Raw genomic sequence first — 72,089 nt, forward strand, 5'->3', positions numbered from 1 at the left:
TTTCAGTGGGTTATAGAACTCTCGGTGGACATTCAGAATATGTATCTTTTATATCTCTATCACTAATTGGGGTCAAGTTATGCCCTACTATTAAGTTTTTAAATGAACAAAAGAGCACATTTCCACAACTGCCATCAGCCAGCTCAAGGCCTTAAACTACTCAGTGGGGGCTGCTGCACACTGATGTCATGTTGCACAGTGTATAGTGAGAAGGAGATAGGAGGAAGGGGGATGAAAAGCACACAGCGTGTGTCTGTACCCAGACCTAATGGATGTAGCAGAGCTCAGTGTGTGTGATAATCGAAAATCAAATACATCATATTAAGGACAAGGGCTATTAAGGAACAGGTGCCGCACGCTCAGCACACTGACTCCAGTGCACAGTTCAAGGACAGTTCTTATTGGAGGAAGAGAGTGGTTGTACAGGCCTGTGTGCACAGTATAACTAATCAGAGTCCTGTATTGTTGATACTGGTGCTTAAACTGAACCATCATATTAACGGTCATTGTAAGGGCTAATCATGTGCTTTGTTGCTTTTATCAGATACATTATTCATTTAACCTAGTGAGGGACAGTTGCATGAGCAGTGTGATTGGCTGAATACAGGGGCTTAGTGCTGTGCATTCTTGCTAATTATATAGCAGTGGCAGTTGACCACATTCTATTTTTGGGGGATGAAAAAATAGACTATAGTGTTATTCATAGAATATTACTTGCTTTGTGCTGCATTTCAGTGGTATACAACACTCCAAATAAGTGTTGAGAAATTTTTCTGGATTGAATTTGTCATCCATACACTTTTACGTGCTTTATGTTACATTATGGTGATATTAAAGGGAGTCTGTCACCCCAAAATTCGAGAATGAGATGCGGCCACCGGCATCAGGGGCTTATCTACAGCATTCTGTAATGCTGTAGATAAGCCCACGATGTACCCTAAAAGATAACAAAAACTGGTTAGATTATACTCACCCAGGGTGAGTTTTTCTTATCTTTCAGGGTACATTGGGGACTTATCTACAGAATTACAGAATGCTATAGATAAGCCCCTGATGCCGGTGGCTGCAGCTCATTCTCGAATTTTGGGGTGACAGACTCCCTTTAAACTAAAAAAAAAACGTTGACTGCTGCAGGTGTCCAATTTTTTTGATTTTTAAATAAAAAATAAACTTGGTTTCTAGAAACCGAGCAATTAGAAAATTGGTAATGCTTTGATGTAAGGAACAGGGAAGTAGAGCAGCTAATGATGTGCACGTAGATGCCGAGGATGTAGGACAGATGTGACTACGCCTGTTTCTGAAGTACAAGAACCGTGCCCATCCACATCACATAGGTTCCTGTTCCACTTTGCAGGAAGGTAAGGTACACCACTTCTGAAGATAGAGCAATGCGAACTGATGGTCGGTTGTATAGTATAGCAGATATATTTGTCTTTCTTAGATCATTTATTTGTCATCCTTATTTGATAGTGTTTATAACTGATTATGCATATTATTTATAGGGCCCATAAATCTATTATTCAGCTCTTCCAAATAATAATAACAATAATAATAATCTTTTTTTATATAGTGCCAACATATTCCGCAGCGCTTTACAGTTTAAAGGGACACTGTCACCTGGATTTGGAGGGAACAATCTTCAGCCATGGAGGCGGGGTTTTGGGGTTTTTGATCCACCCTTTCCTTACCCGCTGGCTGCATGCTGGCTGCAATATTGGATTGAAGTTCATTCTCTGTCCTCCATAGTACATGCCTGCGCAAAGCAAGATTGCACCTTGCAGGCATGTACTACGGAGGACAGAGAATGAACTTCAATCCAATATTGCAGCCAGCATGCAGCCACCGGGTAAGGAAAGAGTGAATCAAAAACCCCGCCTCCATGGCTGAAGATTGTTCCCTCCAAACTCAGGTGACAGTGTCCCTTTAACAGTTTCAAACACAAACAGTAACAACGTTAACAATACAATAATTAAAGCGAAATAAAAGAACTTACAATCTACAATGAGGTGGGGGAGATACAAAGTACAGGTGTGTATTTACAATGATGTATTTACAATGATGGTTCAGCCATCTTCAGGGGGTGGGGGATAGATGGAGATAGTGAATGGGCTACACACACAAACATAAAATGACTTTGATTACTGAATGTGATAGGCCGCTCTGAACAAATGTGTTTTGAGCGAGTGCCTAAAACTATGCAAATTGTGGATGGTCCTAATATCTTGGGGTAGAGCATTCCAGAGGATTGGCGCAGCACGGGAGAAGTATTGGAGTCGGGAGTGGGAGGTATGGATCAGTGCAGAAGTTAGTCGAAAGTCATTTGCAGAGCGCAGTGGTCTGTTAGGCCGATAGACCGAAATGAAGGAGGAGATGTAAGGGGGTGCCGCATTGTGGAGAGCTTTGTGGGTGAGAACAAGTACTTTGAATTGTATCCTGTAATGAATGGGCAGACAGTGTAACGACTGGTGAAGAGCGGATGAGTCCGAGTTACGATTAGCCAGATGGACGACCCTGGCTGCTGCATTATGGATCACCTTCCCGAGTATAAAGTGTGTGTTTTGTACATTCGTAAAAAAAAGGAGAGACACGATATTTTAAACGTTTTAAAAGATTTTACTGTCCTGAAAATAATTGCCTCTCAGAATGATTCAGCCACACATTTTATGTAATCAAGAAAGATATACAGTCTATAGGGAGTGCTAAGACACAGTGGATGGGGATACATTTAAAATTGGAAAAGTCCAGGTGAACCGTGGTGCCTGCTGGGGCCAGTGTGCAGAGACAGTCCAGCGCGACAGCTGTGTTCGCTCTGCAACATGTGACCGCAGGTCCTGAGGGTAACGTAAGGAAGAGTCCTGGCAAGGATGAATTAAGAAATAGCCCAGTGGGTCGCAGCTCTAGACACACGCCCTCAGAGAGGGATAGAGAATAAAAACAAAAGAGTGTGCGGCCTGTGGAGGAGCGCTCTTAAAATATTGTGATGCGCAATAAAAAGTGTCTTTTAGTGTGTGACAGCTGCCAAACATAAAAACCAATATAAATCTGGTTGTGACGGGGCAATGGAGCGGAGCCAGAAGACCACAGCGTCTGGTTGCTCCTACTCCACCGCTGAGAAGAAGCACTTCTCTGGTTTGTTAAATGTTTATTTCTTAAAGCAGAACAGGGGTTAATTGGCCATGTTGGAAATTCCTGTGTTCAGCTGTGCTCCGTTAGCCACTCCTTTTCCTATAAAATCTGGGCTGTATTACCTATTCCTTGTCAGAGTTAGCACTTGCTGCATGACTATAGGAGAGAGGTTGGTTAGAGAAGGATTGCTGGAGGAGTTGGGTGACTGTTTAGTTTGTACGCTTGGTAATTCCTTATCCTTCCATGTTTTTCTTTTTTCCCCTTCCTGTACACCCTGGTCTATTCCTCTTTTTGCTTTATGTGAGTGAATATTTTGTGTGTGTGAAGTTTTCAGTTTACCCTGGTCTTTGTTGCCCTGTTTGTTGGGTTGGTGTACTGCGGTGCACAGTAGCGCCCCCGCTTCACTGGGTGGGGGAAGGGGACAGATGAAGTGCTAATTTAGAAGATAAGGCAAGGGCAGAGGCCCCAGCATCTTCCCCATCTAAAGTATCCTGGGGAATAGGGCGAGCTAGGGTGCACCCTAGTGTTAGGGCCTAGTCCCCACCAAGAAGATGACTGCTCATGCTCTCCTCCTCATCCTCCTCATCTTCAGGCTATCCACGCTGAATAGATGTGAGAAAGGTGGTGTGAGAAGTAACATCTGTAGCACAGGCAACCAGCTCCTTTTCCTCTTCATTATCACCCAATCTGCATTGAGAAGATATGAGGCTCGGCTGTGTAGCATCACCCAGTATCGTTTCTTTCTCAATCTCAACTTGCTTCGCCTGTAAAGTCTTCTCTTTAATTGTGAGCAGCAAGTATTTCAGTAGACAGAGAAGCGGGACGGTGACACTCATTATGGTGTCATTGCCGTTCACCATCTAGGTCAAGTCCTCAAAGTTTTGGAGAACCGCACAGATGTCACACATCCATGCCCACTAATCAGCTCTTATGTGCGGAGGCTGACCGGAATACTGACGGGTAGGGTGTAGCTAGTATTCTACTGGCCTCCATTGCTTACTAAACCTCTCCAACATATGCAAAGTTGAGTTCCAACACATGGTGACATCGCACACTAGTCGGTGAGCTGGAAATTACAAAAGCTGCTGCAGCAGTGCCACGGCGGTGGCAGCTGTAGCTGACTTACGGAAATGGGCACCCGATAGTCGTTCATTCACAAGTAACTCGGGCAGATTTGGGTAGGTTTTGAGATATCGCTTAACCACTAAGTTGAGCATATGGGCCAAGCATGGGACCTATGCTAGATTTCCAAGCTTCTTTTACAGGTGTGTCAGACGCTGCAGACAAACACACTACATCTATCTGCAGAAGGTCTCAGGAGTTAGCTTTGCAGACTCCTTCCTAGTCCTTCTGATTTTAGGACCCAGTGGCAGCCTCCCCTGTCTCTAATTGACACACCTGGACCCAGCTTGCTGCTAGGAGTTGCCGGTGATATTTCCATTTCCAACTGTTGAGGCTTGAAGCTATAGCAGTCAGCTAACGTCCTCTTTGATGTTTGGAGGATGTCTGTGTTTCTCTCCGAGTCCACTCAAGCTAAGTGTTCCCCTTGTTTGTCAATCTCATCTGTCTTTAGTTATAGCGGGGAGTGACTAGTGTAACACTGTTCTTCCCTAAGCTGGGCTTACTGCTTGGGTTAGGCAGGGTTTAGGTATCCTGCTCGGTGATAAGTGCGGAACCTATATAGGGACACTTAGGGCAGACATGGTGACGTTAGAACTGCCTAGGGGTCTCCACTCCCAGATTCCCTAGTGTTGGGTTCCCTTCCCCTCATCCCTTTGTGTTGCACTTAGTCTTTCCTACACTGTACGTGACAGCTTCTGAGCCGCCACCAGTTTATGTCCATTGTCACACAACATCATGCCTGGTTGTAGGTTCAGGGGTGAGAGCCACAGATCAGTCTGGTCTGTTAGACCTTTCAACAACTCTACAGCTGTGTGCAGTTTGTCAACTTAGCAGATTAGCTTCAGCAGATTAGCAGATTAGCTTCAGCAGAGCCTTTTGGTTGAGGCAGTGCTGCAGTGCTTCCAGCCTGTGACTTATGTTGATGTTCCGGAGATGGGGGCTGAGGAGGAGGTACAGGAACTGCTGTAGAAGGAGGGGGAAACCCTGATTAATCCAGGGCCCTTAATTCTCAGTGTAGGTAGCACATGTTCTGTCCCAGAGTCTGACTTGGTCCCAGCTTCCACAATGTTCACCCAGTGTGCCAACAGGGAAATGTAGCGTCCCTGGCTACAAGCACTTGTCCAGTTGTCCGTGGTTAAGTGGACTTTCCCAGTAGCAGCATTGGTCATGGCACGGCTGATGTTATTGGACACGTGCTTGTGTAAGATGGTGACGGTACACAGGGAGAAATGGTGGCGGCAGGCGACCGAGTACCGAGGGACGACCACTGCAATGAGGTTGCAAAAAGCTTCCATCTCCACAAGCATAAACTGCAACATTTCCAGGGCAAGCAGTCTGGAAATATGGCCATTTAGTATTGTGGTTTGTGGCTGTGTATTTACGCTTGTGTTCCAAGGACTGGGGTAGGAACAAATAAACGCTGAGCTTGGACGAGGACTTGGATGTGGTTGTTGTGGTGGCAAGGGTGCAACAATAGGTGCAGAGTGGGAGGAACCTTCACCTACATCACAGGAAAGGGGATTGGCGTGCACGTAGGACAAGGGAGAGGCAGTGGTGTCACTCGCAGTCACTGTTTCTGGACCATGGCGTTCGGTACAAGTAGTCAGGTGCTTTGCTTGCATGTGCCTGAGCGCCAGACTCAGAAACATCTAAGCCTTGGCCTTGGCAACTTCACCCATGTTGGTGCTCTGAAGAACAGTTGCCGCCCACCTTATGTTTCTGGCCACCCCACTGCATGTTGTGGTGCTGCGGATCCCTCCCCCTGTGCTCTGCTGTCCTTGCTCTGCATGTTACCTTTCCTGGTTGGGTCAGAGACTTTATTGTCTACTTGATAGTCCACCACCTAGTCTTCCACTTCCGCACCTTGGTCCTCCTCCTGACTTGCTGATGTAACAACATCCAGTTGTTGGCAATTGTTTCTCATCATCATCCACCTATTGCAACAGTAATTGCATTTTCCCACCATCGCCTTCTTGTCAGCATGGCTGTTCAAATATTGGGCATTGCTACATGCGATATCCTCATGTTCCGCTTGAAACATGCAGTGTGAGAGGCCAGAATCTTCGGAGTGTCCAAGTGTGGAATCACTTGTCTCCCGGCACTTGGCATGGTGGAAGGAAGGAGGATCAGGGTGAGGATTATGTAGTCCAGAAGCATGGCTACTGAGACTGGACCGTGTAGAAGACAGGGTGGTGCTGGCAAAGTGAGTGTAAGCATTATCTGATATTCATCCTTATTCTGTGTATGGGAACCAAAAAAGGATTACTATATGGCATCACGAATGGGAGTGAGGATTTATTATATAGTGGTAGCGTATTATGTGGGGCATGTTGTATTATTACAATGTGCAGGGAGGATGGCGTGTTGTGAATTCTGCTCTTGGGCTCCCTCCGGTGGTTATGAGTGGTAGTGCTGCTGTCTTTGGATCGCAGCATTCATCAGGTGTGTCCACTTAGTGCTTTGGACTGGGCTATTTAGTCTTGCTTGTTTCTTTAGTCAGTGCCAGTTGTCCATTGTTTTTGGAGGATTCACATCCCTGCCTGGTCTCTCCTGTTTTTGCTGTTCATTTCAACAAAGATAAGTTCTGGCTTTGTTTTTGCTGTCCACATGCTGTGGGCCTTATAGTTCAGTGCATTTATATGTTTTGTCTTGTCCAGCTTGGTCTGTGTAAGGATTTATTCAGCCAAGCTGTATCTCTGGAGATGCAGATATACCCTCCATGTCTTTAGCCAGATGTGGAGATTTTGTATGGTCTGTGGTGGTTATTTTCTAGTGTTTTAATACTGACCGCATAGTACTCTGTCCTATACTTTCTTTTTAGCTAGAATGGCCTCCTTTGCTAAATCCTGATTTCAGTCTGCGTATGTCATTTCCCTCTCCTCTCACAGTCAATATTTGTGGGGGGCTGTCTATCCTTTGGGGATTTTCTCTGAGGCAAGATAGTTTTCCCGTTTCTATCTTTAGGGGTATTTAGTCATCAGGCTGTGTCGAGGTGTCTAGGGAGAGTTAGGTACATTCCACGGCTACTTCTAGTTGCTGTGTTAAGTTCAGGGTCTGCGGTCAGTACAGGTACCACCTTCTCCAGAGTACGTCTCATGCTGCTCCTAGGCCACCAGATCATAACAATGGCGGTACTGAGGGAACATTATACTGTGTGTGCCTAAATATAACATTTCTTTAACAACCCCACAATTTGTGACTCTTCAGGATAAATAGCTATCTCTCCATTGAATTAGAGCCGATACTATGAAGTTAAAGTGACTAAACAGACTTTCTGTCACATCCACATCCAATTGTGGTAAGTCTGGTCACAGCACGTCTTGTCTCTGCAGCGCGTGATGCCGGAGCGCAATGCTCACTCTGCTGTTCTCTCCCCGGAGGTGAAAAACTCCCGCCAGCTTCGTGCGCTTTTCCTTTTATCTCGGCCCTCCCACGCATTTCAAGAAGTTGGTCCTGTTAATTATTCTTTCCTCCAGGCAAAAAGGGACACAGCCTCAACAGTTTCGGATCTGACTAGGTGCAGGCACCCGCAAACAGGTCTTCTTCCTTACATATCTACTGATAAAACCTATATATTTTAGGCCACAGACAAAAAGCAGTTTCTTCATCGGAGTCGGCAACTGAATACGTTTCTCATAGACTCATCTTCCATAATTAATTCTTGTCTCATTTATCGACACTGAAATCGGCATTAGCAATACAGCAGGAGATATTCATTACACGTGACATGAGAAATAACGACTTCATGATGATTGAGGACGACATCTTCATCTTCTACTACGGCTCTAGAAACATATTTGAACAGAGTCCATCACTGGCTCCATCACCACCGGACGCCTGTATGAATGTTTCTAGACAAGACTGTGTGGAGGGCAATAGTCACTTTACTATGAGAGTAATACAGGTTTCTTTGGTTCCTGTCTTTCATAGTTGGGATGTTTGTATCTATCAGCGGAAAAGAAACAAAACCATTGTGATTCTTATAAAGAGACATCAGAAAAAAAAACTAAATACCGGTATAACATTGTATAACAACCCCACAATTTGTGACTCTTCAGGGTAAATCACTATCTCACCATTCGATTAGAGCTGATACTATTAGGGTATGTGCACACATACGGATTTTTAGCGTTTTTTTTGCGGAATTTCCCGATAAAAACGCTATAAAATCGCAAAAAAAAACGCAAACATTATGCATCCTATCATTTAGAATGCATTCCTCATTTTTTGTGCATATGTTTGCGGTTTTTTTTTCCGCAAAAAAAAATGCATTCCGCAAAAAAAACGAGCATGTTCATTATTTTTGCGGTTTTTTTGCGGATTTCCCATTAAATTGGAGTGTCCGGAAAAAAACGCAAAAAATCCACGTCAAAAACGTGCAAAATCCGCGCAAAAAAAGCATACGGATTTCTGGCAGAAATCTCTGGATTTTGTCAGGAAAAAATCCTGACGTGTGCACATAGCCTTAAGGTAAAGTGACTAAACAGATTTTCTGTCACATCCATAAAGGGGCACTTTTCAGTTTTTGTCACAACTGTCCAAAGATTATTAGAAGTGATAGTTTCCCCAATTAGAAGGGACCCCTATGGATATTGGGGTCTTTACCTGCTACAGTTCTGGTGGGATTTACTCGATAAAGTGCTGGAATCAATTTCTCCCAAAGGGTTAAATGGCGGCTGTAACGTCAATGTCTTTCTATGAACTTTCTTCCTCTGTTTTCTGCCGCATTTCTATTACGCTCTGGAATCATCAATCTATTAAGTCCTATAGAAACTGTGGAGAAAGAATCATTTCTAATTCTGTGTTTCCAGGATTCTTCTTGTGGGAATTGGCTGCGATATCCCCTGCACAATATATTTCTAGTATAAGGCTATGTGCACACATTGCGGATTTTCCCGTGGATCCGCAGCGTTTTCTGCACCCATAGACTTTCATTGACTACAAATCCCATCGGGCTATGCCTGCTACAGTGATAGTGATTGACACATTAGCCAATGATGGGACAGTAGTAGTCCCGTCATCCGGCTAATGTGTTGAATGTAAAAAAAAAACACATACATACAACATACAGAACATACAACATATAACATATACTGTACATATAACAGAACATACAACATATAACATACAGTACATAGAACATATGACATACAGAACATACTACATACAACAGTACATACAACATATGACATACTGAACATACTACATAGAACAGTACATACAACATATGACATACTGAACATACAACAGAACATACAAAATATGACATACAGTACATACAACAGTACATACAACATATGACATATAGAACATTCAACAGTACATACAACATATGACATACAGAACCATCAACAGAACATACAACATATGACATACAGTACATACAACATATGACAAACAACAGAACATGCAACATATGACATACAATACATACAACATATGACATACAACAGTACATACAACATACATATAGACATACAGTACATACTACAGTACATACACCATAGAGTACATACTCACCATCACCTTGATCCCAGAAGCCATTGCTCACCTGTAAAAAAATATTAAAATAATAAACAAACAATATACTCCCTGATCCACAGATATATAATTAAAACAAGTGTCCCATGACGATCTTCCATGGAGAGCTGCCACATCAGATGATGCGACCGCTATCCAGGGGCCCCGGGATCCTTCCACTCTGTATCCCTCCACCGCTGTGAGAAATAGTTCCTATTCACAGTTGTGGCACTACTGTATGGGAAAATTCCCACAGCAGCTTTGCCATAAAGTGAGACCAATGAACTCAGGTAACCTCTTCAGTGATGCACTGAAGGAGCCATTCTCTCCTGTCAGTGTGTCACTGGAGGCCTATGAAGCAGTGACGTCACCCAATGTCACTGTTCTATAGGGGAGATCGTCGTGGAACACTCGTTATTAGTTGGACTATGGCGGAAAGTGAGTATACGGTTGGTTTATTATTTTTAATATTTTGCAGGCGATCAAGTATGGTAAGTATGGTGAAATTAAGAATATTAAAATACTTTTTTCTGCCTGTGTCTTTATTTTTTTTAACTCCTTCACTACTATTGGATTAGTAAAGAATAGGCATCTTATTGACGCCTCTCCATTATTAACCGGGCTTAATATCACCTTTCAATAGCAAGGTAACATTAACCCCTTATTACCCCATATCCCACCGCTATAGGGCAGTGGGAAGATAGGGGCTAAGTGCCGGAATTGGCGCATCTTACAGATGTGCCATTTCTGGGGTGGCTGGGGGCTGGTATTTGTAGCCGGGGGAGCAAATATCAATGGCCCCTCAAGAAGGCTATGAATATCAGCCTGCAGCTGTTTGGCTATAAAATATAGGGGGACCCCACGTCATTTTTTTTGAGGGGTTCCCCTATTTTAATAGCCATTAAAGGCTACACAGACAGCTGCGGGCTGATATTCATAGCCTGGGAAGGGGCCATGGGTATTACCCCCTTCCCAGGCTACAAATATAGGCCCCGTGGTAATTAGCTTTTCCCCTCTGGCGCAGGAAATTCGCTTGGGAGCCCACGCCATTTTTTTCCTTTTTTTAATTTAAATTAAACATGTTCATTAATCAACATCGGCCTTGCTATTATATATCTATGGATATATCTATAGATATATCTATAGATGGATATCTATGGCAAATACCAAACCTCAATTATAAAAATCCAGAATAATTGGAGGCAGCACACCGTTTGTTGTGAAAAGGAGCTTTTTAATCAGCTCAGAAGGTGCCGTTTCGGTCCCAACAGGAACCTTTCTCAAGCTATATGAATAGATATATCTATCTCATTCCTTCTGTCTATCCTATATCTATATATCTATCCCATTCCTTCTATCTATTCCATTTCTATCTAACTATAGATAGAAATAGGAATAGATAGATAGAATGAATGGGATAGATGGATATGGGATGGATAGAAGGAATGAGATAGATATATCTATTCATATATCTATCTATAGATCTAACGTAGATATATGGATAGTCGACCGATAGAAGGAATGAGATAGATAGATGATAGATAGAATAGATAGATAGAAGGAATGATATAGATAGAAGGAATGAGCTAGATAGAAGACAAATCTATAGATCTATCTGTCATCTATCTATCATCTATCTCATTCCATCTATCTATCTCTCATTTCTTCTATCTATCCCATTTCCCTATGTATCCTATTCCTTCCATCTATCGATAGAAGGAATAAGATAGATAGATGATAGCTATAATAGATAGATGGAAGGAATGAGAGATATATGATATATAGTATAGATAGATGATAGATAGAAGGAATGAGCTAGATAGATGACAGATAGATCTATAGATAATATGTATCGATCTATCTACAGATCTATCTGTCATCTATCTAGCTCATTCCTTCTATATACTGTATCTATCTATCTATCTAATTCCATCTGTCTGTGTCTATCTAATCTATCTATCTATCTATCTATCTATCTATCTATCTATCTATCTATCTATTATCTATCCCATATCTATCTATCTGTGTGTAATGGATTGTGGGTTCGACAAATGTAAAAGAGGAGATTGGACAGAAATGACATCACAAATTTTTTTTTTTGTTCACTTATACATCTTTATTTATCTTTCACCTGCGTTTTCTGCCAAGAGATGCAGGTTCAGTGCAGAAAAATCCGCAGGAAAATCTGCAACGTGTGCACACAGCCTAGTATGTGCACACGATGCAGATTTAGTGCAGAATTGGTGCAGAAATGCAGCAGATTTTTCTGCTGCAGAAACGCTGCAGATCTGCACTGTGATTTACAGTACAATGTAAATCAATGTGAAAAGAAAAAAGCTGTGCACATGGTGCAGAAAAATCTGCGCAGAAACGCTGCAGATTTCAAAGAAGTGCACGTCGCTTCTTTTGTGCAGTTCTACAGCGTTTCTGCAGCAGATTTTTCTGCACCATGTGCACAGCTTTTTTCTTTTCACATTGATTTACATTGTACTGCACAGAAACTGCATAGAATCTGCACAGAAACTGCACAGAAACTGCATAGAAACTGCGCAGAAACTGCATCAAATCTGCAGATGCAGATTTAGTGCAGAAAATTCTGCACCACATTTCCTACGTGTGCACATAGTCTTAATGTGCCAGTAATGGGGGATCTCCATATTCTCCACCTGCAGAGCCCCCACTAGATGAGGACAAGGCTAAATCCAAACTGGTGAAGGACTTCTGCTGACGTCAGGTCATGTGACCATGTGAGGAGATGATGTCACAGGAGGGGCGGAGCCTCTTCCTCCATTGCAAACCTGACACCAGGAAGCCGCATTGTGCGGAGGCTGCAGAGATTACACTGAGGTGATTTGGGGGCACAGACAAGTGGCTATTCCTGCAAGGGGGGCTGCATGTTTGAGGGGCGCACAGGGAACAGGGAGACTTTGTATTTGTTGGATTGGGGTCTGCATGGGGAAGGAGGGGTCCTGTTACTTGTGTGGGGCTGAAGGTCTCCATGGGGAAGGTGGGGGCCTGTTACTTGTGTGGGGCTGGGGGTCTATGTGTGGAAGGAGAGGGTCCTGTTACTTGTATGGGGCTGGGGGTCTGCATGGGGAGAAGGGAGTGCTGTTACTTGAGTGGGGCTGAGGGTCTGCATGTTTAAGGAGGGGTCCTGTTACTTGTGTGTGGCTGCGTCCTGCGGGTCTGCATGGGGAACTATGGGTTCCTGTCACTTGCATAGGGCTTGGGATCTGGGTGGGAAGGAAGGGCTGCTGTCACTTCTGTGGGGCTGCATGTTGTGGTCTGCGTGGAGACGGAGGAGGTCCTGGAACTTTTCTGTATCTGTGTGCTGGGGGTCTGCGTGGGGAAAGAGGGGTCCTGTTACTTGCGTGCGGAAGGAAGGGGTGCTATTACTTGCGTGTGGCTGGGGGTCTGCGTGGGGAAGGAGGGGGTCCTGTTGGTTGCATTGGTCTGCGTGCCGGGGGGCTGCATAAAGAAAGAAGGGGTCCTGTCACTTGCATGTGGCTGCGTGCTGGGAGTCTGCATGGGGAAGGCGGGGGTGTTGCTGCTTGCTGGAGGGCTGATGTGTGGAAAGGGGTGATGTTTTGTGCGTGGGTAAAGAAGTGATGTTACTCGGTGCAGTGCAGGGTAATGTCACTTGCTTTGGGCTGCATGCGGGGGTGTTATGTATATAGAGCTCCTTTCCTCATTAATAATATTGGGTGATGCAGGTCTGCAGGTTTACGTCTGGCCACCAGGAGGCTGCAAACTGTGTAAAAAAGCATTAAAAAAGTCTCTATGTAGCGGGCTATATACTCTCTGCTCAATTGTATCCCTCTTTTCTACAAGTACTCCCACTTATTGGTCATCATTGCATTCCTCTTTTCTCCTCCGCATTGGGGGACACAGGACCATGGGTGTTATGCTGCTGCCACTAAGGGGCTGCCACTAAGTTAATACAAAGAAAGCTAGCTCCTTCTCTGCAGTATACACCCTCATGCTGGTTCCAAGAGAAGCAGTTCATGCTTACTGTCCGTAGGAGGCACACGGGTCTGGCCTTCAAAAAATCCTTTTTTATTTTAACTTTTTTTGATTTTTACTTTTCTGTTCGGATGAAGGGGCGACGGATCCTTACAAGGTTCCGATCTCCCCAAACCAACCACAGGAAGGAACGTGGAGTGTTGCCTCCACGTACCCACTCCTGCAATGTGGGAAGCCATGCCTGGGCTGATTTTTAGGGCCGACAGGTTCCTTAATGGGCACAGATCTCCCCACACCATTAACAGACGAGCACATGGAGTGTCACCTTCATGTACTCTCTTCTGCAGCCAGGCCTAATGCCGGACAACCAGCACTGTCCATCCTGGGGGACTGAACCCCTTGGATGTACAGAGGCACTTTTTTTGGCATCCGTGCAGCCCCCACTGCATCACCACTGTTAAAGTGGATGATGCAAGGAGGCGGAGGGTCTCTGTCCACCTCCCTATGAAAGGGATGGTGGATGGATTGAGGGTTCACCCTTTAGCCCTGCAGACTTTTACAGTCTTTTTCACTTCATGTAACTCCTGCCAGTCTGCATTTCCTAAAGCTGAGAGTTCAACGCTCTGCAAAGCCTGTGACTCCTAAATACATTCATGAGCCCCCTGCTGCCACTGAGCCCAGTGTACTTAGTCCCCCTGAGTGGGTTTCGTCACTGTTGCAATCCATGGCTTCTCTGGCCAAAGCAATTGAATTCTTCAGTTCCTTCTGTGGATCATGGCGTTCGCATGACTGACGTAGCCATCAGCTAGCAGCAGGCACTCAAGAAACATACAGGCGTCTAGAAAACGGATCCGTAGTATGTCACCTTGGCGTCCGTGAGCTCCGTTTGTCTCTCCAGAGATTTGTAGCGAACACGATTGTGAGTATGAATCGTTCGTCTCCTTGGATCCGGATTCGCCAGATTTTCACAAAAAGGGGGATTCACTGATTGAGGCTGTCAACTCCGTGCCGGATCACGCTGTGTCCTTCAAGAGGAATAAACGCCCTCATAGAGCATTTGCCATTCACCTGGACATTCGGGCTATAGTTAATCAGCACAGGGAGCGACCGGATAAACGCTTCACAGGACAAAGACCTCTTGAGGCAAAGTATCCTTTATCAGTTGATCTAAGGAAAGATTGGGCTGGATCTCCTGCAGTAGGCCCACCAGTGTCTCGCCTGGCATCCAAAACCCTTTATATCCCTGCCGGATGGATCATTCATTAAAAATCCCACAGACCGTCAGATAGAAAATTTGGCTCGCTCTGTCTTTGAAGCATCAGGCTCGGCTCTATCCATCTTTCGCTGCAGCGTGGGTAGCTAAAGCAATGGTCTCCTTGTTGGAGACCTTGGCTAATTCCATTCAGAGCAGTAATCCTCCTCCAGAGGCAGTGCATCTGGCCAGCCAAATTTCTCGGGCAGGAGATTACCTGGTACACTCATCTTTGGATGTGGTTAGCTGTGCTGCTCTGTCAGCGGCAAATGCCATCACAATCAGAAAGGCCTTATGGCTCAGAGAATGGAAAGTGTATTCTGCATCAAAAAAGTCTCTGACATCCCTTCCTTACCAGAGTCCCGTTTGTTTGGAGAGAAACTAGATCAGCCACTGATTGGGAGCATGGAGGAAATGTCTTAGTCAGAAATTCAACTTATGTTCCAGTCCACACAAGATTACAGAATACAACACCTACATGTTCTATCTTATGAGATATTTCCCCTTATTATGTCCAGTAATTGTATTATTACATAGGATTTTTATGACGTTACATCTTCTTCTCATTCAGGACTCTACAATATCAGATTCTGTCAGTGAAGATCTTCTATATAAGAAAATTTTCCTGATTTACCCATCAAGGATGGATGTGGACAGAGACAAGATGGTGGAGAGGATATTACACCTCACCCTAGAGATCCTCTTCAGTCTTACTGGAGAGGTGAGAGATTCTGATGACACATTACATCCTTATCTATAGAAATAACAGATGGACAGAACTGGAGAGGTGAGGACTCTGGAAATGTCTGTAGTGAGATTTATCAATGTGTCTCTCCATAACCAGGATTATACAGTAGTGAAGAAGACCTCTAGTGAGCACTGTCAGGTCCCTATGTCTGATGGATGGGGAAGACCCTTTATCCCAATCACAGGGCCTCCATCTTACCCCCTGATACATGAGGCCATCAATGACCAGAAGATCCTAGAACTCACCTACAAGATGATTGAGCTGCTGACTGGAGAGGTGAGACTGATGGGAATGCTGGGACATTATACAATAACGCTATTAAGGGATCAGGGTGATGACGGTATCATTGTATGTGTCAGGTTCCTATAAGGTGTTAGGTTGTCTCCATCTATTTCTCCATGCAGGAGTGGAAGTATTTAGAAGGACACAAAGATCTGCACAAGGACATCATGATGGAGGTTCCCCAGCCACTCACATCGCCAGGTAATAGACAGGGCTAAATACAAACCGTCTATAATTATCTGTATGTAAAGAATGAATTCAGTCCCTGTATGTGTTTCCTCCAGATCTATCCAGAAAGAGGACACCAGAGAGATGTCCCCATCCTCTTCTTCCACAGGGCTGTAAACAAGAAGATCCCAATATTCCTCAGGATCATCAGGTACATGGAGAGACGGTGTCATGAGATCTTCCCATGATGTGTAGACGGCTGTAAAGGTCTTGTGCTCAGTCTGGTTTTACTGTATAAATAATAATAATACTAATAAGAATAATAAACACAACCTGACTAATGGCGCGCCTTTGCCCCAGAAACGCGTCATGTTGTTTTTGTTGTTTTATTTTTAATCTTGTCCAAATAAACTTTTTTCATTTTAACTGGTCAGTGTGCCGGAAACGATTGCTGAATGCACCAGTAGGTTTGGCACCCACTAGACACATTTTAGCAATCTTGCTTGGATTCCAGCTGGATGCTACCCATGTGGAGACTCCCTGTCCATCCTCCCTGCCTATTATATGTGTTATACTTGTGTAATGAGAAAGGTGGAGATGGCAGGATTATAGCTGATCGTAGATGCGACTTCTCCATCTGTCGGTGACTTTTACAATATTTGTTTCAGGGTGAAGATCTGACCCATATTAATACTATAGAGACATATGTGAGGGTCGATGAGCAGTGTAAAGAGGAGTTTCCTACCTATGACTACCCAGGTGAGTAGTAATAATAATCTTTATTTTTATATAGCGCTAACATATTCCGCAACGCTTTGCACGCATTATTATCACTGTCCCCAATGGGGCTCACTATCTAAATTCCCTATCAGTATGTCTTTGGAATGTGGGAGGAAATCGGGGTACCCAGAGGAAACCCACGCAAACACGGGGAGAACATACAAACTCCTTGCAGATGTTGTCCTTGGTGGAATATGAACCCGGGACTCCAGCGCTGCAAGACTGCAGTGCTATCCACTGAGCCACCGTGCTGCTGAGTAGTAATCACTAAATGCAGAGAAGTCACAGATTCTTATCAGTCATCAGCTGTGGCTGCTTTATCGGTGGTGAAGTCCAGCCGTGTCACAATCGTGTCATCACAATTTTGTCTCTAGACCACAACATTCTCCTCAATACAAAACTGTTCAAATGACTTTGTGCATTAAAAGCCCTTCTCTGTAGAACATATAGCCTGGAATATCCACTTAGCCCCTGAAATTAGGAGATGCTGACCGTAACCTGCCCATATCTGTAAACTACTTAGACAAATAACGTCAAACGTAGAATGTAATGAAAAGTTAAAAAATCATTTGAAGAAAAATATTATGATTGGCCTGTAAGAGAAAGCAAAGGGTAATGATGCTGTTGGCTTCCTGGAACCCTGATATCTTATTGGATGAATCTACCTTCTCTCATTTCTGTGCTACTGAATGTGCTCATATGGTCCCTACATGACCAAGTCCAGTCTTTCTGGCCGAACCTCACTTTCTAAAATCGACAACACTATAAATGTGCAGTGAGGCCAAGTGTGAATTTCTGTACAATAACAGTAGAGTTTCCCTTTATTCTGATGACTTTTTCTTTTGAAATCAACTACAAACAGGATCACGATAAACTACATAAAATACATTACACCTGTGCCATGATATATCTTTAAGCTGTGCGTGACTGGTGGCTGTAACATACATTTATTCACGCCTTTAGAAGATGTGTTGGCATGGCTCGAGCCCTAGTTTCATGGATTCACTTCACGTCATAAATTCTATTATATTTTCAATCCAAGGAATTCAGATTACTGCACAATCTCTACAGAAATGGGGGTGCTAATACTTTCTCTACTCTTATCTTTGACTATCTAATAATTCTTCTTGAAACTCATCTGACCGAAAATATTGGCCCTTATGATAGTTTAGATTGACAAGAGCCACCATGTCATGGTCTGTATGAAGTTTTGTCTAGTGCTTCTGGGTTAATCTTGGTCACCACCCTTTGGCTTTGGGAGGGCTTTGAATAGCCTCTCTTAGCCTGTCCGTTTGTCAGTGATACTCCTGCCCTTGGCTGAATTAGTTGACCCTTCATCTTGTGGCTGCCCATTTTGCCTGTTCCCCTGGTACCTCCGTCGCTCTCCCGGTATCTGACCTTGCTTTGCCTGACCTCCCCTCAGCCCTGCCGTTCTCTGATGTCTCCTCCGGGAGCTTGCTGGTTGGCTCCGCCCCTGACCCTCTACGGTCACGTGTCACAGGTCCTGCACGTCGGCGGTCACGTCTGTCCCGGCAAACCCTCCATGCACTAAGAACCAAGTAACCCAGTATCCTGGTTGGACACGTGTACTGATCCGATCTGTGCATCAGTCATAGTTTTTCTGATATCACTGACCCAAATACATTTTCGGGGAGCGTGGGGATATTATGGATCCTGTTCGCACTCTTTATGAGCAGGTGAAACATCTGACTCAGATGATACATAAACTGAATGTTGAGCAGCAAGCTCTTGTTAAGTCTCAGCAGCAGGTGACTCATATGGTGAAAGGGGCTTTGTCATTACCGTAGGAGTCCAGGGGGTGGGTGCCAGAGATGTTACTTTGCTTCCTCCTGAACCTCCGTTGCAGTTGCCAGATACTTTCTTCTCTGGAGACAAAGAGAAATTTAGAGTCTTCAAGGAGTGATGTAAACTTTTTTTTCTCATTAAAATCCCGCTCTTCAAGGGATGAAAGTCAGAGGATGGGGGTCATTATATCTGTTAAGAGGATCCCCTCAGGCTTGGGCTTTTACTCTCAGTTCCACGGCCCCTGAGAGAATGTCTGTGGATGCATTTTTGAGGCCCTTTGGCATATCTTTGATGAACCGGATCATGTGCGTCTGGCTGAGGATATGGTCATGAGTTTGTGTCAGCGGAGGCATTCAGTCGAGTCCTTCTCCCACATGCTCTCTCTTTCTCTGCTTCTCTTCACTGCTGGAGACATATCTCCCAACCCTGGACCCCAACAGCTCATACCTCCCATTACTACCCTCTCCTATCGCTCCCTATCTAATATGAACTACCGCAATCTTTCCAACATAAAACCCGTGCCCCTGATGCCCACCCCCCTGCTCCCTCTCTCTGGAGCACTCTGGCATGCCCGCTCAATCTGCATTAAGCTTCTTGTGATTCATGACCTTTTTCTCTCTCACAAGCTTGCCTTCCTCGGCCTCACAGAAACATGGCTGACACCCTCTGACACCGCCTCCCCTGCTGCGCTGTGTTACAGCGGCCTCCACTTCACCCACACCCTTCGCCCTGGCAACAGACATGGTGGAGGAGTGGGTCTTCTCCTTTCTTCAAACTGCACCTTTTAACACAATCCCACCTCTTCCCTCCCTCATCCTCCCCTCTTTTGAAGTCTACTCTGTCTGCATCTACTCTCCCTCCAACCACCAAGTGCCGTCATATACTGACCTCCAGGCCCGGCCACTGCCTTTGTTGACCAATTCTCCACCTGGCTTCTTCACTTTCCCTCTGCTGGCATTCCCACCATCATCATGGGTGACTTCAACATCCCCATTGATATTCTTCAGTCAACAGCCTCCAAACTTCTGTCCCTTACTTCCATCTTTTGGACTTACTCAGTGGTCCTCCGCAGCCACCCACACAGACGGACATACATTAGACCTTGTCTTCACCCGTCTTTGCTCACTATCTAACTTCACCATCTCCCCTCTCCCTCTGTCCGACCACCATCTGCTTACCTTCTCATCCCTGTCCTCCTCACTGGTCACCCATGTCCAGCAACATGTGCACCCTCGCAGAAACCTTGCACACCTAGACACCCACACACTCTCTGACTATCCTACCACTGGCATCCATATCCTCACTCCACAACACACAGTGACACTGCTTTCTACAATGCCACTCTCACATCAGCTATTGACACGGTTGCCCCTCTCGTCCATGGCAGAGTGCGACGTATCAATAGACAACCTTGCGACGTATCAATAGACAACCTTGGCACAATAACACCACTAAAAAACTCCGGCAAGTGTCCAGGGTTGCAGAGCGGCGTTGGAAGAAAACACACTCGCAAGATGACTTCACTGCATTCAAACAGGCAACACTCGCTTTTAAATCTGCTCTCACCTCTGCTAAACAGGCCTACTTCACAACCCTTGTATCTTCCCTATCCTACAACGCCAAACAGTTATTCAAAGCCTTTAACTTCCTCCTCTGCCCCCTCCAACCTCCCTCATCTCTGCTGAGGACTTTGCAACACACTTTAAAAATAGGATCTACCAGACAAGGCAAGTCTTCATTGTTCAACCACCACAACCCCTTTATATACCAGACCAATGCCCAAACCCCATAACCTCCCTATCCAACATCACTGAAGGGGGGCTTAATTGTCTCCTCTCCAAATCACACCTCACCACCTGTGTGCTCGACCCCATCCCATCCCACCTCCTCCCCAACCTCACCACCACACTTATCCCATCCCTGACCACCTCTTCAACCTATCACTAACTTCTGGCACCTTCCCTTCTGCTTTCAAACATGCCACAATCATGCCTATCCTTAAAAAGCCAGCCCTCGATCCAACTGCTATGTCCAGCTATCGCCCAATATCGCTGCTCCCATTTGCTTCCAAACTCCTGGAGCAGCACGTCCACGCTGATCTTTCCTCCCACCTCTCATCTAACTTGCTCTTTGACCATCTTGCCGCCAAAGATAACGGAAAATACTCTGTACTCCTCCTTCTAGACCTGTCCTCTGCTTTCGACACAGTTGACCACTGCCTCCTACTACAGATCATCTCCTCCTTTGGCATCAAAGACCTCGCCCTATCCTGGATCTCCTCGTACCTTTCCAACCGCACATTCAGCATCTCCCACTCCTACACTACCTCCTCATCCCACCCTCTCTCTGTTGGAGTCCCCCAAGGCTCTGTTCTAGGACCCCTACTCTTCTCAATCTATACACTTGGCATGGGACAACTCATATAGTCTCATGGTTTCAAGTACCACCTTTATGCTGATGACACTCAGATCTACCTTTCTGGCCCAGACATCACCGCTCTGCTGTACAGAATCCCGGAGTGTCTATCAGCTATATCTTCCTTCTCCTCTCGCTTCCTCAAACTCAATGTGGACAAATCTGAACTCATCATCTTTCCTCCATCCCATAGATCTTCCTTACCTAACCTATCTATCGCAATTAACGACATCATGCTTTCCCCCGTACTGGAAGTCTGCTGCCTCAGAGTAACCTTTGACTCTGCCCTGTCCTTCAAACCACATATCCAAGCTCTGTCCACCCCCAGTCACCTCCAGCTCAAAAATATCTCCAGAATCTGTCCTTTCCTCAACCGTCAATCTACTAAAATGCTTGTGCATGCCCTCATCATCTCCCGCCTTGACAACTGCAACATCCTTCTCTGTGGCCTCCCTGGTAACACCCTTGCACTTCTCCAGTCCATCCTTAACTCTGCTGCCCAACTAATTCATCTCTCTCCTCGCTACTCCTCTGCTTCCCCCCTCTGCAAATCTCTTCACTGGCTCCCATTCCCTCAGCGTATCTAGTGTTGTGAATTCCGTTGTCGAGCTCCCTCCTGTGGTCGTGAATGGTACTTCGGCGAGTTCTGTCTATGGGCTCCCTCTGGTGGCTGTCAGTGAAGCTGCTGCTTCTGAGGTTCCTTACACAGGTGACGTGGTTTATCCTTTGGTTGACTGCTCTATTTAACTCCTCTCAGATCGTTACTCCATGCCAGCTGTCAATGTTTTTGCATTAGTTCAGTTCGCTCCTGGATCTCTCTGGTGACCTGCCTTCTCCTGCAGAAGTTAAGTTCCTGATAGTCATTATTTGATCACTGTTTTCTTGTCCAGCTGGTTTTCATGATTTTGTCTTGCTAGCTGGAAGCTCTGGGATGCAGAGTGGCCCCTCCGCACCGTGAGTCGGTGCGGAGGTCTTTTCTGCACACTCTGCGTGGTCTTTTGTAGGTTTTTGTGCTGATCGCAAAGTTACCTTTCCTATCCTCTGTCTATTTAGTAAGTCTGGCCTCCCTTTGCTGAAACCTGTTTCATTTCTGCGTTTGTGACTTTCATCTTTACTCACAGTCAATATATGTGGGGGGCTTCCTTCACCTTTGGGGAATTTCTCTGAGGCAAGGTAGGCTTTATTTTCTATCTCTAGGGCTAGATAGTTCTTAGGCTGTGACGAGGCGCCTAGGTCTGGTCAGGAGCGCTCCACGGCTATTTCTAGTGTGTGTGATAGGATTAGGGCTTGCGGTCAGCAGAGCTCCCACATTCCAGAGCTCGTCCTGTATGAGGTTTAACTATCAGGTCATTCCGGGTGCTCCTAACCACCAGGTCATAACAATCCAGTTCAAATTACGAATACTGACCTACAAAGCCTTCCATAACCTGTCTCCTCTATATATCTTTGAACTAATCTCCCGATATCTTCCCTCACGTAATCTCCGGTCCTCCCAAGACCTCCTTCTCTCCTCCACACTTATTCGCTCCTCATCCAATCGCCTCCAAGACTTCTCCCGAATATCCCCCATCCTCTGAAATTCTTTGCCCCAACACGTCCGACTATCAACCACATTTGGATCCTTCAGACGGAACCTGAAAACTCATCTCTTCAGGAAAGCCTACAGCCTGCACTGACCCTGTTGTCTCCTCATCACTACCGAAGATACTGCCTCACCAACACCGGAGCTCCTGCAACCCTCAACCTATTGTCTCCATCCCCATAATCCTGTAGAATGTAAGCCCGCAAGGGCAGGGCCCTCGCCCCTCTGTATCAGTCTGTCATTATTAGTTTGTTTACTGTAACTTGTATGTAACCCATTCTCATGTACAGCACCATGGAATCAATGGTACTATATAAATAAATAATAATAATAATAATGTTATAAATTTGCATTATTGTCTAAATCTGTAAAATCTGTCTCTGTGTCGTCTGTTGGACTGGAGGGTATTCCGGAGTACCTAAAACACTTTGAAGATGTATTCTCTGAAAGCGAGGCAGAGGTCTTACCACCACATAGACCTTTTGATTGTGTCATTGAGTTGGTTCCCCAAACTAGACCATCGGGGAGCCTATAATCTGTTAAGGATTCAGGAGGGGGATGAGTGGAAAACTGTGTTTGTCACATCTGAGGGGCTCTTTGAAAATTTGGTTATGCCATTTGGTCTTACAAATGCTCCCACTATATTTCAAAATTTCATTAATGTGGTGTTTGCTGACCTTATAGGCCATTTTGTAGTTATCTACCTTGATGACATTTTGGTGTACTCCCCTGATACTCATACCCATCTGTTACATGTACGAACTGTTCTCCAAAGACTCAGGGAAAATCAATCGTTCGCCAAAATGGAGAAATGTTTTTTTTTTTTGTACAAGAGCTGTCTTTTCTGGGACTTATTGTTTCATGTGAGGGGTTTCGATTGTATCCCAAGAAGGTGCAGGCAATTGTTGACTGGGTCCAACCCCTGTATCTAAAGTGTTGTGAATTCTGTTATCGAACTCCCTCCTGTGGTCATGAATGGTACTTCGGCGAGTTCTGTCCATGGACTCCCTCTGGTGGCTGTGAGTGGAGCTGCTGCTTCTGAGGTTCCTTCCACAGGTGACGTAGTTTATTCTTTGGCTGGCTGCTCTATTTAACTCCACTCAGATCGTTACTCCATGCCAGCTGTCAATGTTCTTGTACTGGTTCAGTTCGCTCTTGGATCTTTCTGGTGACCTGTCTACTCCAGCAGAAGCTAAGTCCCTGCTAGTTAATTATTTGTTCATTGTTTCCTTGTCCAGCTTGCTATCATGATTTTGCCTTGTTAGCTGGAAGCTCCGGGATGCAGAGTGGCACCTCCGCACCGTGAGTCGGTGCGGAGGTCTTTTTGCACACTCTGCGTGGTCTTTTTGTAGTTTTTTGTGCTGACCGCAAAGATACCTTTCCTATCCTCAGTCTGTTTAGTAAGTCTGGCCTCCCTTTGCTGAAACCTGTTTCATTTCTGTGTTTGTGACTTCCATCTTAACTCACAGTCAATATATGTGGGGGGCTGCCTTTTCCTTTAGGGAATTTCTCTGAGGCAAGGTAGGCTTTATTTTCTATCTCTAGGGCTAGTTAGCTCTTAGGCTGTGAAGAGGCGTCTAGGCAGTGTTAGGTACGCTCCACGGCTATTTCTAGTTGTGTGATAGGATTAGGGGTTGCGGTCAGCAGAGCTCCCACTTCCCAGAGCTTGTCCTGTGTGAGTTTAACCATCAGGTCGTTCCGGGTGCTCCTAACCACCAGGTCCATAACAGTGCAGCTGGCCCAAAGTATTAATGCATCTCAATAGAGGGGTAAGAGAAGTTCTGAGACCATTTTTTTTTCTCTGCAGTGTTTTGTCTTTCTTTTCCCCTTAACCTCTGGGTGGTTCAGGACACAGGTGTAGATATGGACATTCAAGGTCTGTCCTCTTGTGTGGATCATCTCACTGTAAGGGTACAAAACATTCAGGATTTTATGGTTCAGAATCCGATGTTAGAGCCTAGAATTCCAATTCCTGATTTGTTTTCTGGGGATAGATCTAAGTTCCTGAATTTCAAAAATAATTGTAAACTGTTTCTAGCTTTGAAACCCCGCTCCTCTGGTGACCCCGTTCAACAAGTAAAAATCATTATTTCTTTGTTGCGTGGTGACCCTCAAGACTGGGCATTTTCCCTTGCGCCAGGAGATCCTGCATTGCGTGATGTAGATGCGTTTTTTCTGGTGCTTGGATTGCTTTATGATGAACCAAATTCAGTGGATCAGGCAGAGAAAATCTTGCTGGCTTTGTGTCAGGGTCAGGATGAAGCGGAGGTGTATTGTCAGAAGTTTAGAAAGTGGTCTGTGCTTACTCAGTGGAATGAGTGCCCTGGCGGCAATTTTCAGAAAGGGTCTTTCTGAAGCCCTTAAGGATGTCATGGTGGGATTTCCCACGCCTGCTGGTCTGAATGAGTCTATGTCCTTGGCCATTCAGCTCGATCGGCGCTTGCGTGAGCGCAAAGCTGTGCACCATTTGGCGGTATTATCTGAGCATAGACCAGAGCCTATGCAATGTGATAGGACTTTGACCAGAGCTGAACGGCAAGAACACAGACGTCGGAATGGGCTGTTTTTTTACTGTGGTGATTCCACTCATGCTATCTCCGATTGTCCTAAGCGCACTAAGCGGTTCGCTAGGTCTGCCACCATTGGTACGGTACAGTCTAAATTTCTTTTGTCCGTTACTCTGATTTGCTCTTTGTCTTCCTATTCTGTTATGGCATTTGTGGATTCAGGCGCTGCCCTGAATTTGATGGACTTGGAGTTTGCCAGGCGCTGTGGTTTTTTCTTGGAGCCCTTGAAGTATCCTATTCCATTGAGCGGAATTGATGCTACGCCTTTGGCTAAGAATAAGCCTCAGTACTGGACTCAATTGACCATGTGCATGGCTCCTGCACATCAGGAGGATATTCGCTTTTTGGTGTTGCATAATCTGCATGATGTGGTCGTTTTGGGGTTGCCATGGCTACACATCCATAATCCAGTATTGGATTGGAAATCTATGTCTGTGTCCGGCTGGGGTTGTCAGGGGGTACATGGTGATGTTCCATTGCTGTCAATTTCGCCTTCCACTCCTTCTGAAGTCCCTTAGTTTTTGTCAGATTACCGGGATGTATTTGATGAGCCCAAATCCAGTGCCCTACCTCCTCATAGGGATTGCGATTGTGCTATTAATTTGATTCCTGGTAGTAAATTTCCTAAGGGCCGACTGTTCAATTTATCTGTGCCAGAGCACGCCGCTATGCGGAGTTATATAAAGGAATCCTTGGAGAAAGGTAATATTCGCCCGTCGTCATCACCGTTGGGAGCAGGGTTCTTTTTTGTGGCCAAGAAGGATGGTTCTTTGAGACCTTGTATTGATTACCGCCTTCTTAATAAGATCACAGTCAAATTTCAGTACCCTTTGCCGCTGCTGTCTGATTTGTTTGCTCGGATTAAGGGTGCTAGTTGGTTCACCAAGATAGATCTTCGAGGGGCGTATAATCTTGTGCAAATTAAACAGGGCGATGAATGGAAAACAGCATTTAATACGCCCGAGGGCCATTTTGAGTACCTGGTTATGCCATTCGGGCTTTCTAATGCTCCATCTGTGTTTCAGTCCTTTATGCATGACATTTTCCGAAAGTACCTGGATAGATTCATGATTGTATATTTGGATGATATTTTGGTCTTTTCGGATGATTTGGAGTCTCATGTGAAGCAGGTCAGAATGGTGTTTCAGGTCCTTCGTGCGAATTCCTTGTTTGTGAAGGGGTCAAAGTGTCTCTTTGGAGTTCAGAAGGTTTCATTTTTGGGTTTCATTTTTTTCCCCTTCTACTATCGAGATGGACTCTGTTAAAGTTCAGGCCATTTATGATTGGACTCAGCCGACATCTGTGAAGAGCCTGCAGAAGTTCCTGGGCTTTGCTAATTTTTACCGTCGCTTCATCGCTAATTTTTCTAGTGTTGCTAAACCGTTGACTGATTTGACCAAGAAAGGTGCTGATGTGGTCAATTGGTCCTCTGCGGCTGTAGAGGCTTTTCAGGAGTTGAAGCGTCGTTTTTCTTCTGCCCCTGTGTTGTGCCAGCCAGATGTTTCGCTCCCGTTTCAGGTCGAGGTTGATGCTTCTGAGATTGGAGCAGGGGCTGTTTTGTCGCAAAGAAGTTCTGATGGCTCGGTGATGAAACCCTGTGCCTTCTTTTCTAGAAAATTCTCGCCTGCTGAGCGCAATTATGATGTTGGCAATCGAGAGTTGTTGGCCATGAAGTGGGCATTCGAGGAGTGGCGACATTGGCTTGAAGGAGCCAAGCATCGCGTGGTGGTCTTGACGGATCACAAGAATTTGACTTATCTCGAGTCTGCCAAACTGTTGAATCCTAGACAGGCTCGATGGTCGCTGTTTTTCTCCCGTTTTGATTTTGTGGTTTCGTACCTTCCGGGCTCTAAGAATGTGAAGGCTGATGCCCTGTCAAGGAGTTTTGTGCCTGACTCTCCGGGTGTTCCTGAGCCAGCGGGTATTCACAAAGAGGGGGTAATTTTGTCTGCCATCTCCCCTGATTTGCGGCGGTTGCTGCAGAAGTTTCAGGCTGATAGACCTGACCGTTGTCCAGCGGAGAAACTGTTTGTCCCTGATAGATGGACTAGTAGAGTTATCTCTGAGGTTCATTGTTCGGTGTTGGCTGGTCATCCTGGAATCTTTGGTACCAGAGATTTGGTGGCTAGATCCTTTTGGTGGCCTTCTTTGTCACGGGATGTGCGTTCTTTTGTGCAGTCTGTTATGAGAGGCAATTCAGTACCACAATGGACATAGCGGTCAGAGCACATACAGTGATCTGACAATAACCCAAAATCATAGAACGAGCTCTGAGACGTGGAAACTCTGCAGACCGCAATCCCTAATCCTCTCCAAACAACACTAGAGGCAGCCGTGGATTGCGCCTAACTCTGCCTATGCAACTCGGCACAGCCTGAGAAACTAACTAGCCTGAAGATAAAAAATAAGCCTACCTTGCCTCAGAGAAATACCCCAAAGGAAAAGGCAGCCCCCCACATATAATGACTGTGAGTTAAGATGAAAAGACAAACGTAGAGATGAAATAGATTCAGCAAAGTGAGGCCCGACTTTCTTAACAGAGCGAGGATAGGGAAGATAACTTTGCGGGCTACACAAAACCCTAAAGAAAACCACGCAAAGGGGGCAAAAAAGACCCTCCGTACCGAACTAACGGCACGGAGGTACACCCTTTGCGTCCCAGAGCTTCCAGCAACAAATTAGACAAGCTGGACAGAAAAAATAGCCAACAAATAGCAAAGAAGAACTTAGCTATGCAGAGCAGCAGGCCACAGGAATGATCCAGGGAAAAACAAGTCCAACACTGGAACATTGATAGGAAGCATGGATCAAAGCATTAGGTGGAGTTAAGTAGAGAAGCACCTAACGACCTCACCAGATCACCTGAGGGAGGAAACTCAGAAGCCGCAGTACCACTTTCCTCCACAAACGGAAGCTCCCAGAGAGAATCAGCCGAAGTACCACTTGTGACCACAGGAGGGAGCTCTGCCACAGAATTCACAACAGCAGTCCTGTGGGACTTGTGCTCGGGCTAAGCCCTGCTGTTCTCGTGCCAGTGGGTTGCTTTTGACCTTGCCGGTCCCGAAGAGGCCCTGGACGCATATTTCCATGGATTTTATTTCAGATCTCCCTGCCTCTCAAAGGATGTCAGTCATTTGGGTGGTTTGTGATCGCTTCTCTAAGATGGTTCATTTGGTACCCTTGCCTAAATTGCCTTCCTCCTCTGATTTGGTGCCATTGTTTTTCCAGCATGTGGTTCGTTTGCATGGCATTCCGGAGAACATCGTCTCGGACAGAGGTTCCCAGTTTGTTTCGAGGTTTTGGCGGTCCTTTTGTGCTAAGATGGGCATTGATTTGTCTTTTTCTTCGGCTTTCCAACCTCAGACAAATGGGCAAACCGAACGAACTAATCAGACTTTGGAGACATATCTGAGATGCTTTGTTTCTGCTGATCAGGATGATTGGGTGTCCATCTTGCCTTTGGCTGAGTTCGCCCTTAACAATCGGGCCAGCTCGGCTACTTTGGTTTCACCTTTTTTCTGTAATTCTGGTTTCCATCCTCGTTTCTCTTCAGGGCAGGTTGAGCCTTCGGACTGTCCTGGTGTGGATACTGTGGTGGACAGGTTGCAGCAGATTTGGACTCATGTGGTGGACAATTTGACATTGTCCCAGGAGTAGGCTCAACGTTTCGCTAACCGCCGGCGCTGTGTTGGTCCCTGACTTCGTGTTGGGGATTTGGTTTGGTTGTCGTCTCGTTATGTTCCTATGAAGGTTTCCTCTCCTAAGTTTAAGCCTCGTTTCATTGGTCCGTATAAAATTTCTGAAGTTCTCAATCCTGTGTCATTTCGTTTGGCCCTTCCAGCTTATTTTGCCATCCATAATGTGTTCCATAGGTTGTTATTGCGGAGATATGTGGCGCCTATGGTTCCCTCCGTTGATCCTCCTGCCCCGGTGTTGGTCGAGGGGAAGTTGGAGTATGTGGTGGAGAAGATTTTGGATTCTCGTATTTCGAGACGGAAACTCCAGTACCTGGTCAAGTGTCAGGGTTATGGTCAGGAAGATAATTCCTGGGTTTTTGCCTCTGATGTTCATGCTGCCGATCTAGTTCGTGCTTTTCATTTGGCTCGTCCTGATCGGCCTGGGGGCTCTGGTGAGGGTTCGGTGACCCCTCCTCAAGGGGGGGGTACTGTTGTGAATTCTGTTATCGAACTCCCTCCTGTGGTCATGAATGGTACTTCGGCGAGTTCTGTCCATGGACTCCCTCTGGTGGCTGTGAGTGGAGCTGCTGCTTCTGAGGTTCCTTCCACAGGTGACGTAGTTTATTCTTTGGCTGGCTGCTCTATTTAACTCCACTCAGATCGTTACTCCATGCCAGCTGTCAATGTTCTTGTACCGGTTCAGTTCGCTCTTGGATCTTTCTGGTGACCTGTCTACTCCAGCAGAAGCTAAGTCCCTGCTAGTTAATTATTTGTTCATTGTTTCCTTGTCCAGCTTGCTATCATGATTTTGCCTTGTTAGCTGGAAGCTCTGGGATGCAGAGTGGCACCTCCGCACCGTGAGTCAGTGCGGAGGTCTTTTTGCACACTCTGCGTGGTCTTTTTGTAGTTTTTTGTGCTGACCGCAAAGATACCTTTCCTATCCTCAGTCTGTTTAGTAAGTCTGGCCTCCCTTTGCTGAAACCTGTTTCATTTCTGTGTTTGTGACTTCCATCTTAACTCACAGTCAATATATGTGGGGGGCTGCCTTTTCCTTTGGGGAATTTCTCTGAGGCAAGGTAAGCTTTATTTTCTATCTCTAAGGTTAGTTAGCTCTTAGGCTGTGAAGAGGCGTCTAGGCAGTGTTAGGTACGCTCCAAGGCTATTTCTAGTTGTGTGATAGGATTAGGGGTTGCGGTCAGCAGAGCTCCCACTTCCCAGAGCTTGTCCTGTGTGAGTTTAACCATCAGGTCGTTCCAGGTGCTCCTAACCACCAGGTCCATAACACTTAAGGGTCTTCAGTGCTTCTTGGGATTTGCCAATTATTACCGAAAATGTATTAAGGGGTTTCTGTTATGATCTGGTGGCCTAGGAGCAGCATGAGACGTACTCTGGAGAAGGTGGTACCTGTACTGACCGCAGACCCTGAACTTAGCACCGCAACTAGAAGTAGCCGTGGGATGTACCTAACACTCCCTAGACACCTCGACACAGCCTAAGAACTAACTTCCCCTAAAGATAAAAACGGGAAGACTATCTTGCCTCAGAGAAAATCCCCAAAGGATAGATAGCCCCCCACAAATATTGACTGTGAGAGGAGAGGGAAATGACATACGCAGACTGAAATCAGGATTTAGCAAAGGAGGCCTTTCTAGCTAAAAAGAAAGAATAGGACAGAGTACTATGCGGTCAGTATTAAAACGCTAGAAAATATCCACCACAGAAAATACAAATCTCCACATCTGACTAAAGACATGGAGGGTATATCTGCATCTCCAGAGATACAACTTGGCTGCAAAAAATCCCTACACAGACAAAGCTGGACAAGACAAAACATGTAAATGCACTGAACTATAAGGCCCACAGCATGTGAACAGCAAAAACAAAGCCAGAACTTATCTTTGTTGAAAAGAACAGCAAAACAGGAGAGACCAGGTAGGGATGTGAATCCTCCAAAAACAATGGACAACTGGCACTGACTAAAGGATCAAGCAAGACTAAATAGCCCAGTCCAAATTGCAATAAGTGGACACACCTGATAAATGCTGCGATCCAAAGACAGCAGCACTACCACTCATAACCACCGGAGGGAGCCCAAGAGCAGAATTCACAACAGGTTTCCACATGTGGTCAAGCCGCTTACTGATCTCACACACAATGGTGTGGATGTAAAAAATTGGCCTGTATCTGTCAAGGACTCCTTTTTGACGCTGAAATTTTTTTTATGTCTGCTCCGATCCAAACCTTTAATTGTGGAGGTGGATGCTTCTGAGGTGGGGGTGGGAGCAGTGTTGTCCTAGGGACCTGCCACTTTGATCAATCTCAAGCCATGTGCCTTCTTTTACAGGAAGTTCCCTTCAGCCTAAAGAAATTACAATGTGGGAAATAGAGAACTTCTTGTGGTCAAATTGGCGTTTGAAGAATGGAGGCACTTTTTGGAAGGGGCGATTAATTCGATCACTGTGATTACTGATCATAAAAATTTTGCGTATATTGAGTCTGCTAAAAGATTGAACCCCAGAAAGGCTCGCTGGTTGCATTTTTTTTCTCGGTTTCAGTTTTCCATTACTTTTCGTCCTGGGTGCAAAAAATGTCAAAGCTGATGCTTTTATCTTGAAGTTTTGATTCTGTGTCTCCCGCCGAACTATCGTTCTCCATTCTTCGTCCCAGGGTGGTGGTGGCTGAGGTCTCGTCAGAGCTGGGGAGAGAGAAGGTTGAAGCTCAGTCTCTTGCTCCTGTCTCTATGCCGGGGGGTAAATTTTGTCCTGATACAATTTCGGTGTAGACTACTTCAAGAGTTTCATTAGTCTAGGCTGAGTGCTCATCCTGGGATTTCGGCCACATGAGAGGCCGTGGCTGGGCTTTTTGGTGGCCCTCGTTGGGTATGGATGTCAAAAAATTTGTATCTGCATGTGGGGTTTGTGCCGTTCTAAGAGCTCTCATAGCCGGCCGAGGAACTGATGCCTTTGTCAGTTCCTGATAGACCATGAGCTCATCTGTCCATGGACTTTATCCCCAATCTCCCTCCTTCTAGGGGTAATACTATTGTGTGGGTGGTGGTGGACAGGTTTTCCAAGCAGGCCCACTTTGTACCCTTATCTGCATTACCCTCTGCTTGTCCAAGCTGTTTGTGCAACACGTGGTCCATCTCCATGGGTTACCCATGAATGTGGTGTCTGACAGAGGTGTGCAATTTGTGGCTTGGTTATGGAGGGCATTCTGTAAAAAATTGGGTATTACATTGTCTTTTTCTTCCACGTACCACCCTGAAAGTAATGGTCAGACAGAACGCACCAATCAGTACCTTGAACAAATTCTTAAATGTTTGGCCTCTGTTGACCAGGATGGTTGGTGTGATGCGTTGCCTTACTGAGTTCGCCTTCAACAGCCGCGTGAGTCAGTACACCAGTATGTCCCCATTCCTGGTTAACTATGGGTTCAGTCCACATTTTGGGGAATTTTCCCGGTTGGATTCGGGTTGTCCTGAGGCAGAGAGGTCTGTACAGTGTTTAAATAATCTGTGGGCTGAGGTCTGTCGTAATATCTCCAAAGCTCAGGACAGGTATAAGTTCTTTGCAGACAAGAAGAGAGTCTCGGATCGTACATTTCAGGTTGGAGAAAAGGTTTGGCTTTCCACGTGGAGTATCAAACTCAAGGTTCCGTCAGCCAAGTTGGGTCCAAAGTTCATTGGTCCATATGAAAACGTGGAATTAGTTAATCCAGTATCCTGTAAGGTACACCTTCCAGCCTCATTCAAGATTTCCAATGTGTTCCACAAGTCCCTTTTAAAACCCTTGGGGCCTGTTGAGGAGGATTCTGTGTCAGCTGTTCCCCCGGTGTTGGTGGAGGGTCACATAGAAAATGAGGTTGGACACATTGTAGATTCTTGTCTTGTACGTCACTTCTTGTAGTATCTGGTACACTGGAGGGGTATGGTCCATAGGGTCAATCTTGGGTCCCTGCCCTATCTGTACACGCCGATCGTCTGGGTCGGGCATTTCATGCCAGGCATCCTGATAAGCCTGGTGGGCCAGTGGTCCCCCATTTAGAGGGGGTACTGACATGGTCTTTATGAAGTTTTGTCTAGTGCTTCTGGGGTTAATATTGGTGGCCTTCCTCTGGCTTTGGGAGGGCTTTAAATAGCCTCTCTTGGGCTGTCGTTTGTCAGTGATACTCCTTCCTTCGGCACAAGCTCTCAAGGGTCAACAAACTCAACATTGTGCATGCTTTTGTGTGATCCCCCTGTTTCTGACCTGGTCTGTTCCCTTTTTGCTCTTGTCTGCTGATTCTGTACGGTTTGTTGTTCGCTGTTATTGACTCCTGCTTTGTCTTGTGACTGCCCGTTTTGCCTGTTCCCCTGGTACCTCCGTCACTCTCCCGGTATCTGACTCTCGGCTTTGACCTGACCATTCTCTTGTCTCGTTCCGATTCCCCGCTGATCTCCCGGCTCTGACCTCGGTTCACCTGACCTCCCCTCGGCCCTGATGGTCCCCGCCACTCTCCGATATCTCCTCCAGGAGCTTGCTGGTTGGCTCTGACCTTTACTTCTACTGTCACGTGTCGCATGTCCTGCACACTGGCGGTCACGCCTGTCCCGGCAAACCCTCCATGAACCAGGTATCTCAGTACCCAGGTTGGACACGTGTACTGATCCGATCTGTGCATCAGTCATAGTGTTCCTGATACACCAAGCCAAATCTGTGATTTTCCAGAGAGGTTTCACCACTAGATACTCATATTTTACTGATGAAGACTGTTGAGTTTATTTCTTTAGATGTGTTATTGTTTATAGTCAGTTTTTGACTACAATAGTTAGTGTCCAAAATACTCTGATAACCATTTTCCGTAGCCAGTTTTGCATTCCTAATCAGGGCCCATTTTTCAAATCTGATGTGTGTCACTTTATTTGGTGATAATTTTAGAATTCTTCACAAAATATAAGCCCCATTTTTTTTCACTTTCACAAAGTTAAATAGCATTCAGATGGCCCTAACAAATTAGTTTACAACTTCTCTTGAATCCGACAATACCCTATATACACTGAGTGCAGAATTATTAGGCAAGTTGTTTTTTGGATCACATGATACTTTTTATACATGATGTCCTACTCCAAGCTGTTCAGGCTTGAGAGCCAACTACCAATTAAGTAAATCATGTGATGTGCATCTCTGTAGTGAGGAGGGGTGTTGTCTAATGACATCAACACCCTATATAAGGTGTGCTTAATTATTAGGCAACTTCCTTTCTTTTTGCAAAATGGGTCAGAAGAGAGATTTGACGGGCTCTGAAAAGTCCAAAATTGTGAGATGTATTGCAGAGGGATGCAGCAGTGTTGAAATTGCCAAACATTTGAAGCGTGATCACCGAACAATCAAGCGTTTCATGGCAAATAGCCAACAGTGTCGCAAGAAGCGCGTTGGGCAAAAAAGGTGCAAAATAACTGCCCATGAATTGAGGAAAATCAAGTGTGAATCTGCCAAGATGCCATTTTCCACCAGTTGTGCCATATTTCAGAGCTGCAACGTTACTGGAGTATCAAAATGCACAAGGTGTGCGATACTCGGGGACATGGCCAAGGTAAGGAAGGCTGAAAAATGACCACCTTTGAACAATAAACATAAGATAAAACGTCAAGACCGGGCCAAGAAATATCTTAAGACTGACTTTTCAAAGGTTTTATGGACTACTGAAATGATTGTGACTCTTGATGGGCCAGATGGCTGGGCCAGAGGCTGGATCAGTAAAGGGCAGAGAGTTCCACTCCAACTCAGACGCCAGCAAGGTGGTGGTGGGGTACTGGTATGGGCTGGTATCATCAAAGATGAATTTGTGGGACCTTTTAGGGTTGAAGATGGAGTGAAGCTCATCTCCCAGGCCTACTGCCAGTTTCTGGAAGACAACTTCTTCAAGCAGTGGTACAGGAAGAAGTCGGTATTGTTAAAGAAAAACATGATTTTCATGCAGGACAATGCTCCATCACATGCCTCCAAATACTCCACAGCGTGGCTGGCCAGTAAAGGTCTCCTTGTTCACCTGATCTGAACCCCATAGAAAACCTGTGGTCCCTCATAAAATGTTGGATCTACAGGGAGGAAAAACAGTACACCTCTTGGAACAGTGTCTGGGAGGCTGTGGTGGCTGCTGCATGCAATGTTGACCGTAAACAGATCAAGCAACTGACAATCTATAGATGGAAGGCTGTTGAATGTCATCATAAAAAAGGTGGCTGTATTGGTCACTAATTTTTTGGGGTTTTAGTTTTGCATGTCAGAAATGTTTATTTCTAAACTTTGTGCAGTTATATTGGTTTACCTGGTGAAAATAAACAAGTGAGATGGGAATATGTTTGTTTTTTATTGAGTTGCCTAATAATTCTGCACAGTAAGGCTGTGTGCACACGTTGCGGTTTTTCCCGATAAAAATGCTATAAAACCGCCAAAAAACTGCATACAATAAGCATTCCATCATTTAGAATGAATTCCGCATGTTTTGTGCACATGATGCGTTTTTTTCCGCGAAAACGCATCGCGGCAAAAAACGCAGCATGTTCATTAATTTTCCGTTTTTTTTTCAGATTTCTCACTCCAAAATGCATTGGGAAGTGTCCGGAAAAAAACGCGTCAAAATCGCGGCAAAAACCCTAAACGTCTCTTTGACACGTTCCAGTCCCTACTCAACCCAAGAGAGCAGGCCCCAACCACGGATCTCCGTGCTGACGATCTGGCCAATTACTTCAAAGAAAAAATTGACCACATTCGACAGGAAATCATCTCCCAATCTCTTCATACCATGCACTGTCCTCCCTCCCCCACTGCATCTAGTTCACTCTCTGACTTTGAAGCAGTTACAGAAGAAGAAGCAAGCAGGCTCCTTGCATCTTCTCGCCCGACCACTTGCACCAGTGACCCCATTCCATCACATCTCCTCCAGTCCCTTTCCCCGGCTGTCACCTCTCACCTAACAAAAATATTCAACCTTTCCCTCACTTCCGGTATTTTTCCCTCCTCATTTAAGCATGCTATCATACATCCATTACTAACAAAACCATCCCTCGATCAAAACTGTGCTGCTAATTATAGACCTGTCTCTAATCTTCCCTTCATCTCTAAACTCCTCGAACGCCTGGTCCACTCCCGTCTTACCCGCTATCTCTCAGATAACTCTCTTCTCGACCCTCTTCAATCTGGCTTCCGCTCTTTACACTCTACTGAAACTGCCCTCACTAAAGTCTCCAATGACCTACTAACAGCTAAATCTAATGGTCACTACTCCATGCTAATTCTCTTGGATCTCTCTGCAGCATTCGACACTGTGGATCATCAGCTCCTCCTCACTATGCTCCGCTCCATCGGCCTCAAGGACACCGTTCTCTCCTGGTTCTCCTCCTATCTCTCTGACCGATCCTTCACTGTATGTTTTGCTGGTTCCTCCTCCTCTCACCTTCCCCTTACTGTTGGGGTTCCTCAAGGATCAGTCCTAGGCCCCCTCCTCTTCTCTTTGTATACTGCCCCTATTGGACAAACAATCAGTAGATTTGGTTTCCAGTACCATCTCTATGCTGACGACACCCAATTATACACTTCTGCTCCTGATATCACACCGACCTTTTTAGAAAACACCAGTGATTGTCTTACCGCTGTCTCTAACATCATGTCCTCCCTCTATCTGAAACTAAACCTGTCAAAAACTGAACTCTTCGTGTTCTCTCCCTCTACTAACCTACCTTTGCCTGACATTGCCATCTCCGTGTGTGGTTCCACCATTACTCCAAAGCAACATGCCTGCTGCCTTGGGGTCATCCTTGATTCTGACCTTTCATTCACCCCCTACATCCGATCACTGGCTCGCTCTTCTTACCTGCATCTCAAAAACATTTCTAGAATTCGCCCTTTTCTTACTTTCGACTCTGCAAAAACTCTGACTGTTTCACTTATTCATTCTCGTTTGGACTATTGTAACTCTCTACTAATCGGCCTCCCTCTTGCAAAACTCTCCCCGCTCCAATCTGTCCTGAATGCTGCAGCCAGGATCATATTCCTCACCAACCGTTACACCGATGCCTCTACCCTGTGCCAGTCATTACACTGGCTACACATCCACTCCAGAATCCAGTACAAAACTACTACCCTCATCCACAAAGCACTCCATGGCTCAGCACCACCCTACATCTCCTCCCTGGTATCAGTCTACCACCCTACCCGTGCCCTCCGCTCCGCTAATGACCTCAGGTTAGCATCCTCAATAATCAGAACCTCCCACTCCCGTCTCCAAGACTTTACACGTGCTGCGCCGATTCTTTGGAATGCACTACCTAGGTTAATACGATTAATCCCCAATCCCCACAGTTTTAAGCGTGCCCTAAAAACTCATTTGTTCAGACTGGCTTACCGCCTCAATGCATTAACCTAACGATCCCTGTGTGGCCTATTTATAATAAAAAAAAAAAAAAAAAAAAAAGGTTCCTCGCATCATGTTTCTCATACACTTTATGCAGTATTAGCCCTCTGTGTCTGTACTGCTACATACTTAGGCAGTGAACTGGTTCATGCAGCTTTACATGAACACCTGAGCCTTACACTATGGCTGGTCCGAATAACTAAAGCAATTGTTACCATCCACCTCTCGTGTCTCCCCTTTTTCCCATAGTTTGTAAGCTTGCGAGCAGGGCCCTCACTCCTCCTGGTATCTGTTTTGAACTGTATTTCTGTTATGCTGTAATGTCTATTGTCTGTACAAGTCCCCTCTATAATTTGTAAAGCGCTACGGAATATGTTGGCGCTATATAAATAAAAATTATTATTATTAAAAACGCATGCGGTTTTCTTGCGGATTTCTTGCAGAAAATGTCCGGAATTCTCAGGAATTTTCTGCGAGAAATCCTGAACGTGTGCACATAGCCTTAGAATATGTGCACATTTTCAGGTTTTTTTCGCGTTTTTTTCGCGGTAAAAACGCTATAAAAACTCATTAAAAATGCATACATTATACATTCTATCATTTAGAATGCATTCTGCATGTTATGTGCACATGGATGCGTTTTTTCCTGCGAAAAAAACGCATCGCGGTAAAAAAATGAGCATGTTCATTATTTTTGCGGATTTTCAGCGTTTTTCCCGCAATTCTATGCATTTTGGAAAAAACGCACCAAAAACGCGTAAAAAAACGTGTAAAAAAAGCGTCAAAATCGCGGTAAAATCGCATGCGGATTTCTGGCAGAAATGTCAGTTTTTTGTCAGGAAAATTTCTGCAAGTAATCCTGACGTGTGCACATACCCTAATAGTTACCTAGACAATCAGATATCCTCCTAAGATAGCCAAATCTAAAAAAAAAACCCACTCCAACTTCCATGAAATATTAATCTTTGATATTTGAGTCTTTTGGGTTGATTGAGAACATAGTTGTTGAGCAATAATAAAAATAATTCTCTAAAATACAACTTGCCTAATAATTCTGCACGCAGTGTATATGCTTATGCACTACTGTCTGGGCAAATTTCAGGGTTGAGAAGGAAAGGAGCGCCATTTAGCTATTTGAATCCAGATCTTACTGGAATAGTTTGCAGAAACAATGTATCGGGAGCAGTGTTTGTGACCACTTGGCAGCTCAAAAGTTGGCCACTACAAACAGGCTTGGCGCTATCTACTCCATTTTCCTGATCCCAAGATTGTCTTACTCATAACCGAATTAACACCTCTACATGGATCTGGACTAATATAGAGACCACCCAGGCTAGGGCGATAGTGTTGCCTGCTGTTTGGTGGTGTAAAATGGAAAGAACAATAGTTAGGTAGCTGGGTCAGAACCAGTAAGGCAGAGAAATTACAAAATCAGAAGACGCTACCGGTAGCTAGGAATAGAGAACTGAACCAGAGGAGAACAAGGCTGTATTTGGCAGCTTCTTTCAATATGCTTCGAGCTTTCGTAGAATATGGCGCTATGCAATTGGCCGAATCGGGTAGCAGATTACTTCAGCTGGACAGCACATACACTCATACTGCCAGACTGGATTTCACTACCTGCCCCAGGCACCCTAATGTTAGTGGCTGAACTGAGCCTTCATCATTCAGAGCTTCAGGTTCCAACGTTTACCCCATTACCAGCCCCGCCTGCCATGTGAATAAGGACATGTCTAATGACAAAAGCAGACATCCTAAGAGCAGATCTCAGAAGAGATGTGACAGCATCTGCAGATGCCCTAATATGAAAAAAATTCAGAAAACCATAGTAGTAGAAATCCCCATAAAGTGACTCCATTTTAGAAATTTTAACCCTCAGATAATTAATCTATTGGAGTAGTAAGTATTTTTGATTCCACAGGCACTTTCCGGAAATTAGCACGCTGTGGATGTGGGAGAAAAAAAATTGCCTTTATTACCCAACACATAGTGCCGAGATTGTGCTTCAGGAAACACACACACAATAAATTAAGTGGGTTTTTCTCACTATAGTAATGTCAAATACATGGATGATAAATGTGGTTTGGGCACACTGAAAAACTCGGAAACGAGAAGGATATTTGACTTTGGGAGAGTGGTTATTGATGGATTGGCTAATGGAAGCCATGTATCTGCACCTCAAAAACATTTCTAGAATTGAACCCTTTCTTCCTTTCGACTGCAAAAACTCTCACTGTTTCTCTTATTGATTCTCGTCTGAACTATTTGTAACTCTCTACTAATAGGTCTCCCTCTTACCAAACTCTCCCCTCTCCAATCTGTCTTGAATGCTGAAGCCAGGATCATATTCTTCACTAATCATTACACCGATGCCTCTATCTTGTGCCAGTCATTACACTGGTTACCCATCCACTCTAGAATCCAGTACAAACTTATTACCCTCATCCACAAAGCACTCCATGGCTCACCACCATCCTACATTTCCTCCCTCCTCTCAGTCTACCATCCTACCCGTGCCCTCCATTCTGCTTATGACCTGAGGTTAGCATCCTCAATAATCAGAACCTCCCACTCCCGTCTCCAAGACTTTTCATGTGCTGCACCAATTCTTTAGAATGCACTACCAAGGTTAATACGATTAATCCCCAATCCCCACAGTTTTTAGCATGCCCTAAAAATGCATTTGTTCAGACTGGCTTACCATCACAACACATTAACCTAGTCAGCCATCCCTGTGTTGCCCATTGAAATTTTTTTACCATAATCAGATTCCTTGCATTATGTTCTCACATGCTTTATGCATTTAATAGCCCTCTGTGTCTGTACTGTTACATACTTAGGCTGATAACCAGTTCATGCAGCATTACATGAACACCCGATTCTTAGACTTTGGCTTGTCCAAACAATGAAATCAGTTGTTACCATCCACCTTTTGTGTGTCCTCTTTTCCTCAGATTGTAAGCTTGCGAGCAGGAACCTCATTTCTCTAGGAATCTGTTTTGATCTATGTGTTTGTTATGCTTATTGTCTATTTTCTGTACAAGTCCCCTCTAAAATGTAAAGTGCTGCGGAATATGTGGACGCTATAGAAATCAAATTATTATTAATATTATTATGTTACTTTTCAAGAGCCTTTAAGCAACTAATAATGTGGAAACCTCTGTTTTTCCACTAACAGATGATTGACCTGAGTGGGGACTGGTTTTTTTTGTGAGAAAAATAGAAGTTTTTATTGGTATTATGCTCGTCAACAGAACGTTTCTTTGAGGCTTTTTATTTCATATTTGGGAGGCAGAATGAACTAACAGTTCAACAACACGCTCTACTGGTTCATCCTTTGAGATTTTCTATTAGGGCAGTCCCACACGTCCAGATAATTCCGGTACCGGGAAAAATCGGTACCGGAATTATCCGTGTCCGTGTGCCCCTATGTTTCTGTGGCACATCAGTGTGGCACACGTGCGGCACACGTGTGCCGCCCGTGTGCCCACTGGGTACCACACGCACCGTGCAGGAGACAGCGCTAAAGTTTAGCGCTGTCCCCTGCATCGTGCTGAAGCCGCGATTCATATCTTCTGTGCAGCAGTAAAGAAGATATGAATAATCCATTTTTTTAGTGGTTTTTCGTGTTTAAAATAAAGCTCCATGTCCCCACCCCCTGTGCGCCCCCCCACTGTTCTGAAAATGCTCACCCAGCTCCCTCATTGGCTGTCGCTGCTTCCTGTCCTGGCCGCATCTTCTCCTGTATGCGGTCACGTGGGGCTGCTCATTTATAGTCATGAATATGCGGCTCCACCCCTATGGGAGGCGGATACAGGAGAAGATGCGGACAGGTCAGGAAGCAGCGACAGCCAACGAGGGAGCTGGGTAAGTATTTTCAGAACAGCGCATGTTCATTATTTTTGTGGATTTTCTGCGTTTTTCCCGCAATTCTATGCATTTGGGAAAAATTGCACAAAAAACGCGTCAAAATCGCGGTAAAAACGCATGCGGATTTCTGGCAGAAATGTCCGGTTTTTGTCAGGAAAATTTCTGCAAGAAATCCTGACGTGTGCACATACCCTAAGGGTATGTGCACACGTCAGAATTTCTTGCAGAAATTTTGACGCGTTTTTGATGCGTTTTTTGTGCGTTTTTTCCCCAAATGCATAGAATTGCGGGAAAAATGCAGAAAATCCGCAAAAATAATGAACATGCTCATTTTTTTACCGCGATGCATTTTTTTCGCGGAAAAAACGCATCCATGTGCACAAAACATGCAGAATGCATTCTAAATGATAGAATGCATAATGTATGCGTTTTTAATGAGTTTTTATAGCGTTTTTAGCGCAAAAAAACCTGAACGTGTGCACATGGCCTAAGTGTTCGTTTTTTGCTCCCCTTCTTCCCAGAGCCATAACTTTTTTATTTTTCCATCAATATGGCTATGCGAGGGCTTCTTTTTTGCGAACCAAGTTGTACTTTTGAACGACATCATTGGTTTTAGCATGGTATGTATTAGAAAATAGAAAAAAAAATCCAAGTGCGTTGAAATTGCAAAAAAGTGCAATCACACACTTGTTTTTTGATTTGCTTTCTAACTAGGTTCACTAAATGCTAAAACTGACCTTCCGTTATGATTCTCCAGGTCATTACAAGTTCATAGACACCAAACATGTCTAGGTTCTCTTTTATCTAAGTGGTGAAAAAGAATTCCAAACTTTGCTAAAAAAAAATTGTGCCATTTTCCGATACCCGTAGTGTCTCCATTTTTTATGATCTGGGGTCGGGTGAGGGCTTTTTTTTGCTTGCTGAGCTGGCGTTTTTAATGATTGCATTTTGGTGCATATACGTTCTTTTGATCGCCCATTTTTGCATTTTAATGCAATGTCACGGCGACCAAAAAAACGTAATTCTGTCATGCTCGAATTTTTTTTCTCGCTATGCCGTATAGCGATCAGGTCGATCCTTTTTTTTATTGATAGATCGGGTGATTCTGCATGCGGCGACTCCAAATATGTGTTTCTTTGATTTTTTTTTTTTTAATTGATTTATTTTGAATGGGGCGAAAGGGGAGTGATTTAAACTTTTATATTTAGCCATGGGGGGCTTGAAGTTGGCACCACTCGATCGGATCTGCTACATAGCAGGGATCATCAGATCGCTGCTATGCAGCAGAAATGCAGGTATGCTATGAGTGCCGACCACAAGGGGGCGCTCACAGCAGGCCAGCATCAGTAACCATAGAGGTCTCAAAGACCTCTATGGTTACCATTCTAAAGCATCGCTGACCCCCGATCATGTGACGGGTCGGCGATGCGCTCATTTCCGGCCACCTGGTTGACAGCGGCATTTAACTAGTTAATAGCGGTGGGTGACATGCCCTGGCTTTGATGTGGGCTCACCGCTGGAGCCCTGCATCAAAGCACGGTATCTGACCTCGGATGTACTATCCCGTCCGAGGTCAGAAAGAGGTTATCTTGCCATTTTTACAGACAGTTTAAGTAGAAATGTGAAATGACATTCAAAGATTTTTTTTTTATTCAAAAATAATAATTGGTTTATATCTTAGCAGATGACGGTACCAAGAGATCAGAGGAACAGCTAACATCTTCAATTTTTAAATCAGATTATTTTGAGATCCCAGTGGATACAAATGAATTGAACACCATTACTCCAAATATACCATCATCCGTTCACAGCAAAGATCTCTCATCTGATCCTTTGAAACAAGTCCTGTCTTCTGATTTATTAGCGACAACTAAGGAAAATCAGAGTCACAAAATAAGCACTGAACATTTAAATACGCCTAAATCAAAGAAGCCATTTTCATGTTCAGAATATGGAAACAGTTATCCCATCAAAAAGTCTTTTCTTAAACATCCAAAAATTCACACAGCGGAAAATAGATTTTCTTGTTCCAAGTGTGTTAATTGTTTTAAGCACAAATCGCATCTTGTTAGACATCAAAGAACCCACACAGGGGAGAAGCCATTTTCATGTTCAGAATGTGGCAAATGTTTTAACGAGAAATCCGATTTGGTTAAGCACCAGAGAACTCACACAGGGGAAAAGCAATTTTCATGTTCAGAATGTGGGAAATGTTTTAACGAGAAATCTGCTTTGGTTATGCACCAGAGAACCCACACAGGGGAGAAGCCATTTTCATATTCAGAATGTGGGAAATGCTTTAACAAGAAATGGAATCTTGTTATACACCAAAGAACCCACAAAGGAGAGAAGGATTTTTCATGTTCAGAATGTGGGAAATGTTTTAAGGAGAAATTAGATTTGGGTTCGCAGCAGAGAACTCACACAGGGGAAAAGCCATTTTCATGTTCAGAATGTGGGAAATGCTTTAACAAGAAATGGAATCTTGTTATACACCAAAGAACCCACAAAGGGGAGAAGGCTTTTTCATGTTCAGAATGTGGGAAATGTTTTACACAGAAATCAGATTTGGTTAAGCACCAGAGAACTCACACAGGGGAAAAGCCATTTTCATGTTCAGAATGTGGGAAATGTTTTAACCAGAAATGTAATCTTGTTGTACACCAAAGAACGCACATAGGGGTGAAGGCTTTTTCATGTTCAGAATGTGGGAAATGTTTTAACGAAAAATCCAATTTGGTTAAGCACCAGAGAACCCACACAGTTAAGAAGCCTTTTTCCTGTTTAGAATGTGGGAAATGTTTTAAACAAAAATGGGCTTTGGTTACGCACCAGAGAACCCACACAGGAGAGAAGCCGTTTTCATGTTCAGAATGTGGGAAATGTTTTACACAGAAATCAGATTTGGTTAAGCACCAGAGAACTCACACAGGGGAAAAGCCGTTTTCATGTTCAGAATGTGGGAAATGTTTTAACCAGAAAAAGAATCTTTATTACCACCTGACAACCCACACATATATAGGAAATGTTTTACACTGAAATTAACTCTTTAAGGCTACGTTCACATTTGCGTTCTGCCGGGCTGCGTCGGGCGCAGCCGCGGCGACCCATGCGCCCCTATATTTAACATGGGGGCGCATGGACATGCGTTTGAATGCGTTTTGCGATGCATGCGTCTTTTTTGCCGCATGTGTTAGGGCGCAGAGGACGCAGCAAGATGCATTTTTTTGCGTCCAAAATCCGGCAAAAAAGGATGCGTTTTAGCGTGCATTCTTGTTTGTGTTGTGCATTGCGTTTCCGACGCAAAAGCGCACAACGCAAATGTGAACGTAGCCTAACATCAGAAAAGTCACAAAGGGGTGAAGCCTTTTTCATGTTCAAAATGTATTTCCTAAAGGGGATGTCCATTATTAGGACAACCCCTTGTCATTCCTAATGTTTGTCATATTTCAAATAAAAATATTCTTACTCCCTTTCAGTGCCAGTGTCGTATTCTATTAGTCTTTTCCCTATGTTCCCTATGATTTTTAAATACATTTTTCCTTCATGTTTTAACCAAGAAAGAAAAAAGACTTTTTGATATGATTATATTTTAACATATATATATATATATATATATATATATATATATATATATATATATATATATATATATATATATATATATATATATATATATGTATATATATATACAACTTTGAAAAAATAAAGAATTAATCAGTTTAAACATGTCTTGGATTTCTAGAGTTGAAGCTGGATTAATCTTTCCTTTTCCAGTGAGAAGAGGTTGTCCAAGTAGTGGACATCCCCTTTAAACATCAAATATCTCACACAGAGAGAAACCATTATCATACCTACAGTAGAGTGTGAAAAATAAATTACTAGAAATCGTATTTTGTTGACCATCAAAAATAACTCCAACTGTGTGACACTACATGTTATTGACAAATTGTACAAAAACAAAACAGATAGACGAATGATTAACCCCTTATTGACAGAGCCAATTTTTACAATTCTGACCACTCTCACTTTATGAGGTTATAACTCTGGAACACTTTAACGGATCCCGCTGATTCTAAAACTGTTTTATCGCAACATTTTGTACGTCATGTAAGTGGTAACATTTCTTTGATATTACTTGCGATTATTTATGAAAAAAACAGAAATATGGTGAAAATTTTTATAATTTAGCAATTTTCAAACTGAATTTTTATGCTCTTAAATCAAAGAGATATGTCACACAAAATATATAATAAATAACATTTCCCACATATCTACTTTACATCAGCACAATTTTTGAAACAACATTTTTTTTTGTTAGGAAGTTACAAGGGTTAAAAGTTGACTAGTGATTTCTCATTTTTACTACAAAATTTCCCCAATTTTTTTTTAGGGACCATCTCACATTTAAAGTCCCTTTGAGGGGTGTACATGACAGAAAATACCCAAACTTGACACCATTCTAAAAACTACACCCCTCAAGGTGCTCAAAACCACATTCAAGAAGTTTATTAACCCTTGACGTGCTTCACAGCAACTGAAACAATGTGGAAGGAAAAATGAACATTTAACTTTTTTTGCAAACATTTTACTTCAGAAACAATTTTTTTATTTTCACAAGGGTAAAAAGAGAAAATTAACCACAAAATTTGTTGTGCAATTTCTCCTGAATACGCCGATACCCCATATGTGGGAGTAAACCACTGTTTGGGTGCACGGCAGGGCTTGGAAGAGAAGGAGCGCCATTTGACTTTTTCAATGCATATTGGCTGGAATTGAGATCGGACACCATGTCGCGTTTGGAGAGCTCCTGATGTGCCTAAACAGTGGAAAACCCCACAAGTGACACCATTTTGGAAACTAGACCCTTTAAGGAACTTATCTAGATATGTCGTGAGCACTTTGAACCCCCAAGTGCTTCACAAAAGTTTATAACGTAGAGCCGTGAAAATAAAAAATCCTTTTTTTTCCTCAAAAATGATTATTTTTGCTCGCAATTTATTTTCTCAAGGGTAACAGGAGAAATTGGACCTCAAAATTTGTTTTCCAGTTTGTCCTGAGTTCACTGATACCCCATATATGGGGGGACCACTGTTTGGGCACACATCGGGGCTCGGAAGGGAAGTAGTGACGTTTTAAAATGCAGACTATGATGGAATGGTCTGCGGGCGTCATGTTGCATTTGCAGAGCTCCTGATGTACCTAAACAGTAGAAACCCCCGACAAGTGACCCCATTTTGGAAACTAGACCCCCCAAAGAGCTTATCTAGATTTTTGGTAAGCACTATGAGCCCCCAACTGCTTTACAGAGCTTTATAACGTAGAGCCATGAAAATAAAAAAAAACATTTTTCCACAAAAATGATCTCTTCACCCCCAGATTTTTATTTTCACAAGGGTAACAGGAGAAATTGGCCCCCAAAATTTATTTTGCAATTTATCCTGAGTACGCTGATACCTCATATGTGGGTGGGACCACTGTTTAGACGCATGGCAGAGCTCGGAAGGGAAGGCGCGCCGTTTTGGAATGCAGACTTTGATAGAATGGTCTGCGGGCATTATGTTGCGTTTGCATAGCACCCGATGTACCTAAACAGTAGAAACCCCCCACAAGTGACCCCATTTTGGAAACCAGACCCCCCAAGGAACTTATCTAGATGTGTGGTGAGCACTTTGAGCGCCCAAGTGCTTCACAGAAGTTTATAAAGCAGAGTCGTGAAAATATAAATATATATATTTTTTCCACAAAAATGATTTTTTATCCCTCAGTTTTTTAATTTCCCAAGGGTAACAGGAGAAATTGGATCCCAAAATTTGTTGTCTAACTTGTTCTGAGTGCGCTGATACTCCATATTTGGGTGGGGGGGGACCACTGTTTGGGCACACATCAGGGCTCGGAAGGGAAGTAGTGTAGTTTCAAAATGCAGACTTTGATGGAATTGTCTGCGGGTGTCCTGTTGCATTTTCAGAGCCCCTGATGTACCTAAACAGTAGAAACCCCCCACAAGTGACCCTATTTTGGAAACTAGACCCCCCCAAGGAACTTATCTAGATATGTGGTGAGCATTTTGAACGCACAAGTGCTTCACAGAAGTTTGACGCAGAGCCATGAAAATAAAAAATCATTTTTTCTCCACAAAAATACATTTTTAGCCCCCAATTTTTTTTATTTTCGCAAGGGTAACAGGAGAAACTGTACCCCAAAAGTTGTTGTCCAATCAGTCCTGAGTATGCTGATACCGCATATGTGGGGGTAAACCACTGTTTGGGTGCACGGCAGAGCTCAGAAGAGAGGGAGCACCAATTGACTTTTCGAACGCAAAATTGGCTGTCGCGTTTGGAGACCCCCTGATGTACCTAAACAGTGGAAACCCCCAATTCTAACTCCAACCATAACCCCAACACACCTCTAACGCTAATCCCAACCCAATCCATAACCCTAATCAAAACCCTAACCCCAAAACACCGCTAACCCCAACCCTAACCATAACAGGGTTGGAATTAGGGTTAGGGGTGTTTTGGCGTTAGGGTTGTGATTAGGGTTATGGCATAACCTTAATCACAACCCTAACGCCAAAACACCCCTAATCTCAACCTTAACCCTAATCAAATACCTAAACCCAACACACCCCTAATCATAATCTCAACCCTAATCCCAAACCTAACCCTAATCCCAAACCTAACCCTAATGCCAACCTTAACCCTAATACCAACCCTAACCCTAATCCAAACCCTAATCCCAACCCTAACCGTAATCCCAACTCTAACCCTAACTTTAGCCCCAAACCTAACTTTAACCCTAACTTTAGCCCTAACCACAACTTTAGCACCAACCCTAACCCTAGCCTTAACTTTAGCCCTAACCCTAACTTTAGCCCCAACCCTAGCCCTAACCCTAATTTTAGCCCCAACCCTAACCCTAACTTTAGCACCAGCCCTAACCCTAACCTTAGCCCCAACCTTAACCCTAAATTTAGCCCCAACCCTAAACCTAACCCTAATTGGAAAATAGAAATACATACATTTTTTTTATTTTATCATTTTTTCCTAACTAAGGGGGTGATAAAGGGTGGGATTATTTACTATTTTTTTTATTTTGATCACTGTGATAGGATCTCACAGTGACCAAAATAAAACAAGAGGAAGAATCTTCCTCTGCTGGCCGGCACATCACGGTGGGCGCACTGCGCATGTGCCCGCCATTTTCTTACCGGAGGAAGAAGCCGGCGGCCAGGAGGGGACGCAATAGGACCCAGAAACACCGGTAAGTATGATAGGCCCGAATCCCCCTATTTCTCTGTCCTCTGATGTGCGATCACATCAGAGGACAGAGAATGACACGCCGCTTTTTTTTTGCATTCGCCGGTAAACGGTTAGTTACCGGCGATTGCAAAACAGGGGTGGGTAAAAACCGACCCCGATCATGTTGTTTGGGGTCTCGGCTACCCCCGACAGCCGAGACCCCAAAGATCTGCCGGGTGTCGGCCAGCGGGTGCACTGCATGCGCCCGTCATTTTTTCCCAGGAAAAAGATGGTGGCGCCCATCGGGAGCCACGAGGAGCATCGGGGAGGCGGGTATCGGGGGGGCTATCGGGGTCCCCATTACTCTGTCCTCTGATGTACGATCACATCGGAGAACAGAAATTAAATGGTTAATCGCGCTTTTTTGGTTTTTTTCCGGCCGTCGCAACCTCAGGGTCGGTAAAAAAACCCCGAATCATGTTCTCTGGGGTCTCGGTTACCCTCGACAACCGAGAACCCAGAGAAAAACCGACTCTGGGGTGCGCCATTCACTTTTTCCACAGCGCTGTTAATTAGCGGCGCTGTGGTTTAAGTACCCTTAATTGCCGCCGTTAAAAGGCGTATCGGTCGTTAAGGGGCTAAAGGATAATTGCTAGGGATGAGCGAACGTGCTCAGTCATACTCTGATATCACTTGAGTATCTGGGTGCTTGTAAATACTCGTTGAGCATTAGCCGCTGCTCAGATTTGAAGTTTGAATCCCCACTTTGCATGTTTGGTGTCTGTTACACAGCCAGTAAACATGCAGGGGGTTACCTGCTAGTCACTGTAATGCTGTAGCCATCTCAGTAGTGGCAATACTATGATTGGCTGGCGATATTTATATATATATATATATATATATATATATATATATATATATATATATATATATATATATATATATATATATATACAGTTGTATGAGAAAGTTTGGGCACCCCTATTAATCTTAAGCTTAATGTTTTATAAAATTTGTTTTTTTTGCAACAGCTATTTCAGTTTCATATATCTAATAACTGTTGGACACAGTAATGTTTCTGCCTTGAAATGAGGTTTATTGTACTAACAGAAAATGTGCAGTCTGCATTCAAACAAAATTTGACAGGTGCATAAGTATGGGCACCCCACCAGAAAAGTGACATTAATATTTAGTAGATCCTCCTTTTGCAAAAATAACAGCCTCTAGTCGCTTCCTGTTGCTTTTAATGAGATCCTGGATCCTGGATGAAGGTATTTTGACCATTCCTCTTTACAAAACAATTCCAGTTCAGTTAAGTTTGATGGTCGCCGAGCATGGACCGCCTTCTTCAAATGATCCCACAGATGTTCAATGATATTCAGGTCTGGGGACAACAGTTATTAGATATATGAAACTGAAATAGCTGTTGCAAAAAAAAACTATTTTTATAAAACATTAAGTTTAAGATTTATACGGGGTGCCCAAACTTTTTCATATAACTGTATATATGTATATATATATACCGTATATATTCGAGTATAAGCCGAGATTTTCAGCCCAAATTTTTGGGCTGAAAGTGCCCCTCTCGGCTTATACTCGAGTCACGGTAGCGGTGGGGTCGGCGGGTGAGGGGGAGAGGGCGCTGAGGTATACTTACCTAGTCCCAGCGATCCTCCCGCTGTCCCTGCCGTCCCACGGGCTTCTGTGCTGCAGCTTCTTCCCCTCTTCAGCGGTCACGTGGGACCGCTCATTACAGAAATGAATAGGCGGCTCCACCTCCCATAGGGGTGGAGCCGCCTATTCATTTCTCTAATCAGCGGTGCCAATGACCGCTGACAGGAAGAGGCTGCAGCACAGAAGACGGGGAGGAAGGCGGGGAGCGTCAGGATCGCTGGGACTAGGTAAGTATGTTATATTTACCTGTCCACGTTCCAGCCGCCGGGCGCCGCTCCATCTCCCCGGCGCCTCCATCTTCCCGGCGTCTGCGCTCTGACTGTTCAGGCAGAGGGCGCGATGACGCGTATAGTGTGCGCGGCGCCCTCTGCCTGATCAGTCAGAGCAGAGGCGCCGGGACCGGACGCTGGGAGCTGCAATCAAGAGAGCTGAGTATGTGTTTTTTTTTTTTTATTGCAGCAGCAGCAGCAGCGGCCATGGCACAGATTTATGTGCAGCATCTATGGGGCAGTATGAACGGCACACAGCACTATATGGGGCATCTGTGCAGCATCTATGGGGCAATATGAACGGCACATAGCACTATATGGGGCATCTGTGCAGCATCTATGGGGCAGTATGAACGGCACACAGCACTATGTGGGGCATCTGTGCAGCATCTATGGGGCAATATGAACGGCACACAGCACTATATGGGGCATCTGTGCAGCATCTATGGGGCAATATGAACGGCACACAGCACTATATGGGGCATCTGTGCAGCATCTATGGGGCAATATGAACGGCACACAGCACTATATGGGGCATCTGTGCAGCATCTATGGGGCAATATGAACGGCACACAGCACTATATGGGGCATCTGTGCAGCATCTATGGGGCAGTATGAACGGCACACAGCACTATATGGGGCATCTGTGCAGCATCTATGGGGCAGTATGAACGGCACACAGCACTATATGGGGCATCTGTGCAGCATCTATGGGGCAATATGAACGGTGCAGAGCACTATATGGGGCATCTGTGCAGCATCTATGGGGCAATATGAACGGTGCAGAGCACTGTATGGGGCATCTGTGCAGCATCTATGGGGCAATATGAAGGGTGCAGAGCACTGTGGGGCATCTGTGCAGCATCTATGGGGCAATATGAACGGTGCAGAGCACTGTATGGGGCATCTGTGCAGCATCTATGGGGCAATATGAACGGTGCAGTGCACTATATGGCACAGCTATGGGGAAATAATGATCTATTTTTATTTTTAAAATTCACCGGTAAATGCTGCATTTCCACACTAGGCTTATACTCGAGTAAATAAGTTTTCCCAGTTTTTTGTGGCAAAATTAGGGGGGTCGGCTTATACTCGGGTCGGCTTATACTCGAGTATATACGGTATGTGTATATATATATATATATATATATATATATATATATATATATATATATATATATATATATATATACAGTACAGACCAAACGTTTGGACAGACCGTCTCATTTAAAGATTTTTCTGTATGACTATGAAAATTGTACATTCACACTGAAGGCATCAAAACTATGAATTACCACATGTGAAATTATATACTTAACAAAAAAGTGTGAATCAAATGAAAATATGACTTATATTCTAGGTTCATCAAAGTAGCCACCTTTTGCTTTGTTGACTGCTTTGTACACTCTTGGCATTCTTTTGATGAGCTTCAAGAGGTAGTCACCGGGAATGGTCTTCCAACAATCTTGAATGAGTTCCGAGAGATGCTTAGCACTTGTTGGCCCTTTTGCCTTCACTCTGCGGTCCAGCTCACCCCAAACCATCTCGATTGGGTTCAGGTCTGGTGACTGGAGGCCAGGTCATCTGGCGCAGAAACCCATCACTCTCTTTCTTGGTCAAATAGCCCTTCCACAGCCTGGAGGTGTGTTTGGAGTCATTGTCCTGTTGAAAAATAAATGATGGTCCAACTAAACGCAAACCGGATGGAATAGCATGCCGCTGTAAGATGCTGTGGTAGCCATGCTGGTTCAGTATGCCTTCAATTTTGAATAAATCCCCAACAGTGTCACCAGCAAAGCACCATCACATCTCCTCCTCTATGCTTCATGGTGGGGTCCAGGCATGTAGAGTCCATCCGTTCACCTTTTCGCATCGCACAAAGACACGGTGGTTGGAACGAAAGATCTCAAATTTGGACTCATCAGACAAAAGCACAGATTTCCACTGGTCTAATGTCCATTCCTTGTGTTCTGTAGCCCAAACAAGTCTCTTCTGCTTGTTGCCTGTCCTAAGCAGTGGTTTCCAAGCAGCTATTTTACCATGAAGGCCTGCTGCACAAAGTCTCCTCTTAACAGTTGTTGTAGAGATGTGTCTGCTGCTAGAACTCTGTGTGGCATTGACCTGGTCTCTAATCTGAGCTGCTGTTAACCTGCGATTTCTGAGGCTGGTGACTTGGATAAAGTTATCATCAGAAGCAGAGGTGACTCTTGGTCTTCCTTTCCTGGGGCGGTCCTCATGTGAGTCAGTTTCTTTGTAGCGCTTGATATTTTTCCCACTGCACTTGGGGACACTTTCAAAGTTTTCCCAATTTTTCGGACTGACTGACCTTCATTTCTTAAAGTAATGATGGCCACTCGTTTTTCTTTACTTAGCTGCTTTTTTCTTGCCATAATACAAATTCTAACAGTCTATTCAGTAGGACTATCAGCTGTATATCCACCAGACTTCTGCTTAACACAACTGATGGTCCCAACCCCATTTATAAGGCAAGAAATCCCACTTATTAAACCTGACAGGGCACACCTGTGAAGTGAAAACCATTTCCAATGACTACCTCTTGAAGCTCATTAAGAGAATGCCAAGAGTGTGCAAAGCCGTCATCAAAGCAAAAGGTGGCTACTTTGAAGAACCTAGAATATAAGACATAATTTCAGTTGTTACACACTTTTTTGTTAAGTATATAATTCCACATGTTAATTCATAGTTTTGATGCCTTCAGTGTGAATTTACCATTTTCATAGTCATGAAAATACAGAAAAATCTTTAAATGAGGTGTATCCAAACTTTTGGTCCATACTGTGTATCTATCTATCTATCTAATTCAAAAAAGTAGGCAGCACTCCATATTCTTTATAGTGATATACAGGATTTATTCAGACCCACATGTCTGGGCAACATTTCAGCTCCAAATGAGCCTTTCTCAAGCAGTGAGTGTATCCCCCATATTACATATATATAGACCTCTTAACCATCCCCTAATCAAAGCAAATTAAAGTGTAATATAACAACGTCATATAAGTTACAGATTTTTACAATTTTCATAAAGTGCTTAAGTGCCAATCACCATCCAGTATCAGCCCACATTAAAATGTCAAACATATATATAAAACATAAATAAACATCAGACACGTGTATACACATGAGTTTCATATAGGCAAACCACCGCCATATACACCAATATGTTAAAGAAGTTGTCCACTACTATAAAGTTTTGTTTTTTTTCCATTAATCTTGCTATTATGTGCCACTGAAAACATCTACTGTGTTTATTTTAGCAATATTAGCTGTTATCATGCTGTAGCAGCACATCTTTAGTGCTGGATTCAGCTCTCATGGGGTTAATCGACAACTTCCTTTCTCCTGAGTTATTGTGCCCTAATACTACAAGTTCCATGATGCTTTGCACTGCCACAAAGCCCGAACCTAGCACACCCACTCCAAAACACACCCAAACCCCTCCCTCCTCTCCCTCCTCCTCTTCAAAAAGATTTGTGGTGTCATTTCTGTCCAACTCCTCTTTTACATTTGTCCAACCCACACTCCATTACACAGAGATAGATAGATATGAGATAGATAGATAGATATAGGATGGATAGATAGATAGATATAGGATAGATAGATAGATAAATAGATAAGGGATAGATAGATATTAGATAGATAGATATTAGATGATAGATAGATAGATATGGGATAGATAGATAGATAATAGATAGATAGATAGATGGATATTAGATAGATAGATAGATATGGGAAAGATAGATACATGCAGATATATCTATATATCTATTTCCATAGATATGTCCATATCCATGTTTCTAAACCCCTTCACCCCTGGAGCTTTTTTCGTTTATCGCTCCCCTTCTTTCCAGAGCCATAATGTTTCCGTCAATATGGCCATGTGAGGGCTTATCTTTTGCGGGACAAGTTCTACTTTTGAACGACACCATTGGTTTTACCATGTCGTGTAACAGAAAATGTGAAAAAAATTCAAAGAGCGATGAAATTGCAAAAAAAAGTGCAATCCCACACTTGTTTTTTGCTTGGCTTTTTGCTAGGTTCACTAAATGCTAAGACTGTGCACACGTTGCGGATTTGATTGCAGATCCGCAGCGTTTTTTGCCGTACGGAATTGCATTAAATCCGCAGTGTAATGCACAACCAATGTAAGTCTATAGGAGCCGCAGACTTGTTGTGCACATACTGCGGAAAAGGCCGCACCAAAACGCAGCTTTTATTTTTCTCCGCAGCATGTCACTTCTTTTGGGCCGAACTGCAGTGTTTCTGCACCCTTAGGCCGGGATCACACACAGCGAGATACGGCCGAGTCTCGCAGGTTAAAACCAAACTCTGGCACCGGCACTCTGGAGCGGAGCGTGCGGCCGCATAGCAATACATGGAGCCGCACGCTCCGCTCCGGACTGCCGATGCCAGAGCTTGGTTTTAACCTGCGAGACTCGGCCGAATCTCGCTGTAGTGTGACTCCGGCCTTAGACTTTCATTGAGATGTAAAAAATATCTGCAGTTTTGCTGCGGATGTGGGTCCGAGAAACGCTGCAGTTCAGGAGGAGGGAAGTGTGTGGGCGGTGACCAGGGCCGAACTGGCCATCGGACACTTCTGGCAAATGCCAGAAGGGCCGGTGCCAGTAGTGGGCCGCTGCACTCTTTCCCACCTCCTCCCGCCAGTGCCGCCGCCGCATTCAACTATACCAGCGTCTATGACACCGGTATAGTTCAATGCAATGATGGAGGAGAGAGCGTCTACTGCCGCTCCCTCTCCCATCATTACCCGCTCTGCCTCTGACACACATCATCGCACACCTGCTGTGTCCCGGGCAGACTGCCGCCGAGACAGGAGACAGGAGCAGCACGAGCAAGAGGAAAGGTGAGGAGAGTGTTTTTTTTTTTTTTTAACTGGACTGTGGAGCCATTATCGGGGGGATGAGATGTGGGTTGCGCTGTATATACCACTGTGTGGGCTGTGCTGTGTATATACCACTGTGTGGGCTGTGCTGTGTATATATCACTGTGTGGGCTGTGCTGTGTATATACCACTGTGTGGGCTGTGCTATGTATATATCACTGTGTGGGCTGTGCTGTGTATATACCACTGTGTGGGCTGTGCTGTGTATATATCACTGTGTGGCCGGTGCTGTGTATACTACTACACGGGCTGTGCTGTATATACTACTACGCGGGTTGTGCTGTATATACTACGACCCGGACTGTGCTGTATACTACTACACGGGCTGTGCTGTATATACTACGACCCGCGCTGTGCTGTATACTACTACACGGGCTGTGCTGTATACTACTATGCGGGCTGTGCTGTATACTACTATGCGGGCTGTGCTATATACTATGCAAGTTGTGCTATATTATATGCGGGCTTTGATATATACTATGGGAGGTATATTATATTCTATGGGGGAGGCCATGTTATATACTACTAGCTATTGAACCCGTTCTACGCCCAGGTGGCGAGCATTTATATTGGTATATGGTCTCCATCCTGTCATGTGCTGCTCCATCCTGCGCCCCCATCCTGTCATGTGCTGCTCCCATCCTGCACCCCCGTTCTGTCATGTGCTGCTGCCATCCTGCACCCCCATTCTGACATGCGCTGCTCCCATCCTGCGCCCCCATTCTGACATGTGCTGCACCCATCCTGTGCCCCCATTCTGTCATGTGCTGCTCCCATCCTACGCCCCATCCTGTCATGTGCTGCTCCATCCTGCGCCCCCATTCTGACATGTGCTGCACCCATCCTGCGCCTCCATTCTGACATGTGCTGCACCCATCCTGCGCCCCCATCCTGTCATGTGCTGCTCCCATCCTGCACCCCCGTTCTGTCATGTGCTGCTGCCATCCTGCACCCCCGTTCTGTCATGTGCTGCTCCCATCCTGCGCCCCCGTTCTGTCATGTGCTCCCATCCTGCGCCACCGTTGTGTAATTTGCTGCTCCCATGCATATGCCCGGTACACTGCTCCATTATGGTTCATGGCCCCCATAACCTGCTCCATAGTATATGCCCCGTACACTGCTCCATAAATGTTGATGGCCCCCAAAAGATGCTCCATAGTATTATATGCCCCGTATGCTGCTGCGATATATATATATAAAAAAAAATAACATACTCACCTATCGTCGCTGGGCGCCGAGTGCTGGGGGGCCTGAGCAGGCGGGGACACCGGCGCGCTGTGGGGGTCAGGTGCCGGTATTGCCGTTAGCTCAGGCCCCCGACACTTGCTATATTCACCTGTCCCCTGTTCCAGCGCTGCGTGCCGCTTCTTCCGGGTCCTCTGGCTGTGACTGTTCAGTCAGAGGGCGGCGCGCATTAAGCGCGTCATCGCGCCCTCTGAACTGTTAAAGTCACAGGCAGAGGACCCGGGAGACGGAGACGCACGCAGCGCTGGAACGGGGGACAGGTGAATATAGCTTATACTTACCCTCCTGGCGCGTCCCTGCCTCTCCGTTGGAGATCGCGGTGTGCGTTCAGTGTTTACGCATACCGCGATCTCCTGGGAGCATCACTCTGTGGGGTCCAGACTGCGCCAGCGCTTGCACAGTCTATAAAGGCTTCGGACAGAGTGACCCTCCCAGTGTTATATTATAGATGTGGCTGTGTTATATACTATTGCGGGGGTATATTCTATTCTATGGGGGAGGCTGTCTTATATACTAAGGGGGGTATATTATATTCTATGGGGGAGGCTGTCTTATATACTGTAGGGGGGCTGCATTATATTCTATGGGGGCTACATTATATATTATGGGGAGGTGGGCTGCATTATATTCTATGGGGGGCTGTATTAGATTTTATGAGGGATGATTGCATCATACTCTTTGATGGGGCTGCATTATATTCTATGGGGAGATGGGCTGCATTCTATTCTATTCGGGGCTACATTATATTCTATGGGGGGCTGTATTATATTTATATTCTATGAGGGGTGATTGCATCATACTCTATGGGGGGGCTGCATTATATTCTTTGGGGGGTTACATTATACAATCGGGTGGCTGCATTCCACTCAGCAAATTCAAATGTAAGGCTACTTTCACACTTGCGTCGGTACAGGGCCGTCGCAAACCGTCGGCCAGACGTACCGATGGACGTTATGCTAAATTTAGCACAACGTGGGCAGCGGATGCAGTTTTACAACGCATCCGCTGCTCATTGTGATGAGCGTGGAGGAGGGGGCAGAGTTCCAGGCACGCATGCGCGGTCGGCAATGGCAGACACGTCGCACAAAAAAGTTACATTGAACTTTTTTTGTGCGTCACGTCCGCCAAAACACGACGGATCTGTTGCACGACGGACGCGACATGTGGCCAGCCGTCGCGATCCGTCGCTAATACAAGTCTATGGGTACAAAACGCATCCTGCGAGCACATTTGCAGGATCTGTTTTTTTCGCCGGATCTTTTTTTTTTCCGCCGTATCCGTTTTTTTCTCAGAGTTGTATTAGCGCCGGAGTGTGCGTTTCTCTATATGTGTTTTCCATCCGTCGGAAACAGCTTTTTTGACGTATCCTGCAAAAAACGGATGAAACGTGTGGCCATCAGGTGTAATCCGGCGCTAATACAACTCTATGAGAAAAAACGGATCTGGCGTAAAAAAAAAGGATCCGGCGAAAAAAAACGGATCCGGTGGAAAAAACAGATCTGGTGGAAAAAAACCATCCGGCGGAAAAAAATGGATCCCGCAGAAAAAAATGGATCCGGCGGAAAAAAAAACAATCCGGCGTAAAAAAAAACGTCCCGGTGGAAAAAACAGATCCTGCAAATGTGCTTGCAGGATGCGTTTTACCAATAGACTTGTATTAGCGACAGATGGCCACAAGTCGCGTCCGTCGTGCTACGGATCAGTCGTGTTTTGGAATACCGTCGCACGAAAAAACGTTCAAGTGAACGTTTTTTGGGCCGTTGTGCCCGCTATTTTTTACCGCTCATGCGCGGCAGAAACTTCGCCCCCTCCTCCCCGCACTTCAGAATGGGCAGCGGATGCGTTGAAAAACTGCATCCGCTGCCCACTTCGTACTCAAATTTCACAACGTGCGTCGGTACGTCGGCCCGACGCATAGCGACGGACCCGTACCGACGCAAGAGTGAAAGAGGCCTTAATGAGCGTTGAATTTTTTTTAAAAAAGAAAAACACGGCGTGGGCTCCCGCGCAATTTTCTGCGCCAGAGGGGGAAAGCCGACGGCCGGGGGCCAATATTTGTAGCCTGCTATGAATATCAGCCCGCAGCTGTTTGCGTAGCCTTTACTGGCTATTAAAATAGGGGGACCCCCCCAAAAAAAATGACGTGGGGTCCTGTTATGATGCGGTGGTTTAGGAGCAACATGGAACGAGCTCTGAAGGAAGTGGTATCTGTACTGACCGCAGTCCCTAAGCTCAACACAACACTAGAAGTAGCCGTGGGATGCTCCTAACTCTCCCTAGGCACCTCGTCACAGCCTATGAGCTAACTACCCCTAAAGAGAGAAGCAGGAAAACTATCTTGCCTCAGAGAAAATCCCCAAAGGATAGATTAGCCCCCCACAAATAATGACTGTGAGTGGAGAGGGAAAAGACATACACAGAATGAAACCAGGATGAGCACAGGAGGCCAGTCTAGCTAGATGGATAGGACAGGATGGAATACTGCGCGGTCAGTATAAAACACTAAAAAAATCCACGCAGAGTTTACAAAAAATCTCCACACCTGACTAAAGGTGTGGAGGGTAAATCTGCTTCCCAGAGCTTCCAGCAAGATAGAATTAATTCATACTGATAAGCTGGACAAACATAGAAAGCACAGAACGGATAAGTCCACAATCTGTGGACAGAAAAGAGCAAGCAAGAACTTAGCTTTGCTGAACTGGTCAGGATAACAAGGAAATCCAAAGAGATGTGAATCCAACCAGGAACCATTTACAAGTGGCACTGGCTGAAGGAAAGAGCCAGGCATAAATAGCCGAGCAGAAAAGACGATCAGTGGAAGCAGCTGCTAACAGCTAAATCCAAGGAGCAGCCATACCACTTGAAACCACAAGAGGGAGCCCAAGAGCAGAACTCACAAAAATGCCACTTACAACCACCGGAGGGAGCCCAAGAGCGGAATTCACAACAGGGTCCCCCTATATTTTATAGCCAGAAAGGCTACGCATACAGCTGCGGGCTTATATTCATAGCCTAGAGAGGGGCCATGGATATTGGCCCTCCCCCCGGCTACAAATACCAGTCCGCAGCCATCCCAGAAATGGCGCATCTGTAAGATGCGCCAATTCCGGCACTTAGCCCCTCTCTTCCCACTCCCGAGTAGCGGTGGGATATGGGGTAATAAGGGGTTAATGTCACCTTGCTATTGTAAGGTGACATTAAGCCGGGTTAATAACGGAGAGACGTCAATAAGACGCCTATCCATTATTAATCCAATAGTAGAAAAGGGTTAATAAAACACGCACACATTAGGAAAAAAGTATTTTAATATTCTTCATTTAACCATACTTACCATACTTCAGCGCCTGCAAAAACACGTAAAATAATAAACCGTATACTACCTGTCCGCCATAGTCCAATTAATAACGAGTGTCCCACGACGATCTCCCCTATAGAAAAGTGACATCGGGTGATGTCACTGCTCTATAGGACCCTCAGTGACACACTGACAGGAGACAATGGCTCCTGCAGTGCATCACTGAGGTTACTATAGTTCACTGGTCTCACTTTATGGCATTTGCTGCGTGGGAAAATGTCTCAGCCAGCAATGCCAAAAGTGAGACTAGGGACTATTTTCTCACAGGGGCGTAGGAATACTTTGTGAGGAATACATTGTGGAAGGATACTTTCCATCATTGTGTTTCTGGAGTCCCTGGAGAGTGGTCGCATCAGCAGAGGCTCCTGCTCTCCACAGGAGATCGTCGTGGGACACTCGTTTTAATTGGATTTCTGCGGATCAGGGAGTATATTGTTTGTTTATTATTTTAATATTTTTTACAGGTGACAATGGCTTCGGGGAACAAAGTGACAAGTGATGGTGAGTATGTACTCTATGTTATATGTACTGTATGTCTGTAGTATGTATGTACTGTATGTCGCATGTCGTCGCATGGTGCATGTCGGTGGTGCATGTTGCATGTTGTCGCATGGTGCATGTAGTCGCATGGTGCATGGCGCATGTCGTCGTATGGTGCATGTCGTCGCATGTCGTCGCATGGCGCATGGTGTCGCATGGTGCGTGTCGTTGCATGGTGCATGTCGTCGCATGTCGCATGTCGTCGCATGGTGTTGCATGGCACATGTCGTTGCATGGCGCATGTCGTCGCATGGCGCATGTTGTCGCATGGCACATGTCGGCGCATGGCGCATGTCGTCGCATGGCGCATGTCATATGGAGCATGTCGCATGTCGTCGCATGGCGCATGTCGTCGCATGGCGCATGTGGCATGTTGTCGCATGGTGCATGTTGTCGCATAGTACATGTGTTGCATGATGTCACATGGTGTGTGTTGTATGTATGTATGTATGTACTGTGTATGTTTTTTTTTTTTTTTACATTCAACACATTAGCCGGATGATGGGACTACTACTGTCCCATCATTGGCTAATGTGTCACTCACTGTCAGTGTAGCAGGCAGAGCCCGATGGGACTTGTAGTCCCATCGGAGGATGCCTGCACACACACACACCCCTCCCCCCCCACTGTCAGTGTAGCAGGCAGAGCCCGATGGGACTTGTAGTCCCATCGGAGGATGCCTGCACACACAACCCCCCCCCCCCCCGACCCCAGCACCGGCACACACATACCGGCGCCGGCAGGCAGACACTGAGCAGTGAGCACACGGCACACACAGTCAGCCCCGCCTGCCCCAGGCACTGAGCAGTGAGCACATGTCCCACACAGTCAGCCCCGCCCGCCCCCAGCACAGCCCCACACATCCCTGCCTAGCCCCGCCCGCCCCCAGCACAGCCCCGCAGGCAGCCCCCAGCACCGCCCACAGCCCAGTCACTTTTGATGAGTGACTGCTGACTGTGGGGGCTGGTCACGCCTGCTGCTGACGTCACGTCAATTTCCAGAGTCTGGAAATTGGCGTGACGTCGGCGGAAATGAGCGGCGGCTGCAGCCTGGGGGTCATGTGACCCGGACTCAGCAGCCGGAATAGCGCCGCTCACAGGCGAAAACGGCAACGCAAGGTATTTGCACAATTTATTAGGGGCCCCGGGGGGATACATTGGGGGGTTAATTGAAAGTAGTGGACAACCCTTTTAATATATAGATATAGAATAGTACAATGTTTATCTTCCTTAGTCCATATGATTACATGATGTATCTTCGTTCCCATGGTGATTGTCCGCCAATGGATCAAACTTCCCAGTGAACTTCATGTATAGTTCAAGCCAATCAGAGCTAATGGCGCCGAACTGGATATATAGCCAATCTAGCACCTTCATACAACGGCGCGCATACTTAACCCCTTAACTACCGCCGATACGCCTTTTAACGGCGGTCATTAAGGGTACTTAAACCACAGCGCCGTTAATTAACGGCGCTGTGGAAAAAGTAAATAGCGCCCCCCAGACTCCGATTTTCTCCGGGGCCCGGCTGCCGGGGGTAGCCGAGACCCCAGAGAACATGATTCGGGTCGGTTTTTACCGACCCGGCTTTTGCGATCGCCGGCGATCGTTTACCGGCGATCGAAGAAAAAAAAAATCCGGACTTGCGTTTTCTTTCTCTCCCCTCTAATGTGATCGCACATTAGAGGGGAGAGAAATAGGGTCCCGCGAGCCCCCCACGGTGCCTTATGTACCGAAAAAGGTACCCCCCCGGTCCCCGACCCTCCTCCTTCTTCTCCGGGCTCCAAAATGGCGAGCGCATGTGCAGATGCGCCCGCCAAAACATAGCTTCCCCCGCAGTGTATTGGGGTCGGTTTTTACTGACCCCTGGAGCGATAGCAATCCCGGGGGTCTTTACAGACCCCCGGGGTTGCGATCGCTGCGTATAGTATGTAAAAAAAAAAAAGTTTGCTTTACATTTCTCTCCCCACTGATGTGATCGCACATCAGAGGGGAGAGAAATAGAGTCCCCCGAGCCCCCCACCGTACCTCTAGAAGTCCAGGTGATGTTCCCCGGTACCAGGTCCCCAGCCCACAGCTTCCGGCCCCCCTTCTTCTTCTCTGCTGGAAGAAAATGGCGGGCGCATGCGCAGTGCGCCTGCCATGATCTGCCAGTAGACACCCAGCAACCTGTGAGAATTTTTTCATTGGCTGCTGGGTTTTGATTACTGTGATATGTCCTATCACAGTGATCAAAACCCCAAATGTTTGATAAACATGGCAGCACTTGGGCTGTACCTCTCTCTTCTCTCCTTGTAGTTGTTCTAGGAGAGAAGAGAGAGAGACTACATTTCAAGTGCTGCCCTGTCAGTTATCAAAAACATATTTCTGTATCCGCCAGCATCTCATTTATCCACCCCCGTTCTCCGTAATCCCTGCATCATCCGCAGAGGATTATAAAAAAAAATAAAAATATTTTTTTCTAATAATTTTTAAAAAAAATTTTAGGGTTAGGGTAGGAAATAAATAAAATGGCCCGCAGAACTTTCAGCGCGGAGCAAGCTTACAGCTTGCTTTGCTCCGGCAGCTCTGGCAGTGAAACAGAATCTGCCTCTGAAGCTGAGCAGCTTTCAGACAGTGATGACGACTCTTCCTCCACGGGATCCCCCAGCCCGGTGGTAGCGGAGTCGGTCGTCACTGCTGAAGCTTCAGAGGCAGGACCAAGAACCGCAGTCCCCCCACCGCTGTGGTATAATGACACCTCATTTTCCCCTCAAATTCCCCCTTTTTCTGCAGTCCCTGGAATAAAAGTAGATGTTGCCAATTTTACCCCCATTGATTTTTTTTTAAATTTTCATTAGCCCCGAAGTCCTGCAATTAATTGTCCACCAAACAAACCTATATGCCCGGCAATATATTTCCCAAAAACCCACTGCCTTTCATTCCCGTTCCTGGGTCCCCACAAATGTCCCCAAAATAAAAAAATTCTTAGGCCTCACCCTGAATATGGGTATAGTAAAAAAAAAAACACTCTCCGCTCTTACTGGGCACCAAAAGCTGTCCACTGCACCCCTGTATTTGCAGCCATCATGTCCCGAGTCCGTTACGAAGCCCTGATGAGATTCCTCCACTTCAGTGACAATTCCCAAGCTCTCCCAAGAACTGACCCCAACTACGGTCGGCTAAATAAATTAAGACCCCTAATTTCCCTCCTAAAAACTTTGTTTCTAAATTCCTATACCCCAGAGCAAAATGTGTCAGTCGACGAGTCCTTGATGAGCTACAAGGGCCGTCTGTCATTCCGCCAATTTATTCCCTCCAAGAGAGCCAAATACGGCGTAAAATTATACAAAGCTTGCGAGAGCTCATCAGGGTACTCGTCAACCTTCTTAATTTATGAAGGTAGAGACTACCAAATAAACCCCCCAAACTGCCCCCAGACAATTGGTATCCCAGGCAAAATTGTCTGGGAGCTAATGACACCCTTTCTCAATCAAGGGTACCACGTGTATACTGACAACTACTACACGAGCATCCCCCTATACAAATTCCTCCATGCTGCAAATACAGGGGCCTGTGGGGACAGTGAGGAAAAACAGAGTGGGGTTTCCGTCACAGTTGGTGTCCAGACGTTTGGAGAGGGGGGCGTCATTCTCACTTGCAAGCGACCAACTTCTTGCAGTCAAGTGGAAAGACAGGAAGGACGTCTACATGCTTTCCACACTGCATACGGACACCACTGTGACGGTCAGAGAGAGGGGTGCCACCAGGGACAAAGAAAAACCTGTCTGCGTCACAGACTATAACAAACATATGGGTGGCGTAGACCTGTCAGACCAGGTTCTGCAACCATACCTGGTCAAGAGGAAGACCAGGGCGTGGTATAAAAAGGTGGCAATCTACCTCATTCAAACTGCCACATATAACAGCTTTGTCCTGTATAAAAAATCCCAAGGACCGCTTACGTTCCTGCACTTTCAGGAAAAAGTTGTAGAGAGCCTCATATTTGAGTCAATGGCACCGGGGGAAGCCTTCGACTCTTTCAGAACGCCATTTTCCTCACCCTGTCCCTGTCACTCCTACCCAAAGGTATCCTCAAAAAAGATGCCGAGTTTGCAGAAAGCATGGCAGACGGAGTGATTCCCGATTCTATTGCCCCACATGCCCATCCCAACCAGGCCTTTGTATCTCCCCCTATTTTGAGACCTACCACACCACCAAAAATTATTAGTTTGGTTTTTTTTCAATAATTTTTATTTTCTGCTTAGTGGCCCCAGTAGTACAATTTGGAACAATTGAGAAATAATATTTTAATTAGTAGATCCCATTTTACCCCATTTCACAATTAATTCCAGAACTTGATCAATCCCATACCAAACTACTATCCCAACAAATTCTCATCCACGTACCCACGTCTGTACGCTCTAGAGTGTGGACCCCACAAATGTTCTTGCAAAGCCAGGTCATCTGAAAATTCTAGGACTCGATCAATCCCATACCAAACTACTATTCCAACAAATTCTCGTCCACGTACCTATGTCAATAAGCGTTAGAATGTGGACCCCAGAAATTATCTTGAAAAGTGAGATCATCTGAAAATGAATTCTAGGACTTGATTACTCACAAACATTTTTGACCATTTATCTAACTTTGACTGTTTTTACGACTGTCTTGCTACACAAAACTTTGGCTTCCATTAATATTACTTATATTTATGTTGATGATACGGGCATGATCATTTTTTTGTAGGATTTCTAAAAAAATTAGGAAGTTCCGTACTTTTACACTATGGGCTTAACTTTATGGTTCTTGCCGAACCTCTGGTACCAGACAATACATTCTATAGAGAACTGGTTGTTTTGTGCATATAGCGGTTCTGACCTTGGCGGGTGGGAGCTTGCTATGGTGTACCACGTCTATTGGCACATTCGTCTCTCATATAGGGATTGATGGAGCTAAAAGGACGTTGTACGACCAGTCTCTGAAAGTGTCTGCCCTTCTAGCCCTGATGGTGTTCTTTCATCTTTGGAACAAACTCCGCTTTGCCACATAGTTGGCTGCATTTTCCTACACATTTTGCCCTTCATTCCAGTACAGTTTATTCTTCCTGCTACAATATACGCAAATGCGGGACAACTGTTTTGTTAGCAAGACCAATTTTATAGTCAGCCAATGTGTTTTAGGAGCATGCCTCCCTCTGTGAGTAATAATTCCTGGAAGGATTTTCTTTTTTGCTCAATGTCTCTAGAAGCTTTGAATGGGTCCTGGATCTTCAATTTCAAATAAAGCCAAATTTGTCACATTGTGCCCCTTTCTGTCCAAGCCCTGCCATTTGTCCAAACAGAACTTTTTGACTACATATGGGATATCGCTGCACTCATAATAAAGTGGGTAACGAATTGTGGGGTCCACTTTTTGATGTTATTTCTGAAAAAGTGAGACATTCAGGTCTAAAACAAGATTCTCGTGGAAAAAAATGAATTTTTTCAATATGACGACCTAATGTTATCAAACTCTGTGTCGTACATGTGGGTTCAAATTGCTCAATATACCCCTGATTAAAATCTTTGAGGGGTGTAGTTTCCAAAATGGGGTCAGTTGTGGGGGGTTTCTGCTGTTAGGCACATCTACAAACCCAAAATGGCGTCCGCTCTCACAATTAAGAGATTAAAAAGTCAAACGGCACTCCTTCCCTTCCATTCTCCGCAGTGCGTCCAAACAGAGGTTTACCCCCACATACGGGGTATCGACATACTCAGGACAAATTGCACAACAACTTTTGGGGTCCAATTTGTTTTGCTACCCTTGGGAAAATAAAAAATTGGGGGTGAAAAATCATTTTTGTGAAAATGTGAAAAAAAATTATTTTTAATTTTTTCGTCTCTACGTTATAAACTTGTGTGAAGCACTTGGGGGTTCAAAGTGTTGACCACATGCCTAGATAAGTTCCATAGGGGATCTAGTTTCCAAAATGGGGTCACTTTTGGGGAGTTTCCACTGTTTAGGCACATCAGCGGCTCTCCAAACGCGACATGGTGTCCGATCTCAATTCCAGGGAATTCTATGTTGAAAAAGTCAAATGGCGCTCCTTCCCTTCGGAGTTCTGCTGTGCACTCAAACAGTGGTCCCCCCCACATATGGGGTAACGACATTCTCAGCACAAATTGCACAACAAATTATGTGGTTCATTTTCTCTTTTTACACTTGTGAAAATAAAAAAAATTGGTTCTGAAGTAAACTGTTTGTGAAAAAAAGTAAAATGTTCATTTTTTTCTTCCACATTGCTTCAGTTCCTGTGCAGCAACTGAAGGGTTAATAAAGTTCTTGAATGTGGTTTTGCGCACCTTGAGGGGTGCAGTTTTTAGAATGGTGTCACTTTTGGGCATTTTCTGCCATATAGACCCCTCAAACTGACTTCAAATGTGAGGTGGTCCCTAAAAAAAATGGTTTTGTAAATTTTGCTGTAAAAATAAGAAATTAACCCTTATAACTTACTAATAAAATTTTTTTTTTCCAAAATTGTGCTGATGTAAAGTAGATATATGGGAAATGTTATTTATTGACCATTTTGTGTGACATATCTCTCTGATGTAAGGGCATAAAAATTCAAATTTTGAAAATTGCAAAATTTTCAAAATTTTCACCATATTTCCGTTTTTTAAATAAATAAACGCAAGTTATATCAAATAAATGTTACCACTATCATGAAGTACAATATGTCACGAAAAAACATTCTCAGAATCAGCAGGATCTGTTGAAGCGTTCCCGAGTTATAACCTCATAAAGTGACAGTGGTCAGAATTGTAAAAATTGGCTCGGTCACTAAGGGGTTAATCACCAATCTATATATATAATTGTCTAAGGGGTTTTCCGTCTGTCTGTCCTGGAAATCCCGCGTCTCTGATTGGTCGAGGCCAATCAGCGACGGGCACAGCATGGCGACGATGTTGTCATAAAGGCTGCCTCGACCAATCAGCGACGGGCACAGTCTGCCACGAATTCGCCTCGACTAATCAGCGACGGGCACAGTATCGATGTAGATGTCATAATGGTTGCCATGGCGATGATGATGTCATAAAGGTTGCCTCGACCAATCAGCGACGGGCACAGTCTGCCGCGAATTCTGGAATCATCATTGTCCATATACTTCGGGGACATGCATATTCTAGAATACCCGATGCGTTAGAATCGGGCCACAATCTAGTCCAATAAATTCATTTAGCAGTGGTGCACTTACGTCATCTCCGGCCGTCTCTTGCCCGGCATCACAGCTGAGCCGCAGATCAAAACACAGGCCGTGGCGTGCGGGCGTCTGCGCCCCACGTCATCGCCGCGCCCCATTACATGATAGGGGTGGAGCTCTGCCCCGACGTGACGCGCATCTGCAATGCCCACTGCCGGTCACATGTGACCGCTGCTCACACTGGTTGCCCGGGAAACGCTGGTAATCAACTCCGCACTGCTCTGGTAACTAGCCTATTTATTTAGCGCAGCCATATTACATGTCAATGCCCAGCTAGTAGCTTCAAGCCACAGAGCATGACTGAGATCTAAGCCTACATACATGGGCGCTTCATGCAAGGGCAGCGTCCCATCTCATAATGTGATGGGAACATGCCTCCACATAGGGAGTGTCCACGTCATATGACAACAGATCTCCCCAATCTCCATTCCGGCTGACATCTTAGACGGCACAAATAAATAAAATAGTGTTGAGCATTCTGATACCGCAAGTATCGGGTATCGGCCGATATTCGCGGTATCGGAATTCCGATACCGAGTTCCGATACTTTCAGTGTATCGGAAACCGGAATCGGAAATTCCCATCATGCAAACTACCGTTTTTTTACAAATCAGCCAATGAGGAATGATTTGAAGTGTGGGCACATCCTGTTCTGCATGGTGGGCATGTAACTACTGGCATGGCTATGATTGGCTGCTGAAATGATGTCACAACGCCCTATAAAAGTCGCCGCCGCCATTTTGGGCTCACTCTGCTGTGAATTCAGTTAGGGACAGGACACTGTGTTCTGACTGAGGGCCAGTTTAGAGATTGTGATTTGCTTAATTGTGCTTAATCCAGGCTAAATTAGCAACCGCTGTGTGTTCACCTTGCTTTTGCCTTGCAGCGCTGTTCACAGCTGTCTGCAAGGTCTGTGTGTGTGAGTGCAGCTCACTCTGCTGTCGGTCCATAGCCACAGCCGGTTGTGGTCAGCTCAGGGTGCTTCACTGCCTCATACTGCTAAATCCTTTTTTTTTTTTTTGCAATTAGTGCAGCCTGCTGCACATTTTTTCAAATATATCCTTTATTAGTGGCTTTCCATCTGTATCCTGCTAGATTGTGGAAAATCACTATATAGGATTAGAGAGAGGAGCTTTGTTTGGCCTTGCAGCGCCGTTCGTGTCTGTCTGCACGGTCTGTGTGAGTGCAGCTCACTCTGTAGTCTGTCCGCAGCCACAGCTGGTTGTGTTCAGCTCAGGGTGCTTCACTGCCTCATACAGCTAAATCCATTGTCCTTTTTTGAATTAGTGCAGCCTGCTGCACATTTTTTCAAATATATCCTATATTAGTGGCTTTCCATCTGTATCCTGCTAGATTGTTGAAAATCACTATATAGGATTAGAGAGAGGAGCTTTGTTTGGCCTTGCAGCACCGTTCGCGTCTGTCTGCACGGTCTGTGTGAGTGCAGCTCACTCTGTAGTCTGTCCGCAGCCACAACCGGTTGTGTTCAGCTCAGAGTGCGTCACTGCCTCATACTACTGAATTCATTGTCCTAAATTGCAATTAGTGCAGCCAGCTGCACCTTTTTTCAATAATATCCTATTAGTGTCTTTCCATACGTATCCCGCTAGATTGTGGAAAAACACTATATAGGATTAGATAGAGGAGCTTTTCTTGGCCTTGCAGCGCCGTTCACGGCTGTCTGCATGGTCTGTGTGTGAGTACTGTACTCACTCTGTAGTGTCTGTTCTGCGAAACAAACCCAAAGTTCACCAAACACTCCACTTTACTGTTGTGTAGGCCACATAAGCTCATAATAAAGTCTAGTCCACACTCCATAAAATAAGTGTTTCTTATACCTGTTAGCAGCTGTTCAGGAATAAGCACACTAAGCCGTTAGTACTTTTCTGCCTATCTTTATCAGTCTATCATGATGAAGAAGGCAGGGAGTAAGGCACGTGGGCGTGGAGCAGGGAGAGGACGTGGGGATTCTGCGCCAGCATTAGTGACTCATCATCCCTGTTATGAAACGGTGGTCTAGGAGCAACATGGAACGAGCTTTGAAGGAAGTGGTAACTGTACTGACCGCAGTCCCTAAGCTCAACACAACACTAGAAGTAGCCGTGGAATGCTCCTAACTCTCCCTAGGCATCTCATCACAGCCTAAGAGCTAACTACCCCTAAAGAAAGAAGCAGGAAAACTATCTTGCCTCAGAGAAAATCCCCAAAGGATAGATTAGCCCCCACAAATAATGACTGTGAGTGGAGAGGGAAAAGACATACACAGAATGAAACCAGGATGAGCACGGGAGGCCAGTCTAGCTAAATAGATAGGACAGGATGGAATACTGTGCGGTCAGTATAAAACACTACAAAAATCCACGCAGAGTTTACAAAAAATCTCCACACCTGACTAAAGGTGTGGAGTGCAAATCTGCCTCCCAGAGCTTCCAGCAAGACAGAATTAATTCACACCGATAAGCTGGACAAACATAGAAAGCACAGAATGGATAAGTCCACAATCTATGGACAGAAAAGAGCAAGCAAAAACTTAGCTTAGCTGAACTGGTCAGGATAACAGGGAACTCCAAAGATATGTGAATCCAACCAGGAACCATTTACAAGTGGCACTGGCCTGAAGAAAGAGCCAGACCTAAATAGCCGAGCAGAAGAGACGATAAGTGAAGGCAGCTGATGACGGCTAACTCCAAGGAGCAGCCATACCACTAGAAACCACAAGAGGGAGCCCAAGAGCAGAACTCACAAAAGTGACACCTACAAACAACGGAGGGAGCCCAAGAGCGGAATTCACAACACATCCCCCAGTTTTAGCAAGGAGAAGACCTTCATGCGCAGCTTTGTCGGAGCTCGTCGTACCCCGCTGCTGCGGGACGAACAAATTAAAGCCATTGTCAGATGGATGGCAGCTAACACATCGACTTCAATTAGTGCCACATCCTCTCAGGCACAGAGCACTGAAGAGCAACCATCTGTCTCTTCACCACCTGCCAAATTGCCCAGGCAGTCAGAGAGCCCAGGACATGAGCCATCTCTACTTCTGTTCTCTGAAACTCTTGGCTTGGAAACAGGGGCCAGCCAAGCAGCATTAGAGAATCAGAAGAAGAGGCTGTATGCAGTGATGCCCAACAGCTTTGTCTCTCTGAATCAGAAGAGGCGGGTGGGACAGTGCCTCCGGTTACAACTTCTCAGTACGCATCAGATGATGAGACTCAGGTGCCAGTTTCTGGTGCGTACTGTGCTGCCGAGACTACCCAGGAGAAGCAGTTGGTGGCAGAGGGTAGCGTAGATGATGAGGTCCTCGACCAATCATGGCGTGAGGAACAGGAAGGTGGTGGGAGCAGCTCTGAGGAAGAGATTCCCTGAATGGCTGGGAGAGGGAGGGGGAAGACTGCGGCGCCTGGAGCCTCCACTTCAGCACCCATTAGGAGCATGCCTCTTCCAAAAGCCAAAGCGGGCGCTCCCAAGACTTGCAGTGCCTGGTCCTTTTTTGACACAGTTGCAGATGACATTTGCTTTGTCAAATGCAAGCTGTGTAGTCAGAAAATCAAACGAGGTAGAAATGTCAGCAACCTCAATACCTCAAACATGTGGAAACGTGTGGACCAAGCACGCGGTGGAATTACAAAAACACACTGAAGACCTAGGCCAACCTACAGCGGCACCTAGGACCTCTTCAGCTCGTGTTGTTGCCTATTCTTCCAGCTCACACACTGCTGGTTCGGCTTCCTCACAGGATCGCCATGGAAGAACCTCTGGCACTGTTGTCCAGAGACCCAGTGTAATTCCACCCACAGCACCACGTTCCCAGTCATCCTCACACTCCCTGCCCAGTCTACAGCCATCAGTAGCACAGGTATGGGAGAAAAGGCGGCCATTCTTGGCAAACCACCCACGAGCACAGGCTCTGAATGCAGGCATTGCCAAACTTCTATCACTGGAAATGCTCTCATTCAGGCTGGTGGAGACTGACAGCTTCCGTAACTTGATGGCATTGGCAGTCCCACAATACAATGTGCCCAGCCACTTTTATTTCAGCAGGCAAGCCGTCCCTGCCCTGCAAAAGCATGTGGAGGCAAACATCAAACATGCGCTACTAAACGCCGTTAGTAGCAAGGTCCACCTCACCACCGATGCGTGGACCAGTCACCATAGACAGGAACGATACCTTTCCCTCACTGCCCATTGGGTCAGTGTTGTGGAGCCGGGTACAGACATGGCGAGTGGCGCTGTACGTGTACTGCCAACGCCAAGGATTGCAGGAATTCAGTCTGTGCACATTGACTCCTCCTCATACTCCAGTTCCTCAGAATCATCGCTGCAGGAGCCGTCACAGTCTACCTCCATCTTGACC

At 45.2% G+C, this 72,089-nt stretch overlaps 1 protein-coding gene across 2 annotated transcripts; it reads left to right on the forward strand.

Annotated features, from left to right (window-relative positions):
* The first annotated feature begins 12,539 nt into the window (after positions 1-12,539).
* On the forward strand, positions 12,540-44,825 carry LOC138663833 (oocyte zinc finger protein XlCOF22-like). 2 transcript variants are annotated; one of them, XM_069750181.1, is made up of 7 exons: positions 12,540-12,615; positions 15,555-15,704; positions 15,828-16,007; positions 16,136-16,214; positions 16,298-16,392; positions 16,850-16,940; positions 42,954-44,825. In XM_069750181.1, exons 2-7 carry the CDS (start codon positions 15,627-15,629, stop codon positions 44,309-44,311), a joined length of 1,881 nt encoding a protein of 626 aa, XP_069606282.1. In that variant the 5' UTR covers positions 12,540-12,615; positions 15,555-15,626; the 3' UTR covers positions 44,312-44,825. The 2 variants fall into 2 exon arrangements, with proteins under 2 accessions (XP_069606282.1, XP_069606283.1); XM_069750182.1 differs by having other exon boundaries at positions 42,957-44,825.
* The last annotated feature ends 27,264 nt before the right edge of the window (positions 44,826-72,089 follow it).

The sequence above is a fragment of the Ranitomeya imitator genome, chromosome 2 (genome assembly GCF_032444005.1).
Source record: "Ranitomeya imitator isolate aRanImi1 chromosome 2, aRanImi1.pri, whole genome shotgun sequence".
Lineage (NCBI taxonomy): Eukaryota > Metazoa > Chordata > Amphibia > Anura > Dendrobatidae > Ranitomeya > Ranitomeya imitator.

Bases quoted from the DNA above. Each gene is read 5' to 3' on its own strand.
- LOC138663833 (XM_069750181.1), top strand. From the start codon at position 15,627: ATGGATGTGGACAGAGACAAGATGGTGGAGAGGATATTACACCTCACC. The intron at 16,393-16,849 runs GTACATGGAGAG...TATTTGTTTCAG, and splicing joins ATATTCCTCAGGATCATCAG to GGTGAAGATCTGACCCATAT. The intron at 16,941-42,953 runs GTGAGTAGTAAT...TTTATATCTTAG, and splicing joins TCCTACCTATGACTACCCAG to CAGATGACGGTACCAAGAGA.